At 35.2% G+C, this 70,954-nt stretch overlaps 6 protein-coding genes, 1 long non-coding RNA gene and 3 pseudogenes across 9 annotated transcripts; 3 read left to right on the top strand and 7 right to left on the bottom strand.

The window, feature by feature from the left end:
* Positions 1–8,536, top strand: part of LOC139823224 (uncharacterized) — a 9,315-nt pseudogene extending 779 nt beyond the window's left edge.
* A 32-nt stretch (positions 8,537–8,568) lies between these two features.
* On the bottom strand, positions 8,569–13,756 carry LOC139822960 (protein unc-45 homolog B-like). Its single transcript, XM_071795174.1, has 5 exons — positions 13,627–13,756; positions 11,922–12,335; positions 11,252–11,551; positions 10,729–11,169; positions 8,569–10,339 (listed from the first exon to the last, which is right to left on the bottom strand). The coding sequence occupies exons 2-5, from the start codon at positions 12,321–12,323 to the stop codon at positions 8,678–8,680; spliced, it is 2,805 nt and encodes a 934-aa protein (XP_071651275.1). The 5' UTR covers positions 12,324–12,335; positions 13,627–13,756; the 3' UTR covers positions 8,569–8,677.
* A 4,105-nt stretch (positions 13,757–17,861) lies between these two features.
* Positions 17,862–22,871, bottom strand: LOC139823334 (protein unc-45 homolog B-like). The gene is made up of 5 exons (XM_071795781.1): positions 22,775–22,871; positions 21,116–21,388; positions 20,488–20,817; positions 19,971–20,405; positions 17,862–19,589 (listed from the first exon to the last, which is right to left on the bottom strand). Exons 2-5 carry the CDS (start codon positions 21,374–21,376, stop codon positions 18,003–18,005), a joined length of 2,613 nt encoding a protein of 870 aa, XP_071651882.1. The 5' UTR covers positions 21,377–21,388; positions 22,775–22,871; the 3' UTR covers positions 17,862–18,002.
* A 1,380-nt stretch (positions 22,872–24,251) lies between these two features.
* LOC139823193 (protein unc-45 homolog B-like) lies at positions 24,252–29,350 on the bottom strand. The gene is made up of 5 exons (XM_071795589.1): positions 29,230–29,350; positions 28,355–28,408; positions 26,886–27,212; positions 26,364–26,795; positions 24,252–25,974 (listed from the first exon to the last, which is right to left on the bottom strand). Exons 2-5 carry the CDS (start codon positions 28,394–28,396, stop codon positions 24,334–24,336), a joined length of 2,442 nt encoding a protein of 813 aa, XP_071651690.1. The 5' UTR covers positions 28,397–28,408; positions 29,230–29,350; the 3' UTR covers positions 24,252–24,333.
* Positions 28,447–30,681, top strand: LOC139823223 (uncharacterized; annotated as a pseudogene).
* A 178-nt stretch (positions 30,682–30,859) lies between these two features.
* On the bottom strand, positions 30,860–35,638 carry LOC139822971 (protein unc-45 homolog B-like). Of its 2 annotated transcripts, XM_071795187.1 has the most exons (6): positions 35,503–35,638; positions 35,332–35,418; positions 34,162–34,579; positions 33,460–33,786; positions 32,941–33,384; positions 30,860–32,620 (listed from the first exon to the last, which is right to left on the bottom strand). In XM_071795187.1, exons 3-6 carry the CDS (start codon positions 34,567–34,569, stop codon positions 30,941–30,943), a joined length of 2,859 nt encoding a protein of 952 aa, XP_071651288.1. In that variant the 5' UTR covers positions 34,570–34,579; positions 35,332–35,418; positions 35,503–35,638; the 3' UTR covers positions 30,860–30,940. The 2 variants fall into 2 exon arrangements, with proteins under 2 accessions (XP_071651288.1, XP_071651287.1); XM_071795186.1 differs by having other exon boundaries at positions 35,332–35,614.
* A 1,285-nt stretch (positions 35,639–36,923) lies between these two features.
* LOC139823192 (protein unc-45 homolog B-like) lies at positions 36,924–42,631 on the bottom strand. Of its 2 annotated transcripts, none has more exons than XM_071795588.1 (6): positions 42,516–42,631; positions 42,242–42,328; positions 40,877–41,294; positions 40,042–40,371; positions 39,520–39,951; positions 36,924–39,113 (listed from the first exon to the last, which is right to left on the bottom strand). In XM_071795588.1, exons 3-6 carry the CDS (start codon positions 41,282–41,284, stop codon positions 37,473–37,475), a joined length of 2,811 nt encoding a protein of 936 aa, XP_071651689.1. In that variant the 5' UTR covers positions 41,285–41,294; positions 42,242–42,328; positions 42,516–42,631; the 3' UTR covers positions 36,924–37,472. The 2 variants fall into 2 exon arrangements, with proteins under 2 accessions (XP_071651689.1, XP_071651688.1); XM_071795587.1 differs by having other exon boundaries at positions 42,413–42,618.
* A 1,660-nt stretch (positions 42,632–44,291) lies between these two features.
* LOC139823285 (protein unc-45 homolog B-like) lies at positions 44,292–49,775 on the bottom strand. Its single transcript, XM_071795661.1, has 5 exons — positions 49,339–49,775; positions 47,581–48,002; positions 46,943–47,272; positions 46,411–46,854; positions 44,292–46,015 (listed from the first exon to the last, which is right to left on the bottom strand). Exons 2-5 carry the CDS (start codon positions 47,980–47,982, stop codon positions 44,345–44,347), a joined length of 2,847 nt encoding a protein of 948 aa, XP_071651762.1. The 5' UTR covers positions 47,983–48,002; positions 49,339–49,775; the 3' UTR covers positions 44,292–44,344.
* LOC139823222 (uncharacterized) lies at positions 49,655–51,008 on the top strand (annotated as a pseudogene).
* Positions 51,009–51,017: 9 nt separating this feature from the next.
* LOC139823286 (uncharacterized) lies at positions 51,018–61,267 on the bottom strand. Its single transcript, XR_011734730.1, has 3 exons — positions 60,696–61,267; positions 55,473–55,917; positions 51,018–52,102 (listed from the first exon to the last, which is right to left on the bottom strand). It is a non-coding gene; the product is annotated as an uncharacterized lncRNA (long non-coding RNA).
* Between the last annotated feature and the right edge of the window lie 9,687 nt (positions 61,268–70,954).

The raw sequence follows: 70,954 nt of genomic DNA, 5'->3' as shown, positions 1-70,954 counted from the left end.
CCATTGTAAAAAACCTAAAAAGCGTGAATAGCTGGTACACCATTGTGCATACATTACATATATACACTATAATATATTGTTATAAAACTTATGTAGGTTGATTGGTTGCGGAAAGATAAATGAACATTATCGGCGGCAACATTAGCCGGCGTTTCTACTTTGCAAGAATCAGGCGAAGAATCGAGATGAAAATCGTTTATACGTCTTCGGCACTTCCGAGCTCCACCGATTGCTGGCAACAGAGAAAAAAAATTTTAACCAGCAAGACCAGCAATCAAGAATTAACAGGAAGATTTTTTGCAGAGATATAACGATGACTCAAGCCTGTCGAGAAAGAGTATACTTTTGTGCTGGAAGAAGCCAGTATGTTATTTATCGTGGGTAAAAAGCGCCGTAGCAAGAGTCTTGTAAATTCAAAATTACATTATTTATTAATTGTACTATACAGCACCATATAGTGTGCTATACAGTGTACGAGAGAGTGTGCTATATTATTAAAATAAAAAATAATATTCTATTAATATATCATTTATATTGCAATTAATCTTCGCATTTAGCTTTCTTAATCGAATGTTCTATATTATCAGTGCTCTGTGACGATCCGTTCCGTTCGACGTTTCTCTTGAGTTTGCCCCATTCCGCAGCAACCTCTAAAGCAAGGGATGCTAATTCCTTGATCTCCTTGTTTTGCACAGTATCGTTCTTGCTTAATTCCCTTAGTTGTTCCATTATTATGTTTGTTTCCATGAGTTTTGTAGCGACCTTTCTTGTGCTTTTCATCATGTTTAGCACAGTTTTAACACCCCTATATTGTAAATCACTGTCTGAATTATAGAGTAAAACCTGTAAGGGTATTGCATTCTCGTCCGAAGAATATATCCTATCAAGCATTTTCTCGCAATATTCGTTGTCAATTGCCGTGAGTCTCACTCCAGCCCCAGCCAATGCCTTGTTTTTATCTCCGTAGAAGCACAATATATCCAACACTGATTTCATAACTTCCTTAGCTTTGGCATGCTCGTAAAATTTAATAGCAACTTCGCGGTTTAATGCCAAATTATCGAGAAGTTCTGCGGCCCTAAGTCTCCCCCAATAGCGTTGACTTGCTGTTTTGTGGCTATAAATCAAAATGCGCGATAATCTCTCATATCCTGCCTCGTTGAATATATGTTGTCGCATGCTGTCATTGACACTAGCTAGATTGCACAAAACTGAGAGAATGTTAATCGCAAGAGCGTCATACTTCCGTTTCAGGAGATTAAAGATTGGCCGGACAACCTGCATGATCATCTGACCAGAGAACGCAACCTCAAGAGGTATCGTGAGTGCCAGATGAACTAGAACTTGCGAAGCTATCTTCTTTCCCTTGTCTGTGCCACTCAGCGCTAACGACAACAATGCCTCCGTACCGCATTCATCAACAACTATTTTTCTCAATTCTTCTTGACTGCATATTGCGTCAAAAACGTGGGCTATCAATTCCTTGCTATTCTGGCTATTTGTTTTAGCGAGACTCACCAAAGCGCTGGTCACACCGGCATGCGCTAACACGCGCCGTCTTTCTTCCACGTCTCTGTCCTCGATCAATATATGATTCTCAAGATGAAAATATTCGAGAAACATTAATATCTCGGGTATGAGAACATCTTTATTGTCATAAGCGTGGCACAAGTTCAGCAACAATATGTCCACCCGGTAGAGAACTGATTGATTTTCAGTCTTGGCAAACGCGATTATCGCTTGAACGGCTTCTCGGTCTTCGATTAATTTCTTTTTGACTCCGATGTTGAAAGTGAGATACGACAGACCTTCAACGGCCCATTTTCTCATATCTCTTTGAGGATTGATCAAGAATCGTCTGCAAACCTCCAGCCATGTACCTATCTGTTCCTCGTCGAACGTATGGACAGTCCGATATCTTCTTATCGATTCTTTGAATTTGTTCATCTTGCAAATAACCACAAACGATCGAACTCGAATTGTATCATCAAGGTCCTTAGAATAATACAGATCCTCTAATATAGTTAAACTTCGACCTATAAACGTCTTGAATTCGTCATATTTGGTTACAACGACGCAGATAAATTCGCAAATCAAGTTTTGTAGCAATATGTCATTTTTTTCCAAAAAACCAACAATTATCTCATCAAACCCGTCTTCAGTAATAATTACGTCTGCAACTTTAAACGGGCCGAGTGTTAAGGTTGTCATTGCGACTACTGCACGCACCTGTAAAACAATCGATTAACTCTATTTATAAATTTTTACATTTTGTGAAAAAATAACTAATTTAAAAAAATCAAGACTTCAAGACAATTTTAATGTTACTAAATTTTGTTTAAAAATAAGAGAAATCTCTAATTAATACTAAATTAACTTCAGAAAATACGATAAATGAAAGTCATTCTCCAATAAATTTTGATTAAACTCTGTTATTATCATATTTTAATTTGAAACATACAGAATATACAATATCGAAAATTTCTCAAATATACTATAGTTAAAAATATGCTACTTTCATTTTAAAACAATTTAAGTCATCGGGAAAGATCGAAAGTTGAAAAACTCATACATTAGATGTTACAGTCGTCAAATTCAATTCATCTCCAATAAATTCACTAATAATGTTGAAAAATTGCTTAGCATCATCATTGTACAAGTTTTCACATATTTTTGCTAAGCACACACTGGTTACAGTTTGTGTGGAAGATGTGATATCCAACGAAGATTCGTATTGGTATTCCTCCGATTGACTGGCTATCTCCATTAATATTTCTAAACCGTCAAACTCGACTAACCGTTTGGCCCAGTCTAACGCAGTATAATGAATGTTACGCATAATGAGTTCTATTATTGCGTCTCTAGCAATGCCTGTTGTTGTTTTATTCCTTATTTTATCCAACAAGCACGACAGAATATTGTCAATTTCTTCCTTATGCTCCTCGCACAAATCCACATCGGATTTTGAACTGGGTTCATTATTCATGCCGCTGTATTTGTTTAATATATTCTGAAACCGAAATACACAATAAATTAATTACTGAAATATGTGCATGATAACTGCACGTATTTCGCTTGATGATATTTACCTGTAAACAGTATTGAGACGCGTTGACTCTCTCTGTAGATTTGCTGTTCATCATTTCCAGACACCAAGGCAAAACAACATTTATCATAGTGAGCTCAGTATGATTAATATTGTTTTTGCATAACTCGTCTACAATACGAATCGCGCTACAGATCGCTTCATCGTTCTCCCCCACTTCTTTTTCGAAGATCTTGTAAGCATCAGGACTCCAACTTGCGAGCCTAAGCAGATTAATCATGGCGTTTTCACGTTTCTCCTTATCTACGCTCACGTTAAACGCTAGACCCATCATTTGTGATACCTACACAGTAAAAAATTTAATGTCCCAGAAAGTCCACTCTAAATTTTGTGTTAAAATAACTCATGCATTGTGTTATTTTAACACAAAATTTAGAGTGGACTTTCTGGGACATTAAATTTTTTACAGTGTAATACAAAACAAAATTAAACACATGTTTAAATATAATATAATTTGTGATAAAAATATAAATTAACGGTAATAGTCATTTGTGTAACAAGTGAGGTAAGATGAAAATTCCCGGTCGCGGAGTTTACGCACGAGCCGAAGGCGAGTGCGATAACCGCACCCGGGAATTTTCATCTTTACACACGGCTTACACTCCCTATTTTATGTTGCAAGTGCCTGGAAAGTGGTCTATCACGCACGCGTAACGTGCGTAATGGGGCACTTTCCATGCACGTGTTGCATAAAAGATTATATTTGTATAACGTAATGTTTATCTATTTAATGTGTGTACTATTAATCAATAGGGATAACTAATTATATAATAAGAGAGACAAGAATTCAAATCCGTTTGTTAAATTATATGTAATATTGAGTGAAATATAAGAACTCTTATTAAAATACATATATTGAGTATGAAAAATGTGTTACAATTTTTATATTATTTACTGTCACCAAATTAACGTGTCTTGCAAGTTGATGAATTTTTGTACTTATGTATATTTATTTTGACATTAACACTTGCCTTTTCCTTAATTTTGTGTAAAATTTCATGAAATTGCGTCGGCAGAAACTGAGACATGGTGTTATCTGAGTAATGTAAAAGCATTTTCATGTCTTGACGTGCCTCCTCGAATCTCTCTAACTCTATTAGTGCTAAAAATCTGCGAAACATTGATATGGAAAATAATTTAGAATATATTTTCTTCACACTGTTACAGTCTTCAATCGTTTTGTCGTAATCATGCAGTTCGAAATATGTGGCAGCTCGTTTATCATAATATAATGCCTTCTCAGTGTTGTCCTCTGTTACTAGTTGAATTGCGTCTGTGTAGTGAATTAAGGCTTCAGACTAATTGCCTCTGTTAAACTCTTCATCACCCTTCTCTTTCCATTTCTGTGCTGTCATATCTGACTTTGCCATGGTGAAATAATGCTACAACACAAAATGTATGGAGTTGCAGTATATGTTTTAACCACTGATCTATAGATCAGTGGTTTTAACATTGAAAGACTCTTTACGGCATTTTATACATATTATCTTAAATACGAAATACAAATTATGAATTTATTACATAATTATATGCAAGTATAAAACATCAAAAATAAACTTTCAGTTTAATAATAGGATTGCACTTTCTAATGTAAAACCAGCATATAATTTGTAATCGATTGTTGCAACAATTTTTATATTAGAAAGCTGACTTCCATTAAACATTGAAAAACAGGTATATTTTCGGCGAATTTATCTTCGCCACAAATAGGAGCACTAAAGTCGAATATAGACTGAATAATGCTATCTGATCTACTGATTGTAATTCAATTATTATCGATCGCGACAGTTCGGGTTTGGATCGACAACGATTCATGACACTACACGTATATAGATACTTTAATTCGTTTTAACGCAAGAAATGCAATTATGTATAATATTTCGCAGCAATAGACAAGGGTGATTTACACTTTTCCCTTTCATGAGTTAAAAATTTAAATTTTTCGACGAAAGCGTGTCTGGGAAGGCGTGCGATTTATCTGAGACTCGCGAGAAATTCAATTGCGTGAGATTAAATTTTGTTCCATCGATATTTTTGTTTATATGACGGTATTTAACGTTTCGTCAATCGAGTGGTTGTTTTTCGGTTATTTTTTTTGACACATCCAGTTCTTTGGTCTGTTTTAAACCAGTTCGAACGTATGTATCGCGTAAACAGATCGTCACAACGATCGGTGGCTGAAGGGTAGCATAAGAAAATAAAGACTCGAGCAACAAATACCTTGTTATAGATTTATGTAGGGTCACACTTCGATGAAATAAATATTACAGTACACAAAAGTTAATTTTTCAATTACTTAAAAGAAAAAAACATTAATATAATTTATTATAAGATTAGGGTGTTTTGTCATATGTCGCAGTTCTTTCTTCAAATAACATGACATGTTTCTAAACGTTTCTATTAATACTTTGATTAGTCTAAGTGCAACTTATTCAGGAAAATTCGTGTACTGTGTTTAATACCCCTACAATGGAATTGTCGGCTGGTTTGGCTTTACCGTTTCACTTGAATAAGATATACAATAGTGTGATCAAGCGGGGAGGAAACGTTTTGACTACTTTCCTCGTCGATTCGTATTTTCAGTCAAAAAGTAATAATCTCACATTTATTACGAATACCTTTATCACATCGAATTGGATCACGTCGCACGCGGCAAGCTTTTATTCAGATTGTCGCGGCGAAACAGAATAAGGAAATGTAGAGTTTTTACCTGTCGGATGACTTTTTCTTTGTTTGCTCCTGTCACTCGAGCACTCTCAAACTTCCTCACTCCACGATTGTCTACCTAGCAGTCCTAGCACTCCTTTTCAACGAGTAATTCAAACCGCTAAGCATTATCCGAAAGGAGTGCCGTGCGCCGTCTCCCTCCGGTAGAATTCCTGATTGGCTTCTCGTAGCCACGTGACCGGCCTTGCAATAGTGAGGCACGACGCTGCGCGTCATGTGACTTTCGCAAAAAACAGTTAAATTGATTTTTCGCAGAATTGGGTTCTCAAGTAAAATTTTTTATTAAGCGGTATCCATAATTAATGTAGAGAATCTAAGCCGATTTTTAATACTTTTTGAATTTAAAAAAAAACCTAAATTTGAGAAAGTTATAGCTTTCTAAAGTTTCTTTGATGACGGCAACTTCAAAAGATTTCGCAACAACATTATGACGTCACGCACATTTTTGTGTACTATATTTTCTTCAATTTTGAAGATATTGCAAAAATTCAAAAAGTTTACAAAGAAAGTATGCCATGATCTATCAGAATATACTGTTGGGTAAAAGTCGGTTAAAGACCGAATTCAGGATGAAACATTATTACTGAGATAAGCTCGAACTCGTCGAACGCAGCGTGCGAAGAAATAAAGTCACGAGCGAAGCGTCGCGACGCGATAATTCGACGATATTGTTCGGCGAAGTAAGATCTCATGTAACCAATAGGAGTGCACGACTTAAATTACATCGGGATTAACACTACGATTAGAGTCCTGGATAAGAATACCTGATCGCCGTCAGGTATATGCCCCTCGCATGCGCGCTAACGATCCTTAATCGACCGTAATGATCGTATTTTTTGTAATATTTAAACAATGGCAGGTGGCGGGCAAACGGAAGGTCGCTGTATGCCTTCTGTTCATTTTCGCACACTTTGTAACGATACTCGGAAATTTTTTTTTTAATCAACGATTGTTTCATAAAATTGATTTTTATCTCTATAATTTACTGTGAATCTCACTGCCACGAATCGTTTAAAGCAGAACTAGGAGTTTACACATTTCGGGCCGATTTCGTTGTCGAGCTCGTTGTCAACGCCTCAGTCTTGCCATTCGTGTTATATAGCAACAAGTCATCGGACTTGTCTAACGATAAACATAAGACGCGGTATACTCTTTATCACAGAAGCGATAGTAGATACTATAATCGATATATCGATGGAATCACTATTGTTTTAGGTATTATAAAGTAATTAGTTATTATTGAAACAAAAAATTTTAATTAATATTTTAAAATTATTTATAAAAGAAATAAAGATATTTATACAAGAAAATTTTAAGTACATAGTTCTCGACACATTGTCAAACAAAAAAGGCCAATGTTTTCTATGCGATCTACAAAAAAATGCCAACGTTGTTGGCACGTTTAAAAGAAACGCCAGCGTTTTTAATGAACGCGTAAAAAATGCTAGCGTCGCGTCCGTTCCGAAAACGAATAAAAAACGTTAGCGTCTTTTTTTTTTAATAGCGCATTGAGAACTATCTACTTAAAATTCTTTTGTTTTAAATAACTTTAAAAATATTAATTTAAAGTTTTTGAAAAATCCGTAGAAGAAGCCAGCGTTATTTTGAAAACGCGCAGAAAAGGCTAATATTATTTTTACGCGTAAAAAACGCCGACGGTCTTTTAAGAACTGCAACACTCCAGTGCTTCTTTAAAAACACGTTCAAATACAGTTATTTTTTTATAACGCTTAAAACCGCGCGCGATTCTTCTGAATCTGCGTGCGACTTTTTTAATCCAAGTGCAAGTAAAGAAAAATACATGCGTTTTTTTTTTTATGCGTATCAGGTAAGTGAAGACTTTTTGTGAAGAAAGAAAATTAGTTCAGCCCGTTGAACAGAATGTTAAGAATGTTTACAGCAACTTAAAATGTCCCTCTTTGGTAGATGTACCGTTAATTGACGAATTTCAGGTTGATATAATAACAAGTTCACATGATCAAAATAATATAATTATAATTGTGCGTCTAAATATTATTTGCATTTAGAAAACGTCTCCTTGCGTACTCTTTAACGTAATAAACGTAATATACGGCGCATACGCGTCCGTCCAGTCTAATGAGAGATCATGGTTGATCAAACATAAATAATGATAGAGCATAAAGACCCGCAACAAAGTGTTTACGTTAAATTATTTTTATTTTTAATAGATGTTTTCTAACATTATATTATTTAATCAACCATGATCTCTCGTTGGACGGAGTATAGATTAGAGATTATTTCAGCTATGCTGTGAGGACGCTGCGGAAGATGTAAATTCAGCAATTCAATTCGTTACGGAAAACGTTAAAAGCGTAAGTAGCTTGTATACATATATATTAATATAAATGTATACATTATAAATATGAAGTATATACTTAGGTTGATTGCCCACAAGATAAACAAACTTTAGCAGCATTAAGAGAAGCTGGTGCGTCCATTTTTCAATGACGAGACTAAAATAAAAACCATCCATACGTAAGCGGCATTCTCCGAGCTCCACCGATTGCTGGCAACAGAGAAAAAAAGATTTTAACTCGCAAGAACGGCAATTAAGAATTCACAAAGAGATTTTCGCTGAGATATAGCGACGACTCAAGCCTCCCGAAAAAATATACTTTTGTGCTTGAAATGTTAAAATATTATTTATCGTGGGCAAAAAGCGCTGGGACAAGAGTCTCGTAAGTGCAAAGTTCCACAATTTATTAATTATACAGTACATTGAACCTTCATTTATTAAAAAGAGAAATAATATTCTATTAATATGACATTAAGATTCCAATTGACATTTATACATAATTTTCTTAATCGACATGTTTTATATTATCATGCAATGCTATCTGACAATTCGTTCCCTTCGACATTTCCCTCGATTTCCTGGTTCCATTTCGCAGCAGCCTCTAGAACAAGGGATGCTAATTCCTTGATCTCTTCGTTTTGTATGGTATCGTTCTTGCTCAATTCTCTCACTTGTTTCATTATTGTATCTGTTTTGATGAGTTTTGCAGCGACGTCTTTTGTACTATTCATCATATTTAACGCAATTTCAATACCCTTACGTTGTAAGTAATTGTCTGGATTATTGAGTAAAAGGTATAGAAATTTCGGCCAAACATCCCAGCGAAGTAATTTTTCACAAGCTTCTTCGCTGGCTGCCGTTAGCGTTGTTACCGCTTCAACTGCTGCTTTCTTTGTACGTTCATCTACGTTGCTCACCACGGACCAACCAATAAGATACCCAAGTTGATAATATCTCTGCTTAACATATTGAATAGCAACTTTACGGCATAATACCAAATTGTTTATTAGTTTTGCGTACGCGCAGTCCACCATGTTGTGATTATCGTTCATATAGTTGTTGAAATTCTCAAATCCTGAGTCGTTGAATATATGTAGTCGCATACTATCCTTGACACTAGCTAGATTGCACAAAGCTGTTAGAGCCTCGCATCTCTCATTAACGGAACACTCCGAGTTCAAGAGATTTGTGATCGGCTGTACAACATCCATCATTAAATCACCGGGAAATGCATCCTCAGGAGGTAACGTGTGTGCCAGATGGACTAAGACTTGCGAAGCTATCTTTTTTCCTTTGTCTGTGCCATCTAGCGCTAACGACAACAATGCCTTCGTACCGCCTTGTTGAACAACTGTTTTTGTCAATTCCTCTTTACCGCATATAGCGGAGAATACGCGAGCTGTCAGTTCCTTGCAGTTTTGGTTGCCCGTTTTGGCGAGGCTGACCAGAGCGCCGGTCACACCGTTCTTCACTAACAGGCACCGTCTTTTCTGCACAAAGTCTTCGTCATTTTTAGACAGATATTCTTCAAGAAAATAAAATTTCAGAAATTTCATCGATTCTTCCATCTCAGGTATAAATGTTGGTTGAAATGTAGATTCTATCATAAGCCTCTCATAAGCATTGCACACGTTTACTAGCGTCGTGGCCACACTATAGAGGACTGATTGATCGCTAATCTTGGCAAGCTCGAAAACTGTTTGAATGATTTGTTGGTCCTTGATCAACTCGTCTTTGACGTTGCCGTCGAGAGTGAGGTACGATAGGCCTTTAACGGCCCATTTTATTATATTTTTTTCTTTCTTGGGATTTATTAATAATCTTCTGCAAACCTTGACCAATTTGTCCGTCGCTTCACCCCAGAACAGTTTGCTAATGTAACCGCGGGTTTTAAACTTGCTCCACTCGCAGAAACCCACCAACGCTTGAATCCGTATTACATCATCCTTAGATTGATACAGAAATATCCGCAATATCTTTACACCTTCATTTATGAGCGCGTTGACCTCATCAAAATTAGTCATAGCGGCAACGAGGCATTCGCAAACCACTTTCTGTTGCAATACGTCATCCGTTTTCGCCATATCGAGAATCCTCATACAACCCGTCGACGGATTTGTAAAGATAATTCTGTCTGCAACTTCTAACGGACCGAATATTAGGGTTGTTATTGCAACTACTCCACGCAGCTGTAAGACAATCGATTATAACAATTTATAAATTTGTACATTTTATGAAATAATAATTAATTAAAAAAAAATGTCAATGATTAGCTTTATTTAATTTTGATGAAAAATAGGAGAAGTCTTTGATAAATTATGCTTCAGAAAATACGATAGATGACAAAGTCATATTCTTCAGTAAATTTTGATTAAACTCTGTTATAACCGTATTTTAATATATAAAGTTACAGAATATACAAAATCGACAATTTAAAAGAAAATCTCTTTTGACATTTTTGCTTTAAAAATATATTGTTTTAAATTTCTTAAGTACGCTAAGGTTAGAGAGATAATAGATTTTTTATTTTAAAACACTTTAAGTAATTAGAAAAGATCCGAAGTTACAAAATTCATACTTTAGATTCTGTGTCAGATGCAAACAATTTATCCTTAATAAATTTATCAATAGTGTTGACAAATGTCCCCTTATCGACATTACGGTCCATGTTTTTCCATATCTTTGCTAAGGACATACTGATAATAGTTCGCGTGGAATACGTGATGTCGAACAAAGATTCGTATTGGTATTCCTCCAATTGACTGGCAACCTCCATTAATTTTTTCAAACCGTCAAACTTGACTAATCGTTTGGCCCAGTCTAACGCAGTATAATGAATGTTACGCGTAATAAGTTCTATTATTGCGTCTCTAGCAAGTCCTGTTATCGTTTTACTCTCTACACTATTCAACAAGCACGACAAAATCGTATTAATTTCTTTCTTATGCTCTTCGCACAAAGCCTCGTCGGGTTTTGTACTGGGTTCATTATTCATGCCGCTATATTTGTTCAATATATTCTGAAACCGAAATGCACAATAAATTAATTACTGGAATATGTGCATGATAACTGCACGTATTTCGCTTGATAATAATATTTACCTGTAAACAGTATTGAGACGCGTTGACTCTTTCTGTAGATTTGCTGTTCATCATTTCCAGACACCAAGGCAAAACAACGTTTATCATAGTGGGCTCAGTTTGATTAATATTGTTTTGGCATAACTCGTCTACAATACGAATCGCGCTACAGATCGCTTCATCATCTTCTTCTACTTCCTTTATAAAGATTTCGCAGGCATCAGTTCTCCAACTTGCGAGCTTAAGCATATTAATCATGGCGTTTTCACGTTCCTCTTTATCTACGCTCACGTTAAATGCTAAACCCATCATTTGTGATACCTAATACAAAACGAAATTAAGCGTATATTTGAATATAATGATCTCGTGATCTTCTGTAATAAAAATATAAGTTAACTGTGAAAGGTGATATTTCTATATTTGTATGACGTAATTTTTATCCATATAGTGTGTGTAGACAGCTACTAATCAATAGGAATAACTAATTATATAATAAGAGAGACAAGAATTCAACTCCGTTTGTCAAATTATATGTAATATTGAGTGAAACGAGAACTCTTATTCGAATATATATGTATATTGAGCATGAAAAATGTGTTATTATTTTTATATTATCTAGACCAAATTAACGTATCTTGTAAGTTGATAAATTTTTATAGTTATGTATATTTATTTTGGCATTAGTACTTACTTTTTCTTTAATATGTTTGTGTGAAATTTCATGAAATTGCGTTGGTAGAGATTGAGACATTGTGTTATCTGAGTAACATAAAATCATTTTCATGTCTTGACGTGCCTCCTCGAATCTCTCTAACTCTATTAATGCTAAAAACCTGCGAAACATTGATATGGAAAGTATTTTATGATATATTTTCATCACACTGTTGCAGTCTTCAATCGTTTTGTCGTAATCACGTAGTTCGAAATATGTGGCAGATCGTTTATCGTAATACAATGCTTTCTCAGTGTTGTCCTCTGTTACTATTTCAATTGCGTTTGTGTAATAACTTAAGGCTTTAGACCAATTGCATTTGTTAAACTCTTCATCACCTTTCTCTTTCCATTTCTGTGTAGTCATATTTGACTTTGGCATGGTGGAATAACTCTACAATACAAAATATATGATGTTGCAATTTTTTTTTAACATTGAAAGACTCTGTGGCATTTTATACATTATCTTAAATGTGAAGAGCACAGGTTATAAATTTATTACAAAATATTTATATGCCAAGTATGAGACAGTAATGAGTCAAAAATAAACTTACAGCACTAATAGCATTATTGCACTTTCTAATGTAAAACCTGCATATAAATTGTAATCGACTGTAGCAACCATTTTTATATTAGACAGCTGACTTTTATTAAACATTAAAAAACAGGTTTATTTTCGGCAAACTGTCTTCGATATAAATAGGAGCTAGCACTGGGGTTCAATATAGACTGAATAATGCTATCGATCTATTGATTGTAATTTAATTATTATTGATCGCGAAAGTTCGAGTTTGGATCGACAACAATTCATGACATTACACGTTGATATTTTATTTTGTTTTAACGAGAGAAATGTATAATTTTACATTTCGCTGCAATAGTCAGGAGCAATTTACATTTCTCCCTTTTTTGGGTCGGGAATTTAAATTCTCCGAATGCGTGTCTGGGAAGAGCGTGCGATTTATCTCAGATTTGCGAGAAATTTAATTGCGTGAAGTTAAATCTCGTTCCATCGATATTTTATATGGCGATATTTAACGTTCCGTCAACCAAGTGATTGTTTTTCGGTTTTTTTCTTTGACACATCCAAGTACTTTGGTCTGTTCACCCAGTTCGAACGTGTTTCGTATAAGCAGATCGTCACAACGGTCGATGGCTGAAGGGTAGCATAAGAAAACAAGGACTCGGGCAACAAGGACTTTAGATTCGTGGAGAGTCACATTTTGACGAGATAAATATTACGGTACACGAAAGTTAATTTTTCAGTTACATAAAAGAAAAGAAACATTAATACGATTTATCATTAAATTATAGGGTGTTTTGTCATACGTCGCTTTTTCTTCGAATAACATGAGATGGTTCTAAACGTTTATATTAATGCTCTAATTGCAACTTATTCAGAAGAATTCGGATACTGTGTTTAATTATAGCCCTACAATGGAATTACTGCCTGGTTTGGCTTTACAGTTTTACTCGAATAAGATATATACACAGTAGCGTGATCGAGCCTAAATGAAACGTTTTGCTCTACTTGCCTCGACGATTCGTATTTTCAGTCAAAAAGTAATAATCTCACATTTATTACGAATACCTTTATCACATCGAATTGGATCACGTCGCACGCGGCAAGCTTTTATTCAGATTGTCGCGGCGAAACAGAATAAGGGAATGTAGAGTTTTTATACCTGTCGGATAACTTCTTCTTTGTTTTCTCCTGTCGCTCGAGCACCCTCAAATTTCTTCGCTCCACGATTGTCTACCTAGCACTCCTTTTCAACGAGTAATTCGAACCGCTAAGCATTATCCAAAGTGAGTGCCGTGCGCCGTCTCCTTCCAATAAAATTTCTGATTGGCTTTTCGTAGCCACGTGACTGGCGTTGCTAGTGAGGCACGACGCTGCGCGTCACGTGACTTTCGTAAAAAACAGTCAAAATTGATTTTTCGCAGAATTCAGGATGAAACATCGGCGATAAGCTCGAACTCGTCGAATGCAGCGTGCGACGAAATAAAGTTACGAGCAAAGCGTCGCGACGCGGATAATTCCACGATATTGTTCGGCGAAGTATAAGATCTCACGCGACCAATAGGAATGCTCGACTCGAATTACATCGGGATTAACACTAGGATTAAAGTCCTGGATAAGAATGCCTGATTGTCGTCAGGTATAGGCGCCTCGCATGCGCGCTAAAGGCCATTGCACGTGACAAAGTTTTAGTCATAGGTAATCGTAAGACCGTAAAAAAATAGACCAATCACAGTCGATTATTCTTCTTGAGCTCGAAGAATAATCGAGTGTGATTGGTCTATTTTCTTACAGCCTTACGATTATGACTAAAACTTTGTTACGTGCAATGGCCCTAACGATCCTTAATCGACCGTAATGTTCGTATTTTTTGTAATATTTAAACAATGGCAGGTGGCGGGCGAACGGAAGACTGCTATGCGTTCTGTCCATTTTCGCACACTTTGTAACGATACTGGGAAATTTTTTTTTAAATCAACGATTGTTTGTATTTTATAAAACTTTTGGACTAAATCATGACTCGAATTAGTTTAAATTGTTTTCACTAATGTTGCATGTAAAAGAATTGCATTTTTTGCTGCTCCGGGATATATATATTGGCAATACATTTTATTATACCAAATTTACGTTGTTTTATTAGAATCATAATTCTTTTTATTATAAATAGCGATGTTATTTATTAATAATGGAAATAACTTACAGGTCTATTGTGCAATGCACTTTTGAAGCCGGTAGTTTTCGTATTTTCTGTGCTTGAATCTGAGCGGATTCAAATCACATTTGTGCAACATCGTAAATTGAAGTTTCTGGTTAAGATGTATTGCAATTTGCGCCAGATTTCACAGTAAAATTCTACCAAAACAAATTTTATAAAATTCAACCGCAATAAATTTTCTCAACTTTCAATAGAACCAATTTTTCTTGTACATATATATGTATAATTGTATGTATAATACTTGAAGTAATTAATATAGTCTGTAATATTAACTTTACAATTTATTTCCATTACATGGGGCATAAAATTGCTTTTTATCTCTATTTACTGTGAATCTCACTGCCACGAATCGTTTAAGGTAGTTAGTCCGTAAACTCATTTTCTTGGAAACCTCATAAAATTTGAACAGTATATTAATGTAAAAACAATTTACATATTTATACAATTAGAAAAAAATTGACGTACCGAAGTTGAGATAATTGGAATCAAAGTTAGTACTTTTTACATGTATCACAGATACAATAACTTCTGATATGTCTCTAATTGTAGCGATTAAACTACTCTTGCAACTTTTATGGAAAACAAGAAGACGATAGAAGAGACTTGTAAAAATATACTTACAAAAATACAAGCCCTTTGAACGTCTAGTTTCAAAGTAATTGATACCTAAAGTACACAATTTTTGATATTAGCGATGAACGCATATGATAGCTAACCTTTGAAGTATTAGTGTCTATATATACATGTACATATGAGATTCTTACACACACTTGCATAACGCGAACAATCCCAGACAAATACTATATACGTCATTTGCTTATTATTAACTTTTTGACAGTGTTGTCACGGACTAACTACTTTAAAGTAGAACCAGGATTTTACACATTTCAGTCCGATTTCGTTGTTGACGTCCACTATCTCAGTCTTACCATTCGTGTTATAGTAACGAGCCATCGGACTCGTCTAACGATAAACACAAGCTGCAGGATACTTTATCACAGAAGCGATAGTACTATAATCGATATATCGATAGAATCATTATTGTTTTAAGTATTATGAAGTAGTTAGTTATTATTGATGACAAAAAATTAAAATTATTTATAAAAGAAATATAGACATTTATACAAGAAAATTTTAAGTACATAGTTCTCGACACATTGTCAAACAAAAAAGGCCAATGTTTTGACACGATCTACAAAAAAATGCCAACGTCGTTTGCGCGTTTAAAAAGAACGCCAGCGTTTTTAAGGGGATCCTGCAGTGACTGGCGAACTTCCTCGATGTCGATAATGTCAACCTTTCTAATTTTGTTTTCCCTATATCTGTCTTTGTCTAACAAAATGACATCTGTCCTTTTTTCGATTGCTCGCCATCTCTCGCAAGATCCGGCAACTACTGTTGCTGCTCTTCTTGTCATTTGCATCCGTATTTGCATTACTAAAATAATATTTTCGATGGATCTTTTTTTGTACGCATTGAATCTTACTTCTACTTGCACGATATTATTCCTACATGTTTTCCCAAGGGCAGATGATAAAAATTATGTATGTATAAACTGCAGAATTTTTGTTTTAAGCAAATATTGTCGTCAGGTGACAGCTGCGTATGTGCCGAAATAAGTAATATTTTTAATTTTTTGGTGTTTTTGATATAAAATCGCGTTTTCTACCCTAGATTTTTGTGCGTACTTTAATTCTAGACCAAAAACTTGCAATTCTGTAAAGCCAATTAAAAGATCCATCGAAAAACGATAATGTCGGTAAATCATACGGCTGCAGCCCCAGTAAAACAGGAACGTTACATCCACGTCGAATCACGTAATTTCGTCGAATTCACGTCGAATCCACGTAGCAATAACGTGGATCCACGTACTGTTTTACTGGGGAGGATCCCCTTAATGAACGCGTAAAAAATGCTAGCGTCCGTTCTAAAAACGAGTAGAAAACGCTAACGTCTTTTTTTTTAAATAGCGCATTGAGAACTATCTACTTAAAATTCTTTTGTTTTAAATAACTTTAAAATATTAATTTAAAGTTTTTTTGAAAAATCCGTAGAAAAAGCCAGCGTTATTTTGAAAACGCGCAGAAAAGGCTAATATTATTTTTAATACGCGTAAAAAACGCCGACGGTCTTTTGAGAACTGCAACAATTCAGTGCTTTTTTAAAAACACGTCCAAATACAGTTATTTTTTGATAACGCTTAAAACCGCGCGCGATTCTTCTGAATCTGCGTGCGACTTTTTAATCCAAGTGCAATTTAAAAAAAATACATGCGTTTTTTTTAATCGCGTATCAGGTAAGTGGACTTTTCGTGAAGAAAGAAAATTAATTCAGTAAGGTGAACAGAACATTAAAAATGTTTATAGCAACTTAAAATGTCCCTCCTTGATAGATGTACCATCAATTAACGAATTTCAGGTTGATATAATAACAAGTTCACATGATCAAAATAATATAATTATAATTGTGCGTCTAAATATTATTTGCATTTAGAAAACGTCTCCTTGCGTACTCTTTAACGTAATAAACGTAATATACGGCGCATACGCGTCCGTCCATGCAGTCCAACGAGAGATCATGGTTGATTTAAACATAAATAACGATAGAGCACAGAGCCGCAACAAGATGTTCGCGTTAAATTATTTTTATTTTTAATAGATGTTTTCCAACACTATTTGATCAACCATGATCTCTCGTTGGATGGAGTATAGATTAGAGATTATTTGAGCTATGCTGTGAGGACGCTGCGGAAGATGTAAATTCAGCAATTCGTTACGGAAAACGTTAAAAGCGTGGGTAGCTTGTATACATATATATTAATATAAATGTATACATTATAAATATGAAGTATATACTTAGGTTGATTGGTTGCCACAAGATGAACAAACTTTAGCAGCATTAAGAGAAGCTGGTGCGTCCATTTTCCAATGACGAGGCTAAAATAAAAACCGTCCATACGTCCGCCAATTGTTCCACCAATTGCTGGCAACAAAGAAGAAAAAATTTTAACTTGCAAGAACGGCAATTAAGAATTCACAAAGAGATTTTTGCTGAGATATAGTCTTCCGAAAAAAATATACTTCTGTGCTTGAAATGCTAAAATATTATTTATCGTGTGCAAAAAGCGCCGGGACAAGAGTCTCGTAAGTGCAAAGTTCCACAATTTATTAATTATACAGTACATTGAACCTTCATTTATTAAAATAAAAAATAATATTCTATTAATATGACATTAAGATTCCAATTGATATTTATACATAATTTTCTTAATCGACATGTTTTATATTATCAATGCTATCTGACGATTCGTTCCCTTCGACATCCTAGATTTCCCGGTCCCATTTCGCAGCAGCCTCTAGAACAAGGGATGCTAATTCCTTGATCTTCTTGTTTTGCATGGTATTGTCCTTGCTCAATTTCCTCAAAGGTTCCATTATGTCTGTTTTCATGAGTTTTGCAGCGACGTCTTTCGTACTATTCATCATATTTAACGTAATTTCGATACCCTTATGTTTTAAGTTACTGTCTAGATTATTGAGTAAAAGGTGTAGGAATGTCCGCCAAATATCCCAGCTGAGTAATTTTTTGCAAGCCTTTTCGCTGGCTGCCGTTAGCGTTGTTACCGCTTCAACTGCTGCCTTCTTTGTACGTTCATCTTCGCTGCCCACCACAAACCAAGCCATAAGAACCTTAAGTTGGGAAGATCTTTGCTCAACATACCGAATAGCAACTTCACAGCTTAATACCAAATTGTTTATGAGTTCTGCGTACGCGTGGTTTAACATGTTGTGATTATCACTCATATAGTTGTTGAAATTCTCAAATCCTGAGTCGTTGAATATATGTAGTCGCATACTATTGTCGACACTAGCTAGATTGGACAAAGCTTTTAGAGCCTCGCATCTCTCATTAACAGAACACTCCGGGTTCAAGAGATTTGTGATCGGCTGTACAACATCCATCATTAAATCACCGGGAAATGCATCCTCAGGAGGTAACGTGTGTGCCAGATGGACTAAGACTTGCGAAGCTATCTTTTTTCCTTTGTCTGTGCCATCTAACGCTAACGACAACAATGCCTTCGTACCGCCTTGTTGAACAACTGTTTTTGTCAATTCCTCTGTACCGCATATAGCGGAGAATATGCGAGCTGTCAGTTCCTTGCAGTTTTGGTTGCCCGTTTTGGCAAGGCTGACTAGAGCGCCGGTCACACCGTTCTTCACTAACAGGCACCGTCTTTCCTGCACGAAGTCTTCGTCATCATTGGCCAGATATTCGTTGCGAAAACAATTTTTGACAAGTTTTTTCAATTCTTTCATCTCGGGTATAAATGTAAATTCTTGCCTGTCATAAGCATTGCACACGTTTACTAGCGTCGTGGCCACACTATAGAGGACTGATTGATCGCTAATCTTGGCGAGCTCGAAAACTGTTTGAATGATTTGTTGGTCCTTGATCAACTCGTCTTTGACGTTGCCGTCGAAAGTGAGGTACGATAGGCCTTTAACGGCCCATTTTGTTATATTTTTTTCTTTCTTGGGATTTATTAATAATCGTCTGCAAACCTTGACCAATTCGTCCGTCGCTTTACCCGCGAACGGTTGGATAACGTAATACCTTTCAAATTTACTCAACTTGCAGAATCCCAAAAACGCTAGAATCCGAATTATATCGTTATTAGATTTATCCAGCTTCTGCAATATATTTACACTTTTATTTATGAACTCGTTGAACTTATTATATTTAGTCGCACCGGCAATGACACATTCGCAAACCACTTTCTGTTGCAATACGTCATCCGTTTCCGCCATAGCGAAGATCTTCTCAATCATCCCTTTTTTGAAAATAATTGTGTCTGCAACTTTGAACGGGCCGAATATCAGGGTTATTATCGCAACTACTCCACGCACCTGTAAGACAATCGATGATAACAATTTATAAATTTGTACATTTTATGAAACAATAATTAATTTAAAAAATATCAATAGTTAGTTTTATTTAATTTTGATGTGTAATAGGAGAAATCTCTGATAAATTATGCTTCAGAAAATACAAAAAATGGCAAAGTCTTATTCTTCAGTAAATTTTGATTAAACTCTGTTATAACTGTATTTTAATACGTAAGTTACAGAATATACAATATCGACAATTGAAAAAAATCTTCTTTGACATTTTTGCTTTAAATATAGAGTTTAAGTATCTCAAGCATGCTATGGTTAAGGAGATAATGGACCCTTTATTTTAAAACAATTTAAATAATTAGAAAAAATCCGAAGTTACAAAATTCATACTTTGGATTCTGTGTCAGATTTAAGCAATTTATCCTGAATAAATTCGTAAATGGCGTCGATAAATTCTTCCTTAGCAGCATCATAGTACATGTTTTCATATATTTTTGCTAAGGATATACTGATAAGAGTTCGAGTAGAAGACGTGATGTCGAGCGAGGATTCGTGTTCTTCCAATTGAGTGGCCACCTCCATTAATTTTTGCAAACCGCCAAAGTCGACCAATTGTTCGGCCCAGTTTAACGCAGCATGATGCATATTACGTGTAATAAATTCTATTGTTGCGTCTCTAGCAAGGCCTGTTATCGTTCTACTTGTTACACTATTTAACAAGCACGACAGTATCATGTAAATTTCACTCTTATAATTTAAGCACAAACTCATGTCGGGTTTTGGACGGTATTTATTATTCATGCCGCTGTAGATGTTCAATATAGTCTGAAACCGAAATATGTAATAAATTTTGAATTACTGAAATACGTGTATGATAACTGCACGTATTTTATTCGATAATGTTTACCTGTAAACAACTTTGAGACGCGTTGACTCTCTCTGTAGATGCGCTGTTCATCATTTCCAGACACCATAACAAACCGACACATTTCATAACGTAGTCGGTTCGAACAATACTGTTTTTGCATAATTCGCGTACGATATAAATCGCGTTGCAGATCAATTTTTCGTTCTCTTCAACTTTCACAAGTTGTGCGATTTTTGATACACCTTCCTTCTGGAATATCTCCTCGGCACCAGTTTCATCACGTGCGAATGTATACAATTTAATCATAGCGGTTTCACGGTTCTCTTTATCTTCGCTCACGTTAAATACTAAATCCAGCAGTTGTGATATCTAATACAAAGTAAAAATAAACGTATTCTTAAATGATCTGTAATAAAAATGTAAATAACTGTGAAAGATAATATTTAAATTATGTAATTTATATCTATATATAGTGAGTGTAGAATATTAATCGATAGCAATTAACAATTATGTAAAAATCAACTTGTTAAATCATGTGTAGTATTTTGAGAAATATAAACTCTTACTAATATATCCAGTACAAAAATTATGTTATAATTTTTATATTATCTGGACTAAATATGTCTTGCAAGTTGATGAACTTTTGTTAATAGTTATGTATATTTACCGTGGCTCCGGTGGCTCTAAGATTTGTTTTATTACAACATATCTTTAACGCACTGTTACAGTCTTTAATGACTTCCTCGTAATTGTCCAGCATTAAATAAGCGGCAGCTCGATTTTTGTAGCACACTTCTTTTTCAGCGTTGTTCTCTATTTCTAGTTTCAGTGCGTTTGTGTAGTAATTCAATGCTTTTGACCAATCGCCTTTGTTAAACTTTTCATTACCCTTCTCTTTCCATTCCTGTGCAGTTATAACTCTTGCCATGGTGGAATATTTCTACAACACAAAATATATGATGCATTATATATATGTTTTAATATATATATATGTAGGAAGACTCTCTGTGATATTTTATATTTCAAATGTAAAAAGCACAGAGTACAGAGTATAAAACTGTTTCTAAATAATTGTATGCAAGTATAAAACATTAATAGATCGAAAATAAACTTGCAGTTAAAAACAACAATGCAATTTCTAGTGTGAGATTTGCAAATAAATTGTAAACAACAGTTGCCAACATTTTTATATTAGAGAGAGCTAACTTTCGCTAGCATTGAAAGATAGGTTTATTGTCCATCAATCATCTTCCACATAAGCAGGAGTATTGGAATTAAATTAAGACTGAATAATACTTCCCCCTTCCGCGACCCGCTGACTTTAATTCAATTATTGTTGATCGCAAAAGTTCGAGTTTAGATCGGCAATGGTTGACACTATTTTATTTCGTTTTATCGCGAGATAAAATTACGCTTCGCTGTAAAAGTTAGGGACGATATTATTAAATTCTTTGATGAAAACGTGTCTGGGAAAGGCGTGCGAATTACGTGAGACGCATGAGGAATTTATTTGAGTAATGATAAATCTCGACATTTTTGTATAAGAGCATTTAACTTGCCGTCAATCGTGTATTTGTTTTTCGGTTTATATATACATCGTTTTTTTGGTCTTTTTAAACCAGTTCGTGACGTGTTTCTTGTAAACAGACCGGTGGCATAAAGGTAAGCATAAGAAAATGAAGAGTGGAGCAATAATAATTTTGAATTCGTAAGAGGTCACAATCGACGAGATAAATATATTACAGCACACTAAAGTTAATTTTTTAGTTACAAAAGAGAGGGGAAACATTATTAGCGTATAGAAATACGTTAGATATAGAATCTATTATAAAATTAGGGTGCTCATTCGGCGTTGCTCTTTTTTCATGCAACATGTAGCATGTATAAGCTCCTTAAGCCCCTTGCACAATAGATGATAGCGGCAGCGACAAAGTTGCCGACAAAGGCAAAGCTACAGCATTGAGACACGGCTTTCGATAAGTTGAAAATTTTGTCGCTATCGCTATCGCTATCCCTATCCCTATCGTAACCGCCTTGCATTGTGTAAGGAGTTTTCGATTCGTCGTATAACATGAGATATTTCTAAACGTATGTTTATGTGTTAATGTTTTAATTGCAACTCATTCAGGAAAACTCGTGTACTGTTTAATAGCTCTACGATGGAATTACTGACTCGTTTGATTTAACCGTTTCACTTGAGTGTCAATACAATAGCGTGATCGAGCGGAGATGAAACATTACGCCCTACTTGTTTCCATGATTCGTCGAAGTATTTTTGGGCGAAGAATATTAATCTTTCTCACACACACACGTTTGTTACAAATACCTGTATTATATCGAATTGGATCACGTCAAACGCAGCAAACTTTAATGCAGATCGTAGGTGAAATAGAACAGAATGTAGATCCTTTACCTGTTGGATAGCTTCCTCTTTGTTCTCTCGTGTCGCTTGAGCCAATATTCCTATGCTTGTTTACAGTCCTAAGACCTTTCAAGGAGTAATTTAAACCGGCAAGCATTATCCGAAAGAAGCACCGTGCGCCGTCTCGCTAGAATATTTCGTTCTGATTGGCTTCTCGTAGCAACGTAATCGGCGCGGGCGTAGCTAATGAGGCATGACGCTGCACGTCACGTAACTTTCTCTAGAAATCTTACGAGATTCCTTTCAAACTGCGTTCTTTTAAATGCGTTTTCTTCTCGTAGATGCACCAAGTGCGAGCGTCTGTATTTCTGTATAGATATGCGATGTGGCATAAGCTATTGCAAAGCTGAGTGGTACAAATCATACGGATTGAACAGAGATATTCTGCAAGTAGTGCAATGAAGAAAAATTGAAATCTCAGGAGAACGATCCGGCTGCTAAACAAAAAATGATGGAAAGTGCACGGATTTGTGCGGGAAAACGGATCTGGAGGATGATATTTTAGAAAATAATTTGGACGAGAGGAGCACCAGTGGCGAGGACTATAGCCATTGGATTCAGACGAATAGAGCAAGAGGTAATTAAGGGTCGACGTTTCAGAAATTCCTGATGAATGCTCGTTCTTACGAACGTATATCTTTCAGTTTCGTGACTTTGAAACCAGATTGCAGAACATCAATTTCGAAGATCTGAATGAGCTCTGATCAGCCTTATCGGAAGCAGTAAAGCGAGAATTTGAGGTACTGATAAAAATAGAGAGGCGGAAAAGTTGATACCTATATAAGTTAATCCCGTAGAAAACTTGCCGTGGAAAATGCCTTTACTAAATTGGGTACTGTTTTAAATGTGCCTAGGAAACTGCAGCCCATGTCTTTGTGACTATCTGTGAGAACATCAGAAACACTGAAATCTTCCAGGATGAATCTCTCAGCAATTGAATCCGTTGTAGAATACGTAAAAAGTGTGAGTAGCTCGTACGTACACCTATATATGAATATAAATGTAAACATTATAATATATTATTATAAAATATGTATAGGTTGAGAGATTGATTGCCACAAAATGAACAAATTTTATCGGCGCTAATATTAATTTCCACTTTGCAAGAATCAGGCGTCGAAATGAAAACCATCTATACGTCCGCGGCACTCTCCGAACTTAATTTGATTCCTGGCAGCAGCGAAGAAAAAAATTTTAACCTGCAAGAACTGAAATCAAGAATTCATAGATTTTCGCCGAGATATAGCGAAACGATGCGGGCTTGTCGAGAAAGAATATACTTTAGTGCTTGAAGAAGTAAAAATATTATTGAGCAAAAAGCGTCGAAGCAAGTGTCTTGTAAATGCAAAGTTTTATTATTTATTAAAATTATACTGTACACTGTACTATCATTTATTACAATAATAAATAATATTTTATTGATATGACATTTGGATTTCAATTAACATTCACATATAATTCTCTTAATCGACATGTTCCATATTACCATCAGTGCTTTGTGCCGATTCGTTTCCTTCAACATTTCCGTAGATTTTGTCATCCCATTCCGCAGCAGCCTTTAAAGCAAGGGATGCTAATTCCTCGAACTCCTCCTTTAGTATGGCATCGTCGTTTGCAACGATGTCTTTCGAACAATTTATCAGATTTAACGCAATTTTGGTATAGTAACCCTTAAGTTGTATATCATCGTTTGGATTAGAGAGGATGTTTCTTAAGTTGTGTAGGAATTTTAGCGAGTAATCCGAATAAATTATTTCTTCGCAAGCCTTTTTGCTGACCATCGTCAGCATCGCCACTGTTCCAACCACTGCCTTAACAGTATCTTTATCCTTGTCCTCGAATAATAATGTAAGATACCCAACTCGATAAGGTGTCGGCTCGCAATATTGGATAGCAACTTCATGGCATAAAACCAAATTGTTTATGAGTTGTGCGGCCTTTCGTTTCAACTTGTCGTTATCGTCATGCATATAGTCCTCGATTTTCTCAAATCCTGCTGCTTTGAATATATGTTTTCGCATGTTGTTGACGCTAGCCAGATTGCACAAAGCTGTTAGAGCTTCGCATCTGTTATTTACGAAAAACTTTGAATTCAGGAGATTTATGATCGGCTGAACAACCTCTATCATTATCTGACCGGGAAATGCAACCTCAAGATCTATTGTGAGTGCCAGATGCATCAAGGCTCGCGAAGCGAATTTCTTTCCCTTGTCTGTGCCATTCAGCGCTAACGACAACAATGCTTTCACGCCGCCTTGTTCAACAACTATTTTTCTCAATTTCTGTTGAGCGCATATCACGGAGAAAACGAGAGCAATCAATTGCCTGCAGTTCTGGTTGTCTGTTTTGGCTAATCTCACCAGAGCGCTGATCACACCGACCTCCACTAACGCGCGCGCGCGCTGTCTATTTTTATAGGATTCGTCATCATTTAAGATGAGCTGAGGTTCTCTGCTGAGAAAATAATGTTTGGTAAACATCATAAATTCTATCAACTCGGGTATGAGATCTTCCTCAAATTTCACATCATAAATGCCGCACAAGTTCACCAATATAATGGTCAGGCCGAAGATAACCGATTGATCGTTAGTCTCGGCGAGCTCGATCATCGCTTTAACGGCTTGTTGGTCTTTGATCAACTCTTTTTTGACATCGACGATAATAGTGAGATACGACAGGCCATCAACAGCCCATTTTCTCATATCTTTTTCTTTTTTGGGATTAATCAAGAATCTTCTGCAAATCTCGGCCAATTTCTTCGTCGCTCCATCTGCGAACGGTTCGATAGTCGTGTAACGGCGTAAAATGCTTTTTTCAAATTTGCTTATCTTGCATAGACCAATTAACGCTCGAACCCGTATTGAGTCATCCTTAGATTGATACAGGTTCTCCAATATATTTATACATTGACATACGAACCAGTTGGCCTTTTTATATTTGGTCATAGCAGCAACGATACACTCGCAAGCCACTTTTTGTTGCAACACGTCATCCGTTTTTGACATACGAAGGATTATCTGAAAAATCCCTTGCTTAAAGATAACTGCTCCCACAACATCTAACGGACCGAATATTAAGGTTGTTATCGCCACTACTATGCCCACCTGTAAAAGAATTAATTTACAATTTATAAATTTTTACGTAAAACAATATTTGATTAAAAAGAAATCAAGGCAGCTACAATGTTACTCAATTTTGATGGAAAATAAGAGAAATATTTAGTAAATTATGCTTCAGAAAATAAGATAGATGCCAAAGTCATATATTATATATTTCAATAAATTTTGACTGTTATAATCGTATTTTAATTTATATTATATACAGAATAATATACATCATCGACAATTGAAAGAGAAATATTTTTTGACACATTTCTGTTTTAAAAATATAGAGTTTAAATTTCTCAAGCATGCTATGGTTAAAGAGATAATGGACCCTTTATTTTAAAATAATTTAAATAATTAGAAAAAAATCAAAGTTACAAAATTCATACTTTGGATTCTGTGTCAGATTTAAGCAATTTATCATCAATAAATTCTTCAATGGCCTTGATAAATGTCCTCCTATCATCATCACAGTACATGTTTTCATATATCTTTGCTAAGCACATACTGATTATAGTTCGCGTGGAAGAAGTTATGTCAAACAAGGATTCGAATTTCTCCAATTGACTAGATATCTCCAATAATTTTTGCAAACCGCGAAGCTCGACCAATTGTTCGGCCCAATTTAATGCAGTATGAATGTTATGCGTAATAAGTTCTATTATTGCGTCTCTAGCAAGTCCTGTTATCATTGTATTCGTTATACTATTCAATAAGCATGACAAAATTATATCAAGTTCATTCTTGTGTGTTTCGCACAAAGTCTTATCGGGTTTTGCATCACGTTCATTATTCATGCCGCTGTAAGTGTTCAATATGTTCTGAAACCAAAATATGCAATAATATTTTAATTACTAAAATATGTGTAAATATGTACAACTGTACGTATTATTTTGTTTGATAATATCAACCTGTAAACAATATTGAGACGCGTTGACTATCTTTGGAGACGTGCTGTTCATGATTTCCAGACACCAAAGCAAACCGACATATCTCATAATGGACTCGGTTCGTTTAATATTGTTCTTGCATAACTCGCCCACAATACAAATCGCGCTACAGTTCGCTTCCTCATTCTTTTCAACTTTTATAAGTTCTGCGATTTTTGATACAGTTTCTTTTTGGAATATCTCCTTGGCACTAGCTTCGTTACGTGCGAGCACAAGTAGATCGGTCATAGCGTCACGTTTCTCCTTTTCTGCGCTCACGTTAAATACTAAATCGAGCATTTGCGATATCTAATACAAAGTAAAAATAAGCGTATTCTTAAACATAATAATGTGTAATAAAAATGTACTAACGGTAAAAGATAATATTTGTATTATGCTTCTATCTAGATAGCGAGTATGCTATTAATCAAATAGCAATTAATAATTATATAATAAAAATAACAAACTTAAATCAATTTGTCAAATCATGTGTAATATTTTGAGAAATAAAAACTTTTATTAATATATCCAGTACACCTCGAATCTCTTTAACGCTCCTAATAGCGTTTGACATCCGCGATACAATTATTACAACATATTTTTAATGAAGTGTTGCAGTCTTTAATAGCTGTTTCGTAATCGCCCAGCTTTAAGGAATTTCCCTAGTGTGACGGGGCCTAAAAATGAATGATTTTTAAAAAGAAAACAACAAAGCCAATTGATGAACAACTTTTCCTACATATTTTACAATATTTCAAGAGTGCATACAAATTTTTTCAAAATTTTATATCTGTTATTAAAGCCCGTGCAAGCCATTTTTTTGGAGCGCCGCGAAAAAACGGTGACCACGATTGCAGCCGTTGTAGTTATCTAAAACAAAAAAGCAAAAGAATTCTTAATCTACTTGTGTGTGGCTATCGTCTGAACTAGAATTATAAAAAAATATTAAAAATTTAAAAAATTATAGCGATTATATTGAATTATTGAATTATTGAAAATAATTTTATAATCGCTATAATTTTTTAAATTTTCAATATTTTTTCATTATTCTACTTCAGACGATAGCCACACTCAAGTAGATTAAGAATCTTTTTGCTTTTTTGTTTCAGATAACTACAACGGCTGCAATCGTGGTCACCGTTTTTTCGCGGCGCTCCAAAAAAAAATGGCTGGCACGGGCTTAATAACAGATATAAAATTTTGAAAAAATTTGTATGCACTCTTGAAATATAGTAAAATATGTGGGAAAAGTTGTTCATCAATTGGCTTTGTCGCTTTCCTTTTAAAAATCATTCATTTTAGGCTCTGTCACACTAGGGAAGCCCCTTAAATAAGCTGCAGCTCGATTTCTGTAGAACACTCTTTTCTCAAAGTTGCCTTCTTTTAGTAATTTTAGTGCGTTCGTGTAGTTACTCAATGCTTTTGATCGTCTATGTTAAACTTTTCATTACCTTCTCTTTCCATTCCTGTGCAGTCAAATCTGACTCTGCCATGGTGAAATATCTCTACAACACAAAATACATGATCCGTTATATGTTTTAACATGGAAAGACTTTCTGTAATGTTTTATATGTATTATCTTAATTGCGAAATATATAGAGAATAAAATTATTTCTAAATAATTACGTGCAAATATGAGAGCATTTAACGTGCCGTCAATAGAATATTTGTTTTTTTTGTTTTTTTTTATACATCCAGTTTTCTTTGATTTTTTAAAACCAGTTTGTTACATGTTTCATATAAACAGACCGGCGGCGTAAGGGTAAGCATAAGAAAATAAAGTCTCGAGCAACAAAAATTTTAGATTCGTAAGTCAAAGTCGACGAGATAATATTACACGAAAGTTAATTTTTCAGTTTTATAAAGGAGGCAAATATTATTATCGCATCGTAAAAGTACGTTGGATCTGGAATTTATTATGAAATTATGATTTATTATAAAATAAAGATGCTATGTTATTTGTCGTTGTTGTTTCTTTATGCAACAAGAGATTCTTCGTATAACATGAGATGTTTCTAACCACGCGTTTATGTTAATGCTCTAATTGCAACTCAATCAGGTGAACTCGTGTACTGTCCCTACAATGAAATTACTGACTCGTTCGGTTTAACCGTTTCACTTGAGTAAGTCGTACAATAGCGTGCAAGCGGAGATGAAACATTACGCCCTACTTGTTTCGACGATTCGTTGAGATATTTTCAGGTAAAGAGTAATAATCTCACGTTTGTTACAAATATCTTTTTATTAGGTCGATCTTGATCACGTCACACGCAAGCTTTTATTTAGATCGTCGACGAAACAGAACAGAATGTAGATCCTTATTTACCTGTCGGATATAACTTTCCTTTTGTTCTCTTGTGTCGCTCGAGCACTCTCAAACTTCCTGTACTCGTTCTATGATTGTTTACGACCGTATATAGGACTTTTCAAGGAGTAACTTAAACCACGGTAAGCATCGTGCGTGGGGATTATCCGATAGGAGCATCGTGAGTCGTCTCGCTAGAATAGAATTTTATTCTGATTGGCTTTTCGTAACCACGTGACCTGCCTAACTAATAAGGCACAACGTTGCGCGTCACGTGACTTTCTCTAGAAATCGTACGAGGTTCTTTTCAAACCGCGTGTACGTAGTTCTTTTAAATCGCATGCGTTTTCTTTTCGTATTATATAGATGCACCAAGTGCGATCGTCAAGGGTAGGTATATAGCAAGAGAGATTCTACAAGTAGTGCAACGAGGAAAAATTGGAATCTCAGCAGAACGATCTGACTGCTAAACAAAAAATTATGGAGATTTTTAAGAGAGTGCATAGGCTTGTGCGGCAAGCGGATCTGGAGAATGACATTAAAAAAAAATAATTTGGACGAAAGAAGCATCAGCGGGGAGAAATTTCCGTTAGATTCAGACGACGAGCAAGACGTAATTAAGGACTGACGTGTTAGAAATTTGTGACTTAATTAATGCTCGATCGTTATTACAAATGTATATCTTTCAACTTCTTGACTTGGAAACCAGATTGCTGAACGTCAGTTTCGAAGATCCGAATGAACTCTGGTCAGCCTTATTCGAAGGAGAAATACCAGAATTTGAGCCACTGATAAAAATAGAGAAACGGAATAACGGTTAATAACCAAGTTAATGCCGTGATGGACATGCCGAAAAGAAAATTATTTTAGTCCGTTGAAGAGGACCTAAAAAGATTTATAGCAATTTATAAAACACCCTGCTTTGATAGACGTACCGTTATTTAACGAATTGCAGGTTGGTGATAATAAATTCATATGCTCAAAATGGTATAATTATAATTGTGTAACTAAACTTATTATTTGCGTTTAGGAACTTATTATTTGCGTCCCTTTACGTACCCTATAACGTAATATACGCGCTTACGTCATACAGATCATTCTTTACTAAATTGGATATTATTTGAAACTGCCCGTGTTTTTGTAACTATCTGTGAGAACATGAGAAACAATGAAATTGTCAAAGAGGCGGACGCGGCAATAGAATCCGGTATAGAATACGTAAAAGTGAGTAGCTCGTACACCTGTATATGAATTTAAATGTAAACATTATAATATATTGTTATTAAATATATATGTAGATTAATTGGTTGCCACAAGATAAACAAACTTTATCGGCGTCAACATTAGCCGGCGTTTCCACTTCGCAAGAATCGGGCGTCGAGATGAAAACCGTCTATACGTCTGCGGCACTTTCCGAGCTCCATCGATTGCTGGCAGCAGCAAAGAAAAAATTTTAACCTGCAAGAGCGGCAATTAAAAATTCACAAATAGATTTTCGCAGAGACATTGCGAAACGACGCAAGCTTGGCGAGAAAGAGTATACTTCTGTACTTAATGCAGCTAGAATGTTATTTATCGTGGACAAAAAGCGTTGGGTCAAAAGTCTTGTGAATGCAGAATTACATTATTTATTAATTATACTGTACATTATGCTGTCATTTATTAAAATAAAAAATAATTCTATTAATATGACATTAAGATCCCAATTAACATTTATATATATATAATTTTCTTAATCCACATGTTCTAAACTATCAATGTTTTGTGACGCTTTATCACTTTTGTCGTTTGTCTCGATGTCGACTATATGCGCAGCAACCAGTAAAGCAGTACGTGCTAATTCCTTGACCTTATTGTCTGGTACGGTATCGTTCTCGGACAATGCCGTCAGTGGTCTTATTATGTTTGTTTTGATGAGTTTTGCATCGAGGTCTTTTGTACTTCTCATCATATTTAACGCAATTTCAGTACCTTTATGCTGTAAGTCACCGTCTGGATTAGTGAGTAAGTTGTATAGGAATTTTAGCAAAGGATCCGAATAGATTATTTCGTCGCAAGCCTCTTTGCTGACCGCTGTCAGCATGGCTACTGTTCCAGCCAATGCCTTAATAGTATCTATATCTTTATCTTTGTTCTCGAACAATAATGTAAGATACCCAACTTGATAAGATCTCTGCTCGCAGTATTGGACAGCAACTTCAGGGCATAATACCAAATTGTTTATGAGTTGTGCGGCCTTTCGTTTCAGCATGTTGTTATCGTCACGCATATAGTCCTCGAATTTTTCAAATCCTACCTCGATGAATATATGTTCTCGCATGCTGTTGTTGACGCTAGCTAGATTGCACAAAGCTGTTAGAGCCTCGCATCTCTCATTTACGGAACACTCCGAATTCAGGAGATTTATGATTGTCCAAACAATCTCCTTGATTATCTGATCAGGAAATGCAGGAGGTATCGTGTGTGCTAGATGGACCAGGGCTCGCGAAGCATGGTTCTTTCCCTTGTCTGTGCTACTCAGCACTAATGACAATAATGCCTTCGCGCCGCCTTGTTGAACAACTATTTCTCTCAACTCCTGTTGACTGCATATCGCATGGAAAACGCGGGCTACCAATTCCCTGCAGTTTTGATTGTCTGTTTTAGCGAGTCTCGCCAGAGCGCTAGTCACACCGACCTCCACTAACGCGCGCCGACTTATTTTCATAAAGTCGTCTTCTTTAGGCTGATCTCTCCCGGAAAAATAATATTTGATAAACATTACCGATTCTATCATCTCGGGTATAAGTTCATTATCGTCATAAGCGCAACACAAGTTCGCCAACATAATAGTCACGTCGTAGAGTACCGATTGATCCTTAGTCTCGGCTAGCTCAATAATTGCTTTTACTGCGGCTTGTTGTCGGTCTTTGATCAACTTCTCTTTGACCTCGAAGATGATAGTGAGATACCTCAGGCCCTTAATGGCCCATTTTCTCATATCTTCTTCTTTTTTGGGATTAATCAAAAATTGTGCGCAAACCTTAACCAATTTCTTTATCGTTCCATCCGCGAACTGCGCGAACGGTTCGATAGTCGTGTAACTGCTTAAAATGCTTTTTTCAAACTTGCTTATTATGCACAGACCCACTAACGCTCGAACTCGTATTGAATCATACATACCTGTATACGTATACGTAGAGAATGTATACAGGTTCTCCAATATACGTACACATCGACATATAAACACGTTGGTCTGTTTAAATTTGGTCATTGCGACGATGACACATTCACAAACCACTTTTTTTTGAAACACGTCATCCGCTCCCGACATAGCAACGATCATCTCAAGCACCCCTCTTTTAATCATAATTGCGTATACAACGTCTAACGGACCGAACATTAAGGTTGTTATCGCAACCACTCCACGCACCTGTAAAACAACGAATTAACAATTTACAAATTTTTACGTAAAACAATATTTGATTAAAAGGAAATCAAGGCAGCTACAGTGTTATTTAATTTTCTTGGATGGCAAAATCATATTCTTCAATAAATTTTGATCAAACTCTTATAATCGTATTTTATATTAAAACTTACAGAATGTACAATATCGACAAATAAAAAAAAAATTTTCTTTGGCATTTTTGCTTTTAAAATAGTTTAAATTTCTCAAGTATGCTATGGTTAAAGGAATAGTCGACCCTTTATTTTGAAACAATTAGAAAAGATCAGAAGTTACGAAATTCATACTTTGGATTCTGAGTCAGATGTAAGCAATTTATCCTTAATAAATTTCTCCATGGCGTCGATAAATTCTTCCTTAGCAGCATCATAGTACATGTTTTCATATATTTTTGTTAAACACATACTGGTTTTAATTCGCGTGGAAGACGTGATGTTCATCGAGGATTCTTTGTATTTGTATCCTTCCATTTCACTGGCTACCTCCATTAATTTTTGCAAACCACGAAACTTGATCAATTGTTTGGCCCAGCCTAACTCGGTATGATGAATGTTACACATAATAAGTTCTATTATTGCGTCTCTAGTAAGGCCTGTTATCGTTCTATTCGCTATATTATTCAATAAGTATGACAAAATCATATCAAATTCATTCTTATGTGTTTCGCACAAAGTCTTGTCGGGTTTTGAATCGGGTTCGTCGTTCATGCCGCTGTAAGTATTCAATATATTCTGAAATCAAATTATACAATAAATTAATTACTAAAATACGTGTATACTAACTACATTCTAGTCAATAATATTTACCTGTAAACAAATTTGGGACTCGTTGACTCTATCTGTACATGTGCTGTTCATCATTTCCAGACACCGAAGCAAACCAATATATTTCACAACGGACTCGGTTCGATTAATATTGTTTTTGCATAACTTGCCTAAAATACAAATCGCGTACATCGCTTTCTCGTTCTCTTCAACTTTTATAAGTTGTGCGAGTTTTGATACACCTTCGTTCTTGAAGATCTCCTCGGCACCAGCTTCGTCACATGCGTACACAAACAGAATACTCATAGCATATTCATATTCCTCCTTATCCGCGCAATCGTTAAATGCAGAATCCATCATTTTTGATATCTAATAAAATGCAGAAATAAGCGTATTTTTAATGATGTTGTGATGTAATGATGTAATGATGTAATGATGTAATGATTAATGATGTAATGATGTGTAATAAAAATGTAAATATCTGTAAAAAATAATATTTGTATCAGGTAATTTCTATCTATATAGTATAACTATTATCCCGAGAGAAATTAATAATTACATAATTAAAAAAACAAACATAATTTAATTTTTCAAATTACGTTTGGTATCTAATAGTAAAACAAAAATTCTTACTAATATATGCAGTATGAGAGAAATGTGTGATAATTTTTACATTATCTTTTACATGACCAAATATCATGTCTTGCAAGTTGATGAACCTTTGTAATAGTTATGTATATTTACCGTGGCACTAAGATGTGGGTCCTTACGATAACCTTGTACAATTTTATGTAAGCGCTCCTTTACTGGTTGAATAACTTTGTTATTGGGGTCAGATGAAATAATAATCTCCGCATACCAATGTGCCTCCTCGAATCTCTCTAACGCTTCTAGTGCTTGACATCTGCGATACAATGCTTTATTACAACATATCTTTAACGCGTTGTCGCAGTCTTCAATAGCATTCTCGTAATCGTTCAGCTTTAAATAAGCAGCAGCTCGATTTTTGTAGTACACCGTTTTCTCAGCGTTGTTCTCTACTAGGTTCAGTGCGTTTGTGTAGTCACTCAATGCTTCTGACCAATTGCCTTTGTTAAACTCTTCGTTACCCTTCTCTTTCCATTCTTGTGCAGTCATATTTGACTCTGCCATGGTGGAATATCTCCACAACACAAAATATATGATGCATTATATATATGTTTTAACGTGGGAAGACTCTTGTGATATTTTATACTTATTATCTTAAATGCGAAAGGCATAGAGTATACTTCCAACCCGCTGACTTTAAATCAATTATTTATTGTCGATCGCGAAAGGGAGAGTTCGAGTTTGGATCGGCAACGATTTATGACACTACATTCAAATATTTTATTTCGTTTTATTGCAAAAAATGCAATTATGTTCGCTTTGCTACAAAAATCTGGCGCGATTTACACTTGTCTGGGAAAAGTGTGCAAATTATCTGAGACGCGCGAGGAATTTATTTGCGTGATATTGAATCTCAACGTTTTTCTTTATCAGTTTTTTCACACATCTAGTTTGTTGGTCTTTTCAAATCAGTTCGGATGTGTTTCGTGTAAATAGACCGGCACCATTGCCGGTAATGTAAGAATATATATATTATAAGAAAATAAAGACTCAAGCGCAGTGTTTTTAAATTTGTGAGTGGTCACATTTCGATGAGATAAATATCACAGTTCACAAAATTTAATTTTTCAGTTACATAAAAAGGGAAACTTTATTATCGCATCGTTAAAGTACGTTTTATCTGAATCAATTTTAAAATTACGACTTATTATAAAATTAGAGTGCCATGGCATTTGTCGCTTTTTTCTACAATGCAACATAAGATTCGTCGTGAGATGCATCTAAAAATGTGCGTTTAAGCTAGTTAATGCGCTAATCGCAACTTACTCAACTTTGTGCCTCGTGCCTCGTGCCTCGTATGTAGTTTAACAATCCTATAGTGGAACTACTGGCTCGTTTGGCCTCACCGTTTCACTTAAACACGTTATACAATAGCTTTTGCATTACTTGTTTCGATGATATGTGAAAGTATTTTCGAGCAAAAAGTAATAATCTTACGTTTCTACGAATACTTATATTATGTCGAATTGGATCACGTCACACGCGGCAAGCTTTTATTCTGATCGTCGCAGCAAAACAGAACAAAATGTAGAACCTTTACCTGTCGAATAGTTTTCTCTTTGTAATGTTCGCTGGTATCGCACCTTCAAACTTCTTCTTCTCGCCCCACGATTGTTTACGATTTTAGCACTTTTCAAGGACTAACTTAAACCAGCGAATATTATCCGAAAAGAGTACCGAGCGCTGTCTTCCTGCGATAGAATTTCATCCTGATTGGCTTTTCCTAGCTACGTGACCGACTATAATGAGGCGCGCGTCACGTGATTTTCGCAAGCGCGCGCGCTCTCGGCCACGTGAAAGGTCATAGATTGATTTTTCGCAGAATGCAGAACGAGACGATATTGCGGCGATAAGCTAACGATTTTTAATCGATCGTATTTTTTGTAATATTTGGACAGCGGCGGTGGCAGGCAAGCGAAAGGCCGTCATTTTGTTATATCCAATAAGCGCATCAAGCTATCATGCCTAATCTCGCGTACTTTGTAACAATATAATAGTAAAAGAAATTTTTCTTTTTTAAATCGTCTAAATTGTTTCTATTTTCTAAAACTTTTGAACTATAGATAATAGTCCAAATAACAGATAATATAGTCGGCTTTGAGATATATTCACAATATATATATTATTACCAAAATTACGTTATTTTATTATCAGAAATACCATATTTTTATTATAAGTAATTTATTATTATTATTTTTATTATCAGTAATTTATTATAAGTATTTATGTCATGTATTATTAATGAAAATAATTTAAAGCTCCACTATAACTGCATACAATTTTGGAGCCGGTAGATTTTGTATTTCCTACGCACGAATCTGAGCGGATTCAAGCCACATTTTTGCGACGTCGTAAACTGAGATTTCTATTTTAAACAATTTACAATTTTAGTCAAATTTTGCAGTAAAATTCTACCAATATATTTTCTAAAAATCAGTCCGTTAATTTTCTCAAATATCATTAGATTGTACTACATATATAATAAATTATAAAATTAATATTACACATTATAAATTACTCCAAGTTGTTTCATACGCCTGTAAAGGCCATTGCACATAACAAATTTTTAGTCGTAACCGTAAGAACCGTAAGAAAATTGACCAATCATAATAAATTATTTTTTGACCGTGAGGAAAATAATTGGTCGAAACGTTGTGTATTTAAATATTATATTAATAAATGGCCAGTCGAATTGATAAATGGGTCGAATTGAACCATTTCTTTTGTTTGATTATTATTTGCGTTTAAAAAGTTTCCGCTTGCGTGCACTTTAACGTGACGAACATACGACGCTTACGTGTAAATCGCTTTTTACTAGATTGGAAATTATTTGAACTGTGCCGAGAAGGCTGGCTATATGTTTCTTTCTGCAAGAATATGATGAGCAATGGGGTCTTCAAAGATGCTCGGCATTTGAATCCGTTCTAGAAAACGTAAAAAGCATGAATATTATAGCTTGTACATCACCTATATAAGAATATAAATGTATTTATTATAATATATATTATTATTAAACATATACTTATAGGTTCATTAGTTGATATTTTGCAAGAATTAGGCGCTGAAATGAAAACTTCTATACGGTCTATACATCCGCGGCCCTCTCCGAGTTTCACCGATTGTTGGCAGCAACGAAAAAAGAAATTTTAACCTGCAAGAGCGGCAATCAAGAATTTAGAAAGAGATTTTCGCAGAGCGACGACCCAAGCCTGTTGAGAAAGAGTGTACTTCTGTACTTGAAGAAGCTAGAATATTATTGGATAAAAAGCGCAGGGGCAAGATTCTTGTAAATGCAAAGTTTCGTTATTTATTAATTATATTGTACATTGTGCTGTCATTTATTAAATAAAAAAAAATAATTTTATTAATATGACTGTAAAATCCCAATTAACATTTATATAATTTTTTTAATCGATATGTTCTAAATTATCAGTGCTTTGTGATAATTCGTCACTTTTGTCGTTCATTCTGATTTTGTCCCATTCTGCAGCAGCTTCTAAAGCTAATTCTTTGATCTCCTTGTTTAGCACGGCATCGTCCTTGCTCAATGCCCTCAATGCTTCCATTATGTCTGTTCTCATGAGTTTTGTAGCAATGTCTTTTGTATTTTGTATTATATTTAACAATATTTTGATACCCTTACGTTGTATATCACCGTTTGGATTAGAAAGTAAGTTATTGTATAGGAATTTTAGCGAGGAATTCAAATAGAGTATTTGCTCGCAAGCCTCTTCGCTGACCGCCGTCAGCATCGCTACTGTTCCAGCCATTGCCTTAACGGTATCTTCATCCTTGTCCATGAAAAAAAGTGTAAGATGCCAAATTTGATAAGGTCTCTGCTCGAAATATTGGATAGCAACATCACGGCATAATACCAAATTGTTTATGAGTTCTGCGGATGTTCGTTTCAATATGATGTTATCGTCATACATATAGTCCTCGATTTTCTCAAATCCTGTCTCCTTGAATATATGTTTTCGCATGCTGTCGTTGATGCTAGCTAGATTGCACAAAGCTGTTAGAGTCTCGCAATTCTCATTCACGGAACACTCCGAGTTCAGGAGATTTATGATCGGCCGAACAGCCTGCATGATTATCTGTCCAAAAACTGCAATTCCAGGAAATATCGTGTAAGCTAGATGGACCAGGGCTCGCAAAGCATACTTTTTTCCTTTGTCTGTGCCATTCAGCGATAACGACAACAATGCCTCCGTACCGCCTTCATCAATAACTATTTTTCTCAAATTATGTTGGCTGCATATCGCTTTAAATATGCGAGCTATTAATTCCTTGCAGTTCCAGCTGTCCGTTTTAGCGAGGTTTACCAGAGCGCTTGTCACACCGGCATTCGCTAACACGCATAGTCTTTTTTCCACGAAGTCGTTGCCATCTTTGGTCAGATATTCCTCGGAAAAATAACGTCTGATAAACATTACCAATTCTGTCATCTCGGGTATGAATTCTTTCTTGTCATAAGCGTCGCACAAGTTTACCAATATAATGGTCAGGCCGAAGATAACCGATTGATCGTTAGTCTCGGCGAGCTCGATCATCGCTTTAACGGCTTGTCGGTCTTTGATCAACTCCTCTTTGACCTCGACATAGCTAGTGAGATACGACAGGCCTTCAACGGCCCATGTTCTAATGTCCTTTCTTTTTTTGTGATTAATTAAGACTCGTGTACAAACCTTGGCCAATTTCTTCGTCGCTCCATCTGCGAACGGTTCGATAGTTGTGCAACCGCTCAAAATGCTTTTGTCAAATTTGCTTAACTTGCAAAAACCCACTAACGCTCGAATCCGAATTGAATCATCCTTAGATTGATACAGGTTCTCTAATATATTTACACTTCGACGTATAAATACACTGACCTTTTTATATTTGGTCACAACGGCAACGATACATTCGCAAACCACTTTCTGTTGCAATATGTCATCCGTTTTTGACATAGCAAAGATCATCTCAAAAATCTCTGGTTTAAAGATAACTGCTTCCGCAACATCTAACGGACCGAATATTAAAGTTGTTATCGCAAGTACTATGCGCACCTATAAAACAATCAAGTAACAATTTATAAATTTTTACGTAAAGCAATATTTGATTAATGAAAAATAAATCAAGGCAGCTACATTGTTATTTAATTTTGATAGAAAATACGAAAAATATTTAGTAAATTATGCTTCAGAAAATACGATAGATGATATAATTATACTCAGTAAATTTTTATTAAAGTCCGTTACAATTGTATTTTAATATTTTTAATATATGTGTAAGTTACACAGTACCTATACAATATCGACAATTAAAAAATAAATTTTCTTTGACATTTTTAATTTTTTAATTGCTTTAGAGATTATAGAGTTTAATTTGAATTTTATAGACTTTAGAAATTATAGACTTTATTTTGAATTAATTTAAGTAATTAAAAAAAACCGGTAATTTCAAAATTCATACTTTGGATTCTGTGTCAAATTTCAGCAATTTATCCCTAATAAATTCTTCAGTGGCGTTGATAAATGTCCTCTTATCATCATTACAGTACGTGTTTTCATATATCTTTGCTAAGCACATACTGATTACAGTTCGCGTGGAAGACGTTATGTCGAGCGAGGATTCGTATTCCTCCAATTGACTGGCTATCTCCAATAATTTTTGCAAACCGCGAAGCTCGACCAATTGTTCGGCCCAATTTAATGCAGTATGAATGTTATGCGTAATAAGTTCTATTATTGCGTCTCTAGCAAGTCCTGTTATCATTTTATTCGTTATACTATTCAATAAGCATGACAAAATCATATCAAGTTCATTCTTGTGTGTTTCGCACAAAGTCTTATCGGGTTTTGCATCACGTTCATTATTCATGCCGCTGTAAGTGTTCAATATGTTCTGAAACCAAAATATGCAATAATATTTTAATTACTAAAATATGTGTAAATATGTACAACTGTACGTATTATTTTGTTTGATAATATCAACCTGTAAACAATATTGAGACGCGTTGACTATCTTTGGAGACGTGCTGTTCATGATTTCCAGACACCAAAGCAAACCGACATATCTCATAACGGACTCGGTTCGTTTAATATTGTTTTTGCATATCTCGCCCACAATACGAATCGCGCTACAAATCACTTTTTCATTCTCTTCAACTTTTATAAGTTCTGTGATTTTTGATACAACTTCCTTCTGGAATATCTCCTCGGCACTAGCTTTGTAACGTGCGAGCATAAATAGAGAGGTCATAGCGATTTCACGTTTCTTCTTTTCTGCGCTCACGTTAAATGCTAAATCCAGCATTTGTGATATCTAATACAAAGTAAAAATAAGCGTATTCTTAAACATAATGATATGTAATAAAAATGAAAATAACTGTGAATGATAATATTTGTGTTATGTAACTTCTATCTACGTAGCGAGTATGCTATTAATCAAATAGCAATTAAAAATTATGTAATAAGAAAAAAAACTTAAATCCATTTTCGTTGCCAGTAAATAATTAAAAAAAGTCGTTTTCGTTCGATTTTTGTATGCGGATTTGCGGATAGATTACGAGAAACGCACTTGAAAAGGACCGGAAATCGGTCGAAACGTTGTGCAAGTTATTATTAATATATTGATTTTGGCCAGTTGAGTCGAACAAAAACGACTGTTTTTTTAGATCCATTTGTCAAATCATGTGTAGTATTTTGAGAAATAAAAACTTTTACTAATATATCCAGTACAAGAATTATGTTACAATTTTTATATTATCTAGACTAAATTAATATGTCTTGCAAGTTGATAAACCTTTGTAATAGTTATGTATATTTACCGTGGCACTATGATGTGGGTCCTTACGACAACCTTGTACAATTTCATGTAAGCGCTCCTTTACGGGTTGAATAACTTTGTTATTGGGGTCAGATGAAATAATAATCTCCGCGTCCCGATATGCCTCCTCGAATCTGTCTAACGCTTCTAGTGCTTGACATCTGCGATACAATGCTTTATTACAACATATCTTTAACGCATTGTTGCAGTCTTTAATAACTTCCTCATAAATGCCCTGCTTCAATAAAGCGGCAGCTCGATTTTTGTAGTACACTGTTCTCTCAGCGTTGTTCTTTACTAGGTTCAGTGCGTTTGTGTAGTCACTCAATGCTTCTGACCAAATGCCTTTGTTAAACTTATCGTTACTCTTCTCTTTCCATTTTTGTGCAGTCATATTTGACTCTGCCATGGTGGAATATCTTTACAACATAAAATATATGATGCATTATATGTTTTAACGTGGGAAGACTCTCGTGATATTTTATACGTATTATCTTAAATGCGAAAGACATAGAGTATATATGAAATTACTTCTAAATAATTATATGCAAGTATGAGACATTAAGGGATCGAAAAATAACAATGCAATTGCTAGTGTAAGATCTGCAAATAAATTGTAGTTGCCAAAATTTTTATATTAGAAAGTGGAATTTATAATTATGACTGAATAATACTTCCAACCCGCTGACTTTAAATCAATTATTTATTGTCGATCGCGAAAGGGAAAGTTCGAGTTTGAATCGGCAACGATTTATGACACTACTATACATTCAAATATTTTATTTCGTTTTATTGCAAAAAATGCAATTATGTTCGCTTTGCTGCAAAAATCTGGCGCGATTTACACTTGTCTGGGAAAAGTGTGCAAATTATCTGAGACGCGCGAGAAATTTATTTGCGTGATATTGAATCTCAGCGTTTTTCTTTATATGAAGGCATCTAACTCGGGCCGTCAACCGAATATTTGTTTATCAGTTTTTTTACACATCCAGTTCGTTTGTCTTTTCAAATCAGTTCGGATGTGTTTCTTGTAAATAGACTTACACAATAGCCGATAATGTAAGGATATATTATAAGAAAATAAAGACTCGAGCTGCAGTATTTTTAAATTCGTGAGGGGTCACATTTTGATGAGATAAATATCACAGTTCACAAAATTTAATTTTTCAGTTACATAAAAAGGGAAACTTTATTATCGCATCGTTAAAGTACGTTCTATCTGGAATCAATTTTAAAATTACGACTTATTATAAAATTAGAGTGCCATGGCATTTGTCGCTTTTTTCTACAATGCAACATAAGATTCGTCGTGAGATGCATCTAAAATTGTGCGTTTAAGCTAGTTAATGCGCTAATCGCAACTTACTCAACTTTGTGCCTCGTGCCTCGTGCCTCGTATGTAGTTTAACAATCCTATAGTGGAACTACTGGCTCGTTTGGCCTCACCGTTTCACTTAAACATGTTATACAATAGCTTTTGCATTACTTGTTTCGACAATATGTAAAAGTATTTTCGAGCAAAAAGTAATAATCTTACGTTTCTACGAATATTTATATTATGTCGAATTGGATCACGTCACACGCGGCAAGCTTTTATTCTGATCGTCGCAGCGAAACAGAACAAAATGTAGAACCTTTACCTGTCGAATAGTTTTCTCTTTGTAATGTTCGCTCGTATCGCACCTTCAAACTTCTTCTTCTCGCCCCACGATTGTTTACGATCCTAGCACTTTTCAAGGACTAACTTAAACCAGCGAATATTATCCGAAAAGAGTACCGAGCGCTGTCTCCCTGCGATAGAATTTCATCCTGATTGGCTTTTCCTAGCTACGTAACCGACTAATGAGGCGCGCGTCACGTGATTTTCGAAAGCGCGCGCGCTCTCGGCCACGTGAAAGGTCGTAGATTGATTTTTCGCAGAATCCGGAACAGACGATATTGCGGCGATAAGCTAACGATTTTTAATCGATCGTATTTTTTGTAATATTTAGACAGCGGCGGTGGCAGGCAAGCGAAAGGCCGTCATTTTGTTATATCCAAGCGCATCAAGCCATCATGCCTAATCTCGTGTACTTTGTAACGATATAATAGTAAAAAAAATTTTTTTTTTTAAATCGTTTGAATTGTTTCTATTTTCTAAAACTTTTGGACTATAATAGATAATAGTAACTCGATTTAATTAAACTGCAGGCTTTCACTAATATTGAATCTAAAAGAATTGCATTATATATATTGATATATATATATATATATATATATATATATATATATATATATAATATATATATATGTATATCCGCGGCTTCGAGATATATTCTATTACCAATATATTTTATTACCGAAATTACTTTATTTTATTATCACAAATACATAATTATTTTTATTATAAGTAATTTATTGTAAGTATAATTATGTCATGTATTATTAATAAAAATAATTTAAAGCTCCACTGCATACAATTTTGAAGCCAGTAGATTTTGTATTTCCTGCGCACAAATCTGAGCGGATTCAAGCCACATTTTTGCGACGTCGGTCGTAAACCGAGATTTCTGATTTAAACAATTTACAATTCTTGTCAAATTTTACAGTAAAATTCTACCAATATATTTTCTAAAAATCAGTCCGTAAATTTTCTCAGCTATCATTTAGAACTTGCTTTTCTTGTACTACATGTATAATAAATTATAAAATTAATATTGCACATTATAAATTACTTCAAGTTGTTTCGTACGCCTGTAAAGGCCATTGCACGTAACAAAATTTTTGTCGTAACCGTAAGAAAATTTACCAATCATAATAGATTATTTTTCGACCGTGAGGAGAATAATTGGTCGAAACGTTGTGTATTTAAATATTATATTAATGCCAGTTGGATCGAATTGAACCATTTCTTTTGTTTGATTATTATTTGCGTTTGAAAAGCTTCCGCTTGCGTACACTTTAACGTGTGGCAAACATACGGCGCTTACGTGTAAATCGCTCTTTACTAGAGATTTATATATAAATGTATATATTATAATATATATTATTATTAAATATATACTTAGGTTCATTAGTTGCCATTTTGCAAGAATTAGGCGCTGAAATGAAAACGTCTATACGGTCTGTACATCCGCGGCACTCTCCGAGCTTCACCGATTGCTGGCAGCAGCGAACAAAGAAATTTTAACCTGCAAGAGCGGCAATCAAGAATTCAGAAAGAGATTTTTGCAGAGACATAGCGACGACCCAAGCCTATCAAGAAACAGTGTACTTCTGTACTTGAAGAAGCTAGAATATTATTTATTGCGGGTAAAAAGTGCAAGGTCTAGTAAATGCAAAGTTTCATTATTTCTTAATTGTACTATACACATTGTGCTCTCATTTATTAAAGAAGAAATAATATTCTATTAATATGACATTTATATGATATTAACATGACATCTATTAAAATGACACAGATCGCAATTAACATTTACATATGATTTTCTTAATCGATGTATTCTTTATTATCAATGCTTTGTGACGATTCATATCCTTTGCTACGTTTCTCTTGATTAGTTACCCATTCCGCAACAATCTCTAAAGCAAGGGATGCTAATTCCTTAACCTCCTTGTTTTGCGCGTTATCGTTTTTGCTCAGTGTCCTCAGTGATTCCATTACGTCTGTTTCGATGATTTTTGCAACAGCATCTTTCGAGTTTCTCATTATATTTAGCAAAATTTTAATACCCCTACATTGTAAGTCACCGTCTGAATTAGCGAGGAAATTGCTTAGTTCTTTTAGCGTGGGATCCGTGTTGAGAATGTTCTCGCAAGTTGATTTGCTGATCGCCGTGACCCTTGTTAGAACTCCAGCATTTACCTTGTACATATTTTCATTTTTGTCCGCGTACAATGTTTCGGACACAAGAGATATAACATCAGAATTGTCCTGCTTGTAACATCGAATAGCAACTTCACGGCATAATGTCAAATTGTCTAGAAGTTGCGCGGACCTGAGTTTCAACATGTAATGCTTTGAATTCATATAATCAGCGATTTTCGGAAATCCTGCCTCGTTGAATATACGTTGTCGCGTGTGGTCATTGACACTAGCTAGATTGCGCAAAGCTGTTAGAGTCTCACTATTCTCATACACGGAACACTCCGGGTTCAGAAGATTTACCATCGGCCGTACAACCTCCATGATTATCTGACCGGAAAACGCAACCTCGGGATGTCTCCTGAGTCCTAGATAGACCAGGGCTCGCGAAGCATGTTTTTTTCCCTTGTCTGTGCCACTCAGTGCTAACGACAATAGTGCTTCCGTGCCACCTTGTTGAACAATTATTTCTCTCAACTCCTGTTGACTGCATATCGCGTGGAAAACGCGGGCCACTAATTCCTTGCAGTTCTGGCTGTCCGTTTTAGCGAGACTTACCAGAGCGCTGGTTACATCGGCCTTCGCTAACGCGCACCGTCTTTTAGTCACAAATTCGTCGTGGTTCAGCTTCTGACTTCGCGCGAAAAAATGGTGATACGAGCTGAACATTAGCAATTCTTTCATCTCGGGTATGAGTTCCTGATCGTCATAAGCGTTGCACAAGTTCACCAACGTCGTGGCCACGGCGTAGAGTACTGATTGATCGCCAGTCTTGGCGAGTTCGTTCATCACTTGAACGACGCGCTTGAACGAACGTTGATCCTCGATGAACTTCTCCTTGATCTCGGCGTCGAAAGTGAGATACGATAGGCCTTTAATGGCCCATATCGTATCATCCTCTTTCTTGGGATTGATCAATAATTGTCTGCAAATCTTGGTTAATTTCTTCGTCGCTTTATCGGTGAATGGATCGATGGTCGCACTATCGCGTAAAAAGCTGTCATCGAATCTACTCAATTTGCACAAACCCACTAACGCTTGAACCCGAATTGAATCATCCTTAGATTGATACAGATTCTCTAATGTATTTATATTTCGACATATAAACACGTTAGCCGTATTATATTTGATTATAGCGGCGACGATACATTCGCAAACTACTTTCTGTTGCAACAGGTCATTCGTTTTTGACATTAGTAACATCATATCAGAAATCAGTCTATTAAAAATAATTACGTCCACAACATCATCTAACGAGCCGAATATTAAGGTTGTTATCGCAAGTACTATGCGCACCTGTAAAACAATCAATTAACAATTTATAGATTTATACGTTTCGTTTTTCAATAATTAATTGTTTTAAAAAATCAAGGCACCTGCTGTCATTTAACTCGAATTGAAAATAGGATAAATCTTTAATTAAGAGTAAATTAAGCTTTAGAAAATATAGTAGATGGTAACAGTTATATTCTTCAATAAACTTCGATTAAATTCTGTTATAATTGTATCTTAATATATAAAACTTGCAGAATATACAATATGGACAATTGAAAAAGAAATCTTCTTTGACATATTTGCTTTAAAAATAGAGTTCAAATTACTCAAATAAGCTACAGTTAAAAAGATACTCGGCCTTTTATTTTGAAACAATTTAAATAATTAAAAAAGATCGGAAGTTACAAAATTCATACTTTATTAGAGTCTATGTCAGACAAACGCAATTTATCTTCAATAAATTCCGCAATGGCGTTGACAAATTTTCTCTTATCATCTTCACACCACATGTTTTCATATATTTTTGTTAAACACACACTGATTATAGTTCGCGTGGAAGACGTGATGTCCATCGAGGATTCGCATTCATATTTCATCGTTTCACTGGCCACCTCCATTAATCTTTGCAAGCCGCCAAGGTCGACTAATCGTTTGGCCCAGTTCAACGCGGTATAATGAATGTTGCGCGTAATAAGTCCTATTAATGCGTCTCTAGCAAGACCTGATATCGTTCTACTCGTTATACTATTCAACAAGAACGACAGAATCATGAAAATTTCTTTTTTATACTTCTTGCATAAAGCCTTGTCAAGTTTTGAATCGGGATTATTAGTCATGCCGCTGTAAGTGTTTAATATATTCTGAAACCGAAATATGCAATAAACTTTTAATTACTGAAATACGTACATGATATACGTAACTACACGTATTTCACTCGTTAATATTTACCTGTAAACAGTATTGAGACGCGTTAACTCTTCTTATAGACGTACAGTTTATCATTTCCAGACACCAAAGCAAACCGACATATTTCACAACGAACTCGGTTCGACTAATATTATTTTTGCATAATGTTCCTACAATACGAATCGCGGTACAAGTCACTTTCTCGTTCTCTTCAGCTTTTACAAGTTGTGCGAGTTTGTGTATACCTTCCTTCTTAAGGATCTCCTCGGCACCAGCATTCCCACGTGCGAGCACAAACAGATTATTCATAGCGTTTTCACGTTTCTGGTTATCTGCTTTCATGTTAAATACTAAATCCATCATTTCTGATACCTATAGTATAAAGTAAAATTAAACATATGTTTGAATATAATGATATGTAATAAAAATATAGATAACTGTGAAAGATTATATTTATATATGACTTAATTTATATACGTACAGGGTGTGTAGACTATTACCCGATAAAAATTTTATAATAAGAAGATTAAAACTTAAATTTGTTTGTCAAATTTTAAATGTAACAAAAACTCTTAGTAATATATTCAGTATAAAAAAATTGTTATAATTTTTATATTATCTAGACAAAATTATCATATCTTGTGAGTTAATAAACTTTTGTAATATTTATGTATATTTACCTCGGTACTAATTCTTGCATTTTCCCGACATTCTTGTAGAATTTTAAGTAATTGCGATATTACGGATTGAACAATTCTGTTATCGGGCATAGATGAAATAATAATCTCCGCGTTCCGAAGTGCCTCCTCGAATCTCCCTACTGCTTTTAGTGCTTGACATTTGCGATACAGTGCCTCTGCATCATTATAACATATTTTTAACACACTATCGCAGTCTTTAATCGCTCTGTCGTAATCGCATATATTTAAATAAGTGGCGGCTCGAAATTTGTAATATACTGCCTTCTCAGCATTGTCCTCTGTTACTAGTTTAATTGCGTTTGTGTAGTGACTTAAGGCTTCAGACCAATTTCCGTGATTAAAATCTTCATCGCCCTTCTTTTTCCACTCCTGTGCAGTCATCTGACTTTGATGGAATAACGCTACAACACAAAATATAGAATATGTTGCATTATATGTAAGTATACGTATATTTTAACATGGAAAAACTGTCTGTGATATGTTACATGTACTATCTTAAATGCGAAAAGCATAGATGATGAAATTATAGCTAAATAGTCATAAGCAAATATAAGACATTAATGGATTGAAAATAAACCTGCAGTTCAATAATAACAATGCAATTTCTAATGTAAGATCTGCATATAAATTGTAATAGTTATAATTTTTATATTAGAGTGCTTTCATTAACATATTGTAAAACAGGTTTATTTTCGATAAGCCATCTTCGAAATAAATAGGAATATTGGGGTTAAATTATAGACTCAATAGTACTTTCCGCCCAACCCGCCGATTGTAATTCAATTATTGTCGATCGCGAAACTTCGAGTTTAGATTGGCGGCGATTTATGACACTACATGCAAATATTTTATTTCGTTTTATCGCGAAAAATACACAATTATATACGCTTTGCTGCAAGAGTCAGTGGCAATTTATATTCCTCCCTTTCACGCGGGAATTAAAATTCTTTAATAAAAAGCGAGTCTGGTCGCGAATTATCTGAGATGCGCGAAAAATTTACTTTTGTGAGGATGAATCTTGTGCCATCGACATTTTTGTTTATATCAAGGGATTTAACGTGCCGTCAAATATTTGTTTGTCGGAATTTTGATACATCCAGTTCCTTGATCTTTTCAAACTAGTTCAGACGTGTTTCGTATAAACAGACCGACACATAGGCCGGTGGCATATGGATAGCATAACAAAACAAAGACTCGAGCAACAATGATTTTAGATTCGTGATAGGTCACATTTCGATAAGATAAATATCGAACGGTACACAAAAGTAATTTTTCAGTTACATAAAAAGGGGAATTTTATTAGCGCATCATATAAGTACGTTGGATCTAAAATTCACTACAAAATTACGGTTAATTATGAAATTAGAGTGCTGTATGCCATTCGCCACTGGTCTTCCTTCATGCAACATGATATTCTTCGTGAGATGTATCTAAACCTGCGTTTATATTAATGAGCTAATCGCAACTTACTCAGAAAACCTCGTGCCTCGTGTATTGTTTCGGAGCCCTACAATGAAACTACTGGCTCGTTTGGTTTTACCCTTTCACTTGAATATATTAAAAAATAGCGCGATAGAACGTTTGAAAAAGGTGAAACATTTTGCCTCGACGTCAAAATATTTTCGGGCGAAACGTAATAATCTTATGTTTTTTAGAATAATCGAAATGGATCACGCTTCACGCGATAAACCTTCATTCAGATCGTCGGCGAAACAAAACAAAATTTAGATCATTTACCTGTCGAAGAGCTTCCTCCTGGTAATGTTCTCTGGTGCCGCTCGAACTTCTTCTAATCGCTCCACAATTGTCTATAATCCTCTCTAGCGCTTTTCAACGATTAATTTAAACTAGCGAGCATTATCCGAAAAGTGCGCAGTGCGTCGTCTCGCTGAGATAGAATTGTATTCTGATTGGCTTTTCACATGTGATCGGCGTAACCAATGAGACATGACGCTGTTCGTCACGTGACTTTTTTTAGAAATCATTCTTTTAAATCGGATGAGTTTCTATTCTCATAACAGGTGCATAACAAGAGCCTGTATACCTGTCTGCGATGTGGCCTAGGCTATTGCGGGGCCGAGTGTTACAAGTCAGACGCGCACAGGGATTGCTCCGAGAGGCCCGAGAGATTTTAGAGGTAGTGCGTCGAGAAGGAGCTTCTCAGAAGAACGCTGCGGTCACTAAGCAAAAAATAATGAAAAATTTTATAGACCTGAACATATTCCCTTATAGAAAAAACTACTGTAGTTGCGAAAAAAGCACACAAAATTATAGTAATTACTGTAATATTTACTATAGTTTCATGCACATTTTACAACTACAATAGCTTCTTTGTACAATTTTTCCTCTGTTCAATTAATGAGGATGACATCTTAGAAGATAATTTAGTCGAGAGATGCACCAGCAAGGTAAAGATTATTCATTAAATCAGACGACGAGTCTGATAAAATAATTAAGAACCGACGTTTCAGAGATTCGTGATTTGATGAATGCTCGTTCTTACGAACGTATTATCTTTCAGCGTAACTTGGAAATCAGAATGAGCTCTGGTGAATCTTATCCAAAGCAAAGAGGCAAGAATTTGAAACGCTAATAAAAATAAAGAAACGTAAAAATTGCCCAAGTAGGTGCCGTGGTGGACTTGCTGTGTGGATAGAAAATTTATTCAACCCGTTGAAGAGGACACTAAAGAGACTTACAGCAATTTATAAAATATTCTGCATTGATACGCCGTTATTTAATAAATTGCAGATTGGTAATAATAAATTTTTGTGCTCAACTTAGTATAATTGAAATTGTGCAATTAAATATTATTACTTTCGTTTTAGGAAGCGTCCCCTTGCGTACATTTTAACGTGACGAGCGTGATATACGTTTGTGCTTATATCACTTTTTACTACTTTGGAAATTACTTCAACTGTGCTGAAAAAGCTACACATGTTTTTCTGACTATCTGTGGAAACATAAGAATAATAAAACTTTAAGAATACGGATTAACGGATTTGGTAATTAAATCCATTATAGAGAATGTAAAAAGCGTTAGTAGCTCGTACACCTATATATTAATATAAATGTATACATTGTAATATATTATTATTAAATGTATACTTAGATTGATTGGTTGCCACAAGGTAAACAAACTTTAGCGGCGTTAAGAGAAGCCGGCGTTTCCATTTTGCAAGGATCAAGCCTAAATAAAAACTGTCGCTACCCTCGGCACTCTCCGAGTTTCACCAATTGCTAACAGCAGCGAAGAAAGAAATTTTAGTCTGCAAGAACAACAAATAAGAATTCATAAAGAAATTTTTGTAGAGACATAGCGAGACGACGCAAGCCTGTCGAGAAGGAGTATACTTCTGTGCTCGAAAAAGCTAGAATATTATTTATCATGGGTAAAAAACGCCAAGGCAGGTGTCTTGTAAATGCAAAATTATATTATTTATTAATTATATTATACATTATAGGCTACCATTTATTTAAAAATATAATATTCTATTAATATGACATTTCGATTTCAATTAACATCTTATTAATATTCACATATTTTCTTAATCGATATGTTTAATGTTATCAGTGCCTTGTGATGATACGTCCTTTTCGATATTCACAAGTTGTGTGATTTTGGATAAATTATTTTCTTTGAAGATCACCTCATCGGCACTAACTTTCTCATATGTGAGCAGTTGCAGATTACTCATAGCAGTTTCACGTTTTTTTATATCTACGCCTACATTCAATGCTAGATCTAGCACTTGTGATATCTAACACAAAGCACAATTAAGCATATACTTAAATATAATAACTTGTAATGAACATATAAATAACTGTGAAAGATTATATTTATATTACGTAATTTTTATCCATACAGTGTGTGCAGACTATTAAACTATAAAAATTAATTATTATATAATAAAAGAGAGAAAACTCAAATCCATTTGTCAAATTATACTATATTAAGTGAAACAGAATATATCCAGTATGAGATATTTGTTAAAATTTTTATATTATTTAGATCAAATTATCATGTCTTGCATGTCTTGCAAGTTGCCGAACTTTTGTAATAGTTATGTGTATTTACCTTGGCGCTAATACGTGAATTTCTCTTATGATGTTCTTGTACAATTTCAAATAATCGCTCTGCTTCGAATTGGATATTTTCGTTATCGGGGTCAGATGAAATAATAATCTGTGCATCTCTATATGCCTCCTCGAATTTCTTTAACGCTTCTAGCGCTTGACATCTGTGATGCAATACTCTATTACAACATATCTTTAACGTACTGTCGCAGTCTTTAATCACTTTCTCGTAATCGCCCAGTTTTAAATAAGCTTCCGCTCGATATTCGTAGAGCGCTGCTTTTTTAGCGTTGTCCTCTTCTAGTTTCAGTGCGTTTGTATAGTAACTTGAGGCTTCAGACTAATTGTTTTTTTTTAACTCTTCGTTACCCTTCTCTTTCCATTCCTGTGCAGTCATATCTGACTCTGCCATAGTGGAATAACTCTACAACACATTATAATATGACGTGCTGCATTATACATAGTGTGTCCGGAAAGTAATGACAATGATTTTTATACGTTCTCTAGAAAGGCTGCGTAGAGAAAGTGAGGTAGTTGAGAGGGAATCTGAGGTATACGGTTAGACCCTTTCATTGTCAGTTGAACTCGAGCCTTTCGAAGGTCGCCCAGAAGAGCGCTGTTCATCCTAAGGCCGGTCCTACAATCAGTCGTTCTACATATGTCGGAGTCGAATGTTGAAACGTAGCCGATGGTACAATGAGGAAAATTCGTTTTCGGAAAAGAAATTCTCTTATTAGACGGTCGGCTGCGTTCCAACATCCGACTACGATATACGACTGAATGTATAGAACAGGCCTAAACGGCTTCCCTTCTATATGACAAAGCGGTATTCCAATACATTGTCCTCAGCGCATTTCAATTAAACGTTTCTGAGAAGCTGTTTTTCCAAGGTTCACGCAAAATTCAATTGCGTAACGCTGGTCGATGCTCTTCTGCATTTTCGTCCGCGACGAGAGTACAAAACAAGGGTGCACTTCTGTAACGTACCGACCGTTCGAAAGGCTCAACTGAAGAGGATCCGATTGTATACTTAAGATTCTCCCTCAACTAACTCGATTATCACTTTCCTCGCGCAGCCTTCCTGGGGAGCGTAAAAAAATCATTTTCATTATTTTTCGGACATATGCTTTAACATGAAAAAACTCTCTGTGATATTTTATACGTATTATCTTAAATGCGACATGCATGATGATAAAATTATTATTAAATAATTATATGCAAGTAATACACATTAATGAATAAAAAATAAACGCACAATTCAATAGTAACAAGGCAATTTCTAATGTGAGATCTGCATATAAGTTGTAGTTAATTTTTGTAATAATTTTTATATTAAGACGTCGACTTTTATTAAACTATAAAAGAAAAGATCTGTTCTAATTTAAACGCTTTACATTTCATCTGACGAGAATTTTTGATTGATCGATTTATATTCATTTCTATAAGACCAATATAGATCAATTTTAATCTTGATTTAACTTTCTTTTTATCTATTTTCTAGTTGTAAGAATTAGAGGTATATAAATGAACATTAAAAAGTTTTAAAACCAGTTTTTCAAGAAGATAGTGAGCAAGTAAATTTTCTCAAATTTTGTTACTGCAATTTAAAATTGTAGATTTCGATTCAGCTCACTCAACGTTCTCAGAATGATCCAGGAGCCGTTTGTGCATCGTATTATAAATAATGTAAAATTATCCCGACCCAATATAATTTGCAAACGTTTTTAATTATTTTCGACGAATTATCTTCGTCATTATAAGTAGGAGCATTGGGGTTAAATATATAGATTGAATAATGCTTCTGACTCGCTGATTGTAATTCAATTATTGTCGATCGCGAAAGTTTGAGTTTGGATCGGCAACGATTTATGACACTACATGCAAATATTTTATTTCGTTTTATCGCGAGAAATACACAATTATATACGCTTTGCTGCAAGAGTCAGTGGCAATTTATATTCCTCCCTTTCTCGCGGGAATTAAAATTTTTTAGTGAGTTTAGTAAAAAGCGAGTCTGGTGCGAATTATCTGAGACGCGCGAAAAATTTACTTGCGTGAGAATGAAACTTATTCCATCGACATTTTTGTTTATATCAAAGCATTTAACGTGCCGTCAAATATTTGTTTATCGGATTTTTGATACATCCAGTTTCTTGATCTTTTCAAACTAGTTCAGACGTGTTTCGTATAAATAAACCGGCACAATTGTTGGGTAGTGTAATGTAAGGGTAGGCATAAAAAAATGAAGACTCGAGCAACAATAATTTAAGATTCGTAAAGGGTTACATTGTGGCAAGATAAATATCACAGTAAGTACATAAATGTACATAAAATTAAATTTTTAGTTACATAAAAGGGAGAAACATTAATTATTAGCGCAATGTAAAAGCACGTTGGATCTGGTGTCTATTATAAAATTACGGTTTATTGTAAAATTAGGATGATATGTTACTCGTCGCGTTGCTCTTTCTTCATGCGACATGAGATTCTTCATATAACATGAGACGTTTCTAAACGTGCGTTTATGATAATGCTCTAATTGCAACTCATTTAGGAAAACTCGTGTACTGTTTAATAGGGTAAACTCGGGTAAAATGACCATACAGGAAAGATGGCCAACTCATGTTCATTCAATGTTTCATAGCCCAGTCAATAGATCCCGAAAAAACCGCTGAAATGGAATTAATTCCGGGAAGCGATTTTTTTTTTGACTGTTTCGGAAAGTCATGGGTAGTCTAAAACCGGATTTTCGGGATTCTAACCTTGGAGCGTTAGCCGTCATTTTGATTAAAAGGGTGATTTTGTAAATATCTCGCTTATTTTAAACTTTAGAGTAAAAGTGGTAATAACCAAATTTGTAGAAAATTTAATACTCTACAATTTTGGTTCTTATCACTTTTCACCTAGGATCGATATTTTGGGTCTTAGACTCGAAAATGGGGGGTAAATTTTTATTTTTTTTATTTTTTGAATATACGCGCCATAAACTCTACCCCCGTGGTAGTGTGGAAAAGATGTTTTTCATTATACCAAGTAAATTCAAAAAATAAGAAGCAAATAAAAAAATTTTACCCCCCGCCCCTTTCGAGTCTAAGACCCAAAATATCGATCCTAGGTGAAAAATGATAAGGACCAAAAAATTGTGGAGTATTAAATTTTCTACAAGTTTGGTTATTACCACTTTCACTCTAAAGTTGAAAATAAGCGCGATATTTACAAAATCACCCTTCTAATCAAAATGGCGGTCATCGCTCCAGGGTTAGAATCCTGAAAATCCGGTTTTAGACTACCCTCCATGACCCTCCAAAACAATAAAAAAAAATCGCTTCCCGGAATTAATTCCATTTAAATGTCTCTATTGACTGGGCTATCACGGCGAGCTAGATTGAAAGAACATAGATTGGCCATGAATAATAGCCGATACTATCCGTGAGGGAACTTTTGTGCCATAAACCAGAAGAATTAAGAAGAAGAAGAAGATAGGTTGATGGCCATCTTTCCTCTATGGCCATATCTTACTCGAGTTTACTTTTACTCTAACCTTACAATGGAATTATTGACTCATTTGGTTTTACCTTATCACTTTGATAATATTATACAATAGCGTGATTGAGCGGAGATGAAACGTTTCGCTTTACTTATCTCGACGATTTGTCGAAGTATTTTCGGCCAAAAAGTAATAATCTCACGTTGGTGTTACGAATACTTTTATTACATCCAATTAGATCACGTCGCACGCAGCAAGCTTTCATTCAGATCGTCGGCGAAACAGAACAGAATGTAGATTCTTTTACCTGTTAGATAGCTTTCTCTTGGTTCTCTCGTGTCGTTCGAGCACCTTCAAACTTCCTGTGCTCGCTTTATGTTTACGATCCTAGGACTTTTCAAGGAGTAATTGAAACCGACAAGCATTATCCGAAAAAAGCACCATGTGCCGTCTCGTTGGAATAGAATTTCACTCTGATTGGTTACTCGGTAGCCACGTGACCGGCGTAGCTAAAGGCACGACGCGCGACGCTGCGCTTCACATGATTTTCGAAAGCGTGGGCTCGGCCGCCTGGAAGGCCAACAGCAGAGAGAAGCCTAAGAGAGGCCATCTCGGCCTTTTTTGTAGGATCGTTGAAATCCCTTGTACACTACCGCCAGTACATCCATTTTCAAAATTGGTACTACGTAGTCACGTTCATTTTCCGACACTGTCGATGTGAAACATCATTCTGGTGCGCATCCGTGCTACATCTGCAAATGTAATAATGTTATATATATAATATAACTAGAATAAACAAAAAAAATTACTCTTACACAAAATAAAAAATAATATTTACCTCAGTTTTTTATTAAAAAATACATGGATAGAATAACGGTTTTTACGGAAAAGTAATTACAAACGAGTATATTTAATAATAATGAAATACATGCGCCTTCATTTTAACTTTAATATATGCGGATACAAATAATCCTGGGGTACCAACTCAATTTGAGACGATTCGAACCCGATAATAGATTCTGAAAAATTTTATATAAGAACATTTTACAATATATATGTATATCTTATCATTTACCAATTTCTTTGTTACGTTTAAATTCAAGTTATCGATACTTCATAATCTAATATCAGGGTACCCATTCGACTTGTATCGAATTTTTCAAGTATCCGCACATTTTTTATTACATTCATGGATGTACGAGAAAGAAAAACTTTAAACTTTTCTAAAAATTAATAAAAATTAAAATTTATCGAATATAAAATATCACCGTTTGCGTATGTATTTTATTATAGAAATATCTAAACTATTTAAATGCTTAAAAATTAATCTGTACGAATCAGCTAACTCCTACGTATCTGGAAATGGTCTCTAAAAAGAGATTAAAAATTAAAGAAAAAACATACACGTTTGTAACTACATTCTTAAGCACGATTCGAATGTATTGAGAAGAGCATGCAAAATAATTCTTGATTTAAACTTATTTTCTTAATAGTATAAATTTATCGTTATATCTATGCACATTTTACTATTAATAAGTTTCATTATTGTAAAAGTAATATTAGTAGGTATTACTATTAATGGGAGAACATTTAACGAGAAAAATAAAATCTTCTCTAAAAATATAATAATTAATTCAGCGATTGTAAAACATGTGGTAGTCGTCATGGACCCATTGCCAAAACTACTGCTTCCGGAAACCGCTAAGAAAACCTGATGGGATTAATTTCGCCACTGCAACGGTAGCTTCCAACTTTCAACGAGACGCCGAATTAGGCGTCTTGCAGATAGGTCCCACGAAAACCGACGAGAAATTACTCATCACGATAAAGATTATTTCGACTCTACGCCGCCGCCGCGCCGGTACGAACCACGCATTCGCTAGCGTTCACCTAACGTGAGAAACAGTGATAAGGCCCATCACCGAGATAGTAATCGCGATCACGAACGTGGAAAAAACACGGTGTTCGCAATAGTCTTTCACAAATATTTACCGCGGAAAGAAATTTAGGAAATTAATGTAGAACTAAAAAAAAAATTAATTTAGTTCTAAATTAATTTTGTAAATTTAAGACCAAGCACACACACACACACACACAATTTTGCGACTTTTGACTCGTAGCTGACGATATAATGCTCCTGACGATATGACTTCTGAATCGGAACTATTTTTTCAAATACATTCGCGACTCACAATCAGTAAAACGACGATGTTAAATTTCACGAGTAGAAAGTTAATATTCGACCACTAGCTTAGCCATGATATCTTTGTATTTTTATTTAAAAAATTCTTATTATACATTATAAAAAATTGGCGATATTTTCAAACGCTATTATAAAGAAAAATAAAATAAAAAATAAAAGAAGAAAATATTTAATAACGTTTTACTTTAGAAAATGTTGTGTTATAAACGCGTTTTGATTTCGTGTAACCCAGATTACATGAATTAAACATAAGTTTAATTTAATACAATTACGTTTTATACAATTTATCTAACATTTTATACATTAATACATTTTATACACTTTATACGACAAAATGTAATTTTATACATAAAACAACCTATATTATTGCACTTTCATAAAAATAAACTTAAATTTCTTAAAATTATTAAATACATTAATTTCTTTTTGTCATCGAATCACCCCTCTTTCATCCCTACCTATCCGTATCTCTACCTACCCGATTTTTATCTAGTTTTTACCCGTTCCTACCTAACCTACATGAATAATATTTCTACCTACCCGTGTCTTTATCTGATATACCTATAGTTATGATCGCGATTACCCAAAATTAAAAAAGTGCGCGGAAATTTGATTTTAAATCGGAACCGTAGGAGTTTTATGGAGAGTTTAATTTTTAATTTACGCGGAATTAATTCGGATTTAATTTAGATATAATTCAAGACGGTATTTCTCCGTCTCTGATTACATGCAATCGCACGTATACAAAAAAACCTTAGGCTTGCCATTACATGTACCTTTTGGCGAAACTTCCGAAAACGTCCATGCTCAGATTTCGGTGAAACTTTGTGAATAGATTCCTTTTAGATAGAAAACACATATACCAAAAGAATTTTTTGCGACTCCAAAGTTTAGCAACTTTTTTAACATTTTTAACTTGCTGCCTCCGCGCATACATTTTCCACGCGAAACAAACCGAAACAGCTCTCAAGTAATGTAAAGTCATACACAAAGTACAAATATATTAATTTATTTATATACAAAATAAATAAAAAAATAATATATATATGTATATATTATATATATTATATGTATATATGTATATATTATATATATTATATGTATATATATTATATGTATATATTATGTATATATGTATATATTATATATATTATATATATATATATATATTATATATATATATATATAACTTATGTAGTTTAGTGACGCGCTTTAAAAGTATTTAAGTGTTTAAAGCGCGTCAACTAACCTACATAGGAGGCTTCGCCCCCCCCCCGTATGCGTGAACTTTTCATGCGTGGAAAGTTAATATAAATTTTTAAATAATATATACTTCAATTGTGTGTGTATAAATAGTACATACGTAAGCGAAGAAGGAGCTACCGCACCTCCCCTGAAAACAGGGGGAGGTGGGGGTGAACCTCGGTTCGTGTGAAAAGTGTATGCGAGAAGGCAGTAGGTTCCGCCTCCGTGCGGGGGGGCTCCACTATTATTAAACTAGACACATAGTGTGCCTCCAAAGTATATCATGCGTGAGCTTTTCACGCATGGAAAGTTTTAAACTTATGTGGCACCTTGTTTCGCGTGGAAAATGTATACGCAGAAGCAGCAAATTAATATATTTGTACTTTGTGTATGACTTTATGGTTGTTTACATTACTTGAGAGTTGTTTTAGTTTGTTTCGCGTGGAAAATGTATGCACGGAGGCAGCAAGTTAAAAATGTTAAAAAAGTTGCTAAACTTTGGAGTCGCAAAAAATCCTTTTGGTATATGTGTTTTCTATCTAAAAGGAACCTATTCACAAAGTTTCACCTAAATCTGAGTATGGACGTTTTCGAAAGTACAGCCTACCTTTTATACTGGTACAATTGATTGGTGTTATACACCAACCTACTTTGATCCTCTTCGTCTTCTTTCTTCTGGCCAGAGTAGACTCACCTTTTGTAGTACTTGGCCGTATTCTGACTTCATACAGTCAGATCGGCAGCAAGAAGAAATGCTCCTTCTGCTACCGGCTATAATCATCGCCGGCAATAAACGTAAGATTTTACGCTTTTAAACGATGCGCGAAACACAAACGCGTCGCGAAGAGGCCATTACAATAATTAAATTAATTAAATACGAAATTAACAATTAACAATAACAATAATAATTTTATTAGCGTATGAATTAATATTTCACATTTATACTTTACACGCGTTTACTCATAGCAATTAAAAGATATATATTCAGTAATTAAAATAGATATCCGATTAGAAACAAATCTAAATTTGAAAACATTTTTGGTAATTATTTACAATAACTAACACAGCTCGGATTACTTTGACCTTGACATATGTTGTCAAAGTCACCCTCTTGAGTGACCTTCACAATGTTTTAGCCGGCGGTCATTGTTTATTAAAAAGTTATAAATAAAAAAAGTTTGAAAAATATGGCAGCTATTTTGAGTATTGAAAAACATAAATGACTAAGAAATATATCGAAATAATTCACGCATACAGTTTCCACGCGAAACAAGGTTCACTCACACCCCCCCTGCTTTCAGGGGAGGTGCGATAGCCCATCCCTTGCTGAGGAAAGTGATCTTGGCAACATATGTCAAGGTCAAAGTAATCCGAGCTGTGTTAGTTATTGTAAATAATTATTAAATTTTTCTATATCAACAACGTTTTAATTTGATCGCGATTATGAAATTTATATTAAACTTCTAAATATATAAACTTTATAATATAAACAATAAAACTTTGATTTGAAAATACATGATTGAAAATTACTAGACGCGCATTCCAATAAAATTTAAGACCCATAGCTCATATGCGTATTTTTATCGATTTGAACGATTTGTTGCTGAATCTCATTTTAAAAGCATGTATAGAGATGAGAAATTCAGATGAATGACTTAAAATCCAAAAGAGATAATAAATTTCCCCACACAATTAGAAATGATAAAAATTACTCTTTGTATTGTGCAAATTATTAAAATTATTTTTCGTCTAATATATTATTTTAAAATCATTTTTAAGTGATTTGAGTAGGAGTAGGAGCGGAGCGGGGGGGAATCGAGGACGCGCGAGCAGGGGGAGGGGATTTGTCAGGGCGGCCAGCGCGTCGGGACATGTTCTACAAACATTTATAAACATTTAATGCTTCAGATGTGAGCGGCCGAAGGGTCCGCGGGGAGGCGGAGGGTCCACGTTTTATGGCAAGAGGTCCGCGTGACGTCACATGGCGCGCTCCCGCTCGCGTTGTCTTTCCCTCGCGCGCGGTCTCTCTCTCGCTCCCGCGTTATTAATTTTTAGATAAAAAAAGAAAAAAAAAGAAAATACCTTAATCTTGACGAGGGGGAGCCCCATGGCCGCGGCCCACCGTCATCCGTCTCAACGCGGCCAATAAATTCGCGTGCACCTCTGCCCGCGGCCGCTCGCGTCCGACGACCGGTTGAGCTCGCCCGCGTTCGATGATCGCGCGGATGTTAGCGAGCTGTTGCGCGCGTCCGACGTTCATGGGGCGGTAAGCGTCCGGATGTCGAGCCCGCAGTTGGGTGTCCCAGATTAGTTGCATCCGCCCGATTCCGCGTAAGATGCGCGAAAGCGGATGACGCGGGGGTTCGGGAGCAGCGGGCCTCTCTATATCCTCTATATCTTCAAACTCGGGAGCATCGGGCACTCCCCCCTGGATATCACTTTTTTCTATTTTACGAGCGTCTTGCAGGGGAAGGCGTGGAGACATCACAAAACCACAAAATTTAAAAAAATCACGTGTAAGAATCAACTCGACGGGATGTAGGGATAATAGATATCAGAAGTGCTTAATTGAATACAGTTTATTCTTGTTTCGTTACACACGATTCGATACGGTAGGCACCGCAGCGCGCAACCGGAGACGGTCCACCTCTACCTTTCGCGGCTCACGATCGTCTGCCGCGTATTACAATCGGAGCAACGAGCTCCGTGTTCGGCTCTGATCACGCGTGTCCGGCGTGATGTCTTCTCTCGAAGTTTCCGCAGGTTTTCCAGCTACGGTGCCAACGTGACTAATCTTAACGTTTCTTACAGTTCGACCCTTCTGACACGTCATTCGTCCCGAATGAGGCGTGTTAACAAAAATTAAACTCTTTGATTAAAATGTCAAAATAAAAATTACTTCGGTTAAACGATATTATCTCTTACTCACTACGCGTCCTTACAAACTAATAATTGATTTATTTAGATCCTATATTATTCGTCACTCTCGGGTGTCGACGTCACAGGTTTCACCCACGGTTTGAGGCGATCGGGTGACAGTATATTGTCGTACGGTCTCCACGATAAATTGAAACCTGGTACGTCTTGTACTACATATCTATTTTTATTTAACGCTCTCGCAATTATGTATGGTCCCTTATAATTAGGTTTAAGTTTACGATTCTCGGTTGGTTTCACTTGTGTATCGCGAATCATAACGTAATCAGCAGGTTGATACTTCGATGGCTTTTTATGGTTGCTATATCATAGTAATCTTTATTGTATTTCGTCAACGAAGCTGTCGCTTCTTCCGCGATTTCGTAAAACTCTTCCCTTTTGTCGGGATCAAAATGTATTTTTGCAATCAAATTTATTAATTCGACTATCGCTGCATCAACCTAGTTTCGTTGATCATAGCCTAGTAACAATTTTGACGGTGACATTTTAATAGCTACGTGTATGGTATTGTTTATCACATATTGAGCTGTACCTAGATGAGATTTCCAATCGTGTGGTTCTCTTGCCATTTTTTTCAGCGACGATTTCAAAAATCTATTGACCCTTTCTACTCTTTCGTTAGCCCACGGGGCGGCCACAGCCACCTGTTTATATTGAATTCCCCTGGATTTGATAAACGATTCGAATTCTTTTAATGTGAAGGCTGTGCCTCTGCTTCCTCATAGAGGAAGCTTTGTTTTCGTAAAAAGAAAAAAAAATTTTTTTGTTTTTCTGAACGTGTTCAGAATGTTCTAAAACGTCAAAAAATTGTAATTTTAAAAAATGTTTGTATGTATGTATGTATGTGTGTATGTGTGTATGTGTGTGTGCATATGTGTGTATGTGCCAAATTTACCGAAATTTCTATAACTCCAGAAGTAATCAACCAAATCTTAAGGGTCCATATCCCTCAGTAGGTCCAAAAAAAAGGTGATTTTTGTGAATTTTTTGTGGAGAAAGTAAACAAAAAATCATTCAATATTTTGGATTATATTTATGATACTTTTAAGTAGTTATAAAAATTTTTTCAACCCATTTGGCGAGGCGGGATACTGGGCGACGGCGACCTGTGCGCGGAATATGTTGCTCCATGGCGGAAGTCTTCTAGGTCGTAAAATGTTTCTGAAACATCGAATCAATCGATTTTCCTGTTCAGTACAAGTGTCCTTATAGAGTAGACTACAATCATATCGATATATGCAATATTTAATTTTTTATAAGCAAAAAAGGATTGAAAATTTATAGAAAAATTAATTTTTCTTTTTGAACTGCCGCTATTTTATGAATTTTTATTTAAAATAATTTTTTTTAGTCTACTCTATAGGGACACTTGTACTGAACAGGAAAATCGATTGATTCGATGTTTCAGACACATTTTACGACCTGGAGAACTTCCGCCATGGAGCAACCTATTCCGCTCGTTGCCCAGTATCCCGCTTCGCCAAATTATTTAAATGGGCTGAAAAAATTTGTATAACTACTTAAAAGTATCATAAATATAATCCAAAAATATTGAATGATTTATTTTGTTCACTTTCTCCACAAAAAATTCACAAAAATCACCTATTTTTTAGACCTTCTGAGGTATATGGACTCTTAACGAATTATATATGAAATAGGAGTAGAAAAAACTGAAGAATATAATAGAATTAATAAAAATTGCTAATAATCAATAATCAAGAGGTTCTTTTTTTAAATTTTGAATTTTTTTAAAAATGTCCATATGGTTGCTCTAACTTCCGCAAATTTGGTGATATCGATCTATTTCTAATTTTATTATATTTTTAAGTCTTTTCTACCCCTATTTCATATATAATTTTTTAAGATTTGGTTGATTAAATCCAGCTTTATACGCGATTAAAGATCCATAATTTTGCTCGCATATAAAGCTAGAGCATATAAAGCTCGCATATAAAACTAATCAACCGAATTTTTTTCAGTCTTTTCTACCCCTATTTCATATATAATTCTTTAAGATTTGGTTGATTAGACCCAGCTTTATACGTGATCAAAGGTCCCTAATTTTTAGAAAAATGTTTGTAATAGCTCTAACTTCCGTAAATTTTAAGATATCGGTCTATTTTTAATTTTATTATATTCTTCAGTCTTTTCTATTTCTATTTTTATATATAATTCTTTAAGGCCGGTATCATAGTCGGGTCTTATATTCAAGATCGTCTTAAGTATAGTCTTAAGGCGTCATCAGCCAATCAGAGGGCCGTATTAGCATCTTAAGACATCACTTCTTCTATGAGAAAGCCAAGTGCAAATTTATAATTTGCACCATTTTTTTCATAAAGTTTACAGGTTGTTTTCCTTACTTTTTTTATTATATTTTAATATTTTGTCTTTGAAAATTGTTATTATCTATAACCTTTGTTAAATTAAAGTTGCTAACATGTAGACATGTAGTCAACACTGCATAACGCTATATTAATTCCAATCAAATTGTAATCTTATTTTTCTTTTTATTGTGGCCGTTATATACATATAATATCTTACAACTAACATATCTCTATATATATATAAATGTATGTATGTATGTACGTATGTATGTATGTATGTATGTTTGTCCGCTATGCAAATCTACAGTTTTCAAATTAGAACAACCAAATTTGGTATACTATCTCATAATACTTTAGACCGTAGGTAGGCGTATTTTGAGAATCGCATCATTACCGATTTTTTGGGAAACCGGTTCCAAATTTTTTTCATTTGTTAATGGACCGAATTTTAAAGAATTATATGTATATGAAACAGAGGTAGAATTTTCTGGGAATGGCAATGATGTGTATTACCGATTTTTTGGAAATTGGTTCCGAAATTTTTCTAATGTCTGTCTGTCTGACTGCGAACTACTCACTTATTAATTAAAGTATTATATATGAAATAGAGGTAGAAAAAACTGAGGAATATAATAGACTTTAAAAATTTTCTAATAATAAAGGGGTTACCGATTTCTGTCTAAAAAATCTACGTGATTGCTCTAATTTCCGTAAATATTGAACTAAATATCTTTTATGGATGAAGTCATTAAAGGTAGGTTGGTATTGAATTTGGCAAGAATCGGTGAAAGAGTTGCCGATTTTTGTCTAAGAAGTGTATAATAAGTTAATGTTTTTATATGGATTATTATTAAGGAGGTGTTTTAATTCGGCGAGGATCGGTGAAGGGTTGCCGATTTTGCTTAAAAGTGTATAAGTTATATATGTCATGTTTTATAGAGTATCATTAAAAGGAAGGTTGTTTTAAATTTGGCGATGATCGTTGAAGGGGATACCGACTTATGCCTAAAAAATGTATAAGTTATTTGATGGATAAAGTATTATTTAAGGAAGGTTGTTATTGAATTTGACGAAGATCATGGGTGATGTGGAAAGTTATTGAAAATATGTGTTTATAAATCATATATTGGTGGATATAAAGCCCCTTGCACAATAAACGATAGCGATAGCGATAGCTATCGCTATCGTTATCGCTATCGCCTTTGTGCAAGAGGCTTAAGATTAGCTAGAACACAAATGTAATAACACAAATATAGTCGTTTAAAAAAAAAGATGCCCGGGCAAAGCCCCGGGTAATCAGCTATATGTATAAAAATGAATGTACATATATGTATGTTTGTCCGCTATGCAAATCTAAAGTTTTCAAATTAGAACAACCAAATTTGGTATACTATTTCATGATACTCTAACTTAGACCGTAGATGTATCTTGAGAACCGCATTATTACCAATTTTTTGGGAAACCGGTTCCAAAATTTTTCTAATGTCTGTCTGTCTGTCTGGCTGCAAACTACTCATTCATTAATGGACGGATTTTCTGGAAACCGGTGCCAAAATTTGTCTAATTTTTCGGGAATGGTGTCGATAGGTTTAATTTTTCATTAATGGACCGATTTTCTTGAAAAAATGTATGTATGTTTTTCCGCTATGCAAATGTACATTTTTCAACCGAATCTTAAAGAATTATATGTGAAACAGGGGTATAATTTTCTGGGGATAGCAATGATGTGTATTATTTTTTTTGTTAGCAATTTTTTGAAAATTGGTTTCAAAATTTTTTGGGAAATATACGTAATTTTTAGGGTTCTTAAAAAAAAAGTTTAACAACAAACTACTTATTCGTTAATGGACCGGAACCTTGGGTCCATATACTTCAGCAGGTCTAAAAAATAGGTGATTTTTGTGAATTTTTTGTGGAGAAAGTGAACAAAATAAATTATTCAATATTTTTGGATTATATTTATGATACTTTTAAGTAGTTATACAAATTTTTTCAGCCCATTTAAATAATTTGGCGAAGCGGGGAAACGCGCGGAATAGGTTGCTCCATGGCGGAAGTCCTCCAGGTTGTAAAATGTGTCTGAAACATCTAATCAATCGATTTTCCTGTTCAGTACAAGTGTCCCTATAGAGTAGTCTAAAAAAAATTATTTTGAATAAAAATACATAAAATAGCAGTTTAAAAAAAAAATTAATTTTTACTATAAATTTTCGATCCTTTTTTGCTTATAAAAAATTATATATTGCATATATCGATATGATTGTAGTCTACTCTATAAGGACACTTGTACTGAACAGGAAAATCGATTGATTCGATGTTTCAGACACATTTTACGACCTGGAGGACTTCCGCCATGGAGCAACATATTCCGCGCACAGGTCGCCGTTGCCCAGTATCCCGCTTCGCCAAATGGGCTAAAAAAATTTTTATAACTACTTAAAAGTATCATAAATATAATTCAAAAATATTGAATGATTTATTTTGTTTACTTTCTCCACAAAAAATTCACAAAAATCACCTTTTTTTTGGACTTACTGAGGGATATGGACCCTTAAAGAATTATACATGAAACAGGGGTAGAATTTTCTGGGGATGGCAATGATGTGTATTATTTTTTGTTACCAATTTTTAAAACAAATCTTAAAGAATTATTTTTAAAAATTGGTTCCGAAATTTTTTGGGAAATATACATAATTTTTATGGTTCCTTTTTTTGAAAAAAAGTTTTATTTTTTACAAAAATATTATTTTGGGAAATCGGTTTTGGGAAACCGGTTCCAAAATTGTTCTAATGTCTGTTTGACCGCGCGAACTACTTATTTATTAATGGACCGATTTTCTGGAAACCGGTAGTAGTAATAGTAGTAGTATAGTTTATTTCCAATTCCAGAGAGTTACAGAAATGGCGTTTTGTAGAGACGTACCCAACCCTTTACAAAACTTCTCTTACTCTACCCGACCTGGCCATAGGCGACCCTTCACATACTGAACCCTCCCTCCCCTTCGCGGGTATTTGGTTAAACTTTTCTACGGGGGACCCCTACACACACACACACACACACACACACACTAATACTCCTCCGACCTAACCTAACCCTTTGTCCTACTTGACTCTGAGCAACCCTTCTGTTCCTACTCTCTTTTTTCCTTTTATCCTCACACTCCCTAAGCCATCTGTAACCTCCTTCTGTCTCCTTCTCGCCTATTATATCATCCAACACTACTCTGCTAGTACTTTTCCATACGCACCGTTCCATCAGATGTTCCAAAGTACCCTCTTCCTTGCCACATATGTTACAATTCCTTTCATCCTCTCGCAACCAGTACCTGTTTCCTAACTCCTCATGCCCGCACCTAGCCCTTGCCCTCTTTTTATGACTACCACTCTCCCCTTTTCTCCTTAAGTATTCTGGGAGCCCAGCCACCTTGATCCTCCTATATCATTTACTATATCTGGCCCCCTCAATTAGTATCTCTTGCTCTTCTCTTCGTCGCCTTTTATCTTTATTATTTAGCTCTTCTGCCACACATCTTTCCCGTTCTCTCCATTGTTTCAAATCCGCCTCTTGTATTCCACACCTACTTAAGTATTCCTCTCTTTCCGATCTCCCTCTTGTTAATGTTCCTCTTTCCTCCCTTTCTTTAATACATTCCACCACCCATCTTTTCCGTCCATATTCTTGTCTCGCCTTTTTTTCAAAATTCACCGCCAGCTTGGCCGTCCTTATCCTTATCTTGTCCCTCTTGGTTTCCTCCAGGACCACATAACCTGGTGTGCATCTCTCCAGGCCCAGAGACCATCTCAGATACCGTGTCTCTCCACCCCTTCCACGTTATTATACTCTAACTAACCCCACACTTCTGCCCCATATACCATCACGCTACCTACTAAACTATCGAACAACATCATCCTTCTCCCCCAATCGTTCGCAAACTTCCTTTCCCCCCAAGCTCCATGTCTTCTTCATCACTAACGTTGCTCTTCTTACCCTCTCCCTAATATGCGTCGTATGATCTCCATTTCTCTGCAGTATGAACCCCAAGTAATCAAACTTCTTCACCTCTTGAAACTTCCGGCCTTTCCAGTACCAGTCTTTCTCTCTTGCCACACCCTCTCCCCTTCTGAATTTCAAGATCTTTGATTTTCCCACGTTCAATTCCAGCTTCTTTTTCCCCAAGTACTTCTCCAGCCTCTTAATCATCTCCTCTAGCGCCTCCTCCTCTTTGGCCAGCAGAACGATATCATCTGCGTAGGCTAGTGTCCAAATCCTCCCCTGTCCATCTTGTGTCATGTATAATGCACGATCTGATCATATATGGCGATAGATAACCATATATGATTATATATGCTCTATACATGGGCATGTAAAACTTATATCTGTTCATATCTCATTTATATATGTTCATATACTGTCAGATATGAATATTTTTCCCGGACTTTTATATCCGCAAAATGTCCAGGAAAAATATTAATATTTGACAGTATATGAACATGTATAAATGAGATATGAACAGATATAAGTTTTACATACCCATATATAGAGCATATATAATCATGTATGAACCTATATAGTCATATAATATTATATATGATCAGATCAGATATTGCATCTCAAAGTATTCAATAGATGGCATTCGATGGGATCTGTTTCTCGTATTTAAAATTTGACAAACAGTGTTATAAGAACGGTATCAAAAGACACGACACTGTCTCGCTATAGAGCGGCACAATTTTTGTATTAGTTGTATCGTAGAGTCTACTTTTATAATAAAGTTGCACACTCTTAAAAATAACTTTTGAAAATATATAACAATTTTCTGAAACTTACTTAAATATATATGTTCATACCTGATAAATATATAGTTCGTACCTGATCATACCTGATCAGATATTAACATATACAATAATACCAGATCATATATCCTCAGATCTGGCCAATTTCCATATCTGACCATATATGGCCATTCATATATGATCATATATGATCAGATATGAATATTTTTTCCCGGGTTTCCCCTCATCCTCCCTTATCCATGTTTCCACCATACCAACAAAGTCCAGCTGTCTTATAAACTCCCAAAAGTCCACACATTTTTCCTTAAGCCCGGCTACATTCCAAAACCCTATTTTAATTTTGCTTCTAACTTTGTCGGGACTCGGGCTTCTCGGATTTCGCGGTATCTGCCGCGACCTTTTGGGCGTTTCCTTCTTCTGCTTTTCCTTTCTTACTCCGAAACCTCCGTTTGCTCCAACAGCGAGACATGTTCTTTTCTCTCAATCTGTTTTCAACTGAACCATCTATCCACCAAAAAGACTCTCTTGAATCTGACATTGGTGTGCTCCCCCCCATCCTTTGACTACCCTCGCAATGCCACTCAGTCTCCATTGAATTTCTTCCTTTTCCTTGGATAGCAACTCATCCATGAAAATTGGCTCCTTCCCTAACTCCTTCTTTCTTCTTAGTATCTCCATCTTTGCTGCCAGGTCTTTTACTTGAACCCCCAGTCTCCCCCCTTCTCTTGACTTTCCTTCACACCAAGCGTCCTCGACCAAATGGCCCAGACTAAACTTCTCCTGGAGAAACTTCTTTGCTTTTTGCAGCGGATTTCTACTGTTCCACTTCAGGCTACTGATCCTCAAACTTTTCTTTCTTTTCTGCTCCTGATTCTTCTGTTTCCAATCCAATAGCTCCTGCACTTTGGTTTCCAAAGCTGTCTCCTTTACTCCTGTCTTCGTCTCCTTTTCTCACTATCTCACTCCAGGAATGAAGATAAAAAGGTTCCTTTTTCCAAAAAAAATTTTTTGAGGGTAAATATTTGCAGCGGATTTCTACTGTTCCACTTCAGGCTACTGATCCTCAAACTTTTCTTTCTTTTCTGCTCCTGATTCTTCTGTTTCCAATCCAATAGCTCCTGCACTTTGGTTTCCAAAGCTGTCTCCTTTACTCCTGTCTTCGTCTCCTTTTCTCACTATCTCACTCCAGGAATGAAGATAAAAAGGTTCCTTTTTCCAAAAAAAATTTTTTGAGGGTAAATATTATTCGGGGAAAAAACATCGTCTATTGTTTAATAAATTAGCCCATAGAGGGTTTCAAGAAGGGGTCGAAGCGAGGGGAAAAGGTCTGCTTAATCCGGGAGTCAGGGGATTAGATATTGAAGTTCACGGCGCAAAGCTGGAATTTTTTTAATCGATTCTTATGATATCCCGTAACAAGCGTGTAAAGTCTCTAGAATCAACTCGGCCCGCTTCGCCTTTTTTTATTGCAAAATATATTAAAAAACGCGTTTCTGTATAGTTTTCTTCAAATAACTCCTTTTGTGTTGGTCAAACGACAAAACTTGAAGAGAGGAAAATTGTTCGGAAGGAAATTTCCTATAAGAATAAGCCTTAAAAAAAATTTAAAAAATTTTTTTAATTGCAAAATTGCAAAAAATACGCGAAAAAAGGGCCATTTTTACAGGTTCCCAAAAACTGGGTTAAAAATTATCATATTTAAGCGGACATTCACTCAATGATACCTTTCAGTATGCTGAACAAGTGTGCACAAGGCTCGCTTCCAATTTTTATATGGCTGCCTATTAACAAATTATTTATGCAAATCGGACGCTTGGCTCTCACGTCTGAACGGGTGAACTTATTTTGATGCACTTTATCGGAAATGAAAGGTAACGATGTCTACTTTATGAATTTAAAATAAAAAAATTTTTTTTTTAATTTGACTATTATTTAAACAATTTAAATTTCGCATATTAAATATCGGCGTTATTTATTGGCGTACAGTAATGCAAATAGCACCATTGGTTTGCGCTTAAAAAATTATGAATTTCAAAAAAAAAAACGTCTCGATACGACCAATAATAGAAGCCGAGATAATTGACTTTTACATAATTAATGATTACAGCTAAATTATTTCATATTTTTACTTGAAATTTGGTGTGCAGGTACTGGAGTGAGTGCTTTAACGGTGGAATTTTTTTTGCTGCAATTCGACTGCCAGGTTCGGCGAAAAAAAATGTCGAATACAGCGGTTTTAGAGCGAGAGCGCCGGAGCGGACGCAGCGGCGGGTCGACTGCGTGGCG

Source organism: Temnothorax longispinosus, chromosome 12, assembly GCF_030848805.1.
Source record: "Temnothorax longispinosus isolate EJ_2023e chromosome 12, Tlon_JGU_v1, whole genome shotgun sequence".
Taxonomy (NCBI): Eukaryota; Metazoa; Arthropoda; class Insecta; order Hymenoptera; family Formicidae; genus Temnothorax; species Temnothorax longispinosus.
This window is presented reverse-complemented; position numbering and strand designations above follow the sequence as displayed.

What these genes read in the sequence shown, in the direction of transcription:
- LOC139822960 (XM_071795174.1), bottom strand. Translation starts at nt 12,323, where the DNA reads ATGCCAAAGTCAAATATGACTACACAGAAATGGAAAGAGAAAGGTGAT. An exon ending in ACAAACATATTAAAGAAAAA is followed by an intron (nt 11,552 to 11,921) that starts GTAAGTACTAAT and finishes GTTTTGTATTAG; the next exon opens with GTATCACAAATGATGGGTTT. An exon ending in CATCTGACACAGAATCTAAA is followed by an intron (nt 10,340 to 10,728) that starts GTATGAATTTTG and finishes ATTGTCTTACAG; the next exon opens with CTGCGTGGAGTAGTTGCAAT.
- LOC139823334 (XM_071795781.1), bottom strand. Translation starts at nt 21,376, where the DNA reads ATGGCAAGAGTTATAACTGCACAGGAATGGAAAGAGAAGGGTAATGAA. An exon ending in CGTCTCAAAGTTGTTTACAG is followed by an intron (nt 20,406 to 20,487) that starts GTAAACATTATC and finishes TTTCGGTTTCAG; the next exon opens with ACTATATTGAACATCTACAG. An exon ending in AATCTGACACAGAATCCAAA is followed by an intron (nt 19,590 to 19,970) that starts GTATGAATTTTG and finishes ATTGTCTTACAG; the next exon opens with GTGCGTGGAGTAGTTGCGAT.
- LOC139823193 (XM_071795589.1), bottom strand. Translation starts at nt 28,396, where the DNA reads ATGGCAGAGTCAGATTTGACTGCACAGGAATGGAAAGAGAAG. An exon ending in CACAGGAATGGAAAGAGAAG is followed by an intron (nt 27,213 to 28,354) that starts GTAATGAAAAGT and finishes ACTTTGTATTAG; the next exon opens with ATATCGCAAATGCTCGATTT. An exon ending in CGTCTCAATATTGTTTACAG is followed by an intron (nt 26,796 to 26,885) that starts GTTGATATTATC and finishes TTTTGGTTTCAG; the next exon opens with AACATATTGAACACTTACAG.
- LOC139822971 (XM_071795187.1), bottom strand. Translation starts at nt 34,569, where the DNA reads ATGGCAGAGTCAAATATGACTGCACAAGAATGGAAAGAGAAGGGTAAC. An exon ending in ACCCACATCTTAGTGCCACG is followed by an intron (nt 33,787 to 34,161) that starts GTAAATATACAT and finishes GCATTTTATTAG; the next exon opens with ATATCAAAAATGATGGATTC. An exon ending in AGTCCCAAATTTGTTTACAG is followed by an intron (nt 33,385 to 33,459) that starts GTAAATATTATT and finishes ATTTGATTTCAG; the next exon opens with AATATATTGAATACTTACAG.
- LOC139823192 (XM_071795588.1), bottom strand. Translation starts at nt 41,284, where the DNA reads ATGGCAGAGTCAAATATGACTGCACAAAAATGGAAAGAGAAGAGTAAC. An exon ending in ACCCACATCATAGTGCCACG is followed by an intron (nt 40,372 to 40,876) that starts GTAAATATACAT and finishes ACTTTGTATTAG; the next exon opens with ATATCACAAATGCTGGATTT. An exon ending in CGTCTCAATATTGTTTACAG is followed by an intron (nt 39,952 to 40,041) that starts GTTGATATTATC and finishes TTTTGGTTTCAG; the next exon opens with AACATATTGAACACTTACAG.
- LOC139823285 (XM_071795661.1), bottom strand. Translation starts at nt 47,982, where the DNA reads ATGACTGCACAGGAGTGGAAAAAGAAGGGCGATGAAGATTTTAATCAC. An exon ending in ATGCAAGAATTAGTACCGAG is followed by an intron (nt 47,273 to 47,580) that starts GTAAATATACAT and finishes TTTATACTATAG; the next exon opens with GTATCAGAAATGATGGATTT. An exon ending in CGTCTCAATACTGTTTACAG is followed by an intron (nt 46,855 to 46,942) that starts GTAAATATTAAC and finishes TTTCGGTTTCAG; the next exon opens with AATATATTAAACACTTACAG.